Consider the following 72,089-nt stretch of genomic DNA (forward strand, 5'->3'; position numbering starts at 1 on the left):
AAGTCCTTCGGGTTTATTTTGAAAAAAAAGAAATACTTGGGACATTTTAAAAAGTTTAGCATGTATATTACTATCTTCCTCAGCTAACACAATAATTGGTACATAGAGAGAAATGACAAGACACTTGTCAAATGAGTGTATTCAACATTAATCTGAGAGTATAAAGTACGAGTACCTTAAAATGATAAGCAAAGCTTTCTGTACAACATCTAAATTCTGACACAAACATGCTACCTCTTGACAAGGAATTGTTCCCTCAATTACAGTACTGTTTCCCAAGTTTTTACGTAAATTTTGCCTACAATTAGGAAACCTCTGACTTAAATTTGAATATGAAAGGGTAAAAGTTGCATAAACTGTTGAAATTTTAACTTTTATGTCAACCTTTACAAACCTCATAAATTGCTGTAATTTTAATCATCAATAAAGACGTTCAAAATTAAGTCTTTGAAAGACAGTTAATTTCAGTACAATTCCATAGCCACATGGAGGTATCTTAAGAACTTACACCACAATGATACAATAAAAATACATATGTGTGTCTGTATGCATTTTCATATTAAGATTTATTTATATTCAAATAAAATTTTCAGAGACCAAGATTAAAGCAATGTACTAATTTATGCTAAATATTTAGTAACTCCATAAGAAAAAATCATATAACTTTCATATGTCTTATTTCTTTTTACCTCTTCTTCAAGTCACTTTTGACCCTTTACACTCACCAGAAAATAGTTAATAATATTCTACACCCACAATGATAAGAGGTCCCACTAGGTCATGGTAACCCACTTCTTCTCATTCCATCAATAGGAAAGTCTAATTGCATATAATGTTTATTAATTGACACTACTGCTCGAAATAGGCTCCCAGTCTAGAGTGTTAATCTCTTTCCTAAACTGAGCTGGCCATGGGGCAGCACTGTGAAAATTATGGCAGGTGAGAACCACTTCCCAAGATTGCTGGGAATCACAAGTATAAATCAAAACGAGACAAATTGGATTTCCCTGGTGGTGCAGTGGATAAGAATGTGCCTGCCGATGCAAGGGACATGGCTCAGGAAGATTCTGAGCTCAGTCCCTGGCTCAGGAAGATTCCACATGCTGGTGAGCAGCTAAGCCTGTGCACCACAACTACTGAGCCTGGATGCCACAGCTACTGAAACCCGAGTGCCTAGAGCCTGTGCTCTGCCACAAGAAAAGCCACCGTGAAGAGAAGCCCACAGCCTCAACTGGGGAGTAACCCCTACTCTCTGCAACTACAGAAAGCTTGCATACAGCAACAAAGACCCAGCACAACCAAAATAAACAATCTTTAAAGATGAGACATTATTAGTCAAATTATTATGTAATATTACAACTATATGGCAGTACTAGTAAGATGCTGTAATTACTACAGTGGCAATAAAATTACAGAAACATTTTGATAACTTTGACTGTTTATTGAACACTTAGTATGTGCCAGGCCGTAGGCTAAACACTTTTCCAGCAATAGTTCATTGAGTTCTCATTAAAACCTGCCTGCCCAGTTGTGATATAGAAGTGGCAAACTGACATGAATTTTAAGTATAAAAATAAAATATGGGATGAACCAAGCCACCTCAAATTTTTACTGGAATAAAGGATCCCTTCTTCCCCTGCTGAATCTACAGCACAATGATGGCAAAAAGATGCTGATCCTTTCAGCAATATCTAAATGAAACTAATCGTATTAATGAGAAATGTGAATGATTAAATGTCTGTGATTGATTATTCCAAAATTCAGAGCCATTGCCTTCATAATAGTCTGATTGTTATGACTCAATATATTTATAAAATCACAATTTATATCTAACTAGCAAGAATAAAACAAACCTGGAATATGTTTCCTCTAGTTTGTATGCTCTAAAAAATGAAGCATAAGTTTAAGGTATTTAAAAAATATAATTTATCAAGACACCAGGAGACAAGCCACAGACTAACAGAAAATATGTGCAAAAGACCTCTCTGACAAAGGACCGCTACCTAAAATACACAAGGCACTCTTAAAGCTCAACAGTAAAAAATTAAAAAATCCAAATTTAAAAAGGGTAAAAGACCTGAGCAGATATCTCATCCAATAAGACAGACAGGCAGCAAGTGAAGATATGAAGAAATCCTCCACATTCTATGTCATTAGAAAGTTGCAAATGAAAATGACAGTGAGATGGCATTACATGCCCATTAGAACCGTAGCCTCCAAAACTGACAACATCAAATGCTGACAGGGATGCGGAGCAGCAGGAACTCTCATTCATTGCCGGTAAGAGTGGGAAACGGTCCAACCACTGTGGAAGACAGTTCAGTAGTTTCTTACCAAAAAAACACATACTCCTACCACATGAACCAGCAATTTGCTCCTGGGTAGTCACCCAAAGCCGTTGGAAACATGTCCACACAAAACCTGCGCATAGATGTTTATAACAGCTTTATGCACCATTACATTTATGTTCAAACTGCAGGAGATTTATAGATGTATACAGGGATTGGCATGGTATTAGTAATGGTCCTTAATCCAGGAATCCATGGCAGGCCCCTCTGGATTTAAAGTCATTACTTTCTATTATTGTCACAGTGCCCAACCAGGAGCCCTTAATCTGATTATCTCTCCTGCTATTCTAACCAGAGCTATTCAAGCGCTCTCTTATAACAAGTGCAAATTAATTCCTAATATAAAACAAGAAAAGCTAATATAGAAAGTTCTTTGAATTTATTGTGTTAATAAATAAATTTGAAGTGCTTCCGTATTTAGTTAAGAAATCACACTCTTTCCTTTCATGTTCTTCTTTGCCTGAATTCAAGTTACATTAGTCCACAATCAAACAATATTAGGACAGGCTTCCCAGGTGATACGTGGGAAAGAATCTGTCAGTGCAGGAGACCCAAAAGACTCAGGTTCAATCCCTGGGTCATGAAGATCCCCTGGAGAAAGAAATAGCAACCCACCCCAGTATTCTTGCCAGGAGAATTCCATGGACAGAGAAAGCTGGCAGGCCACAGTCCATGGGGTTGCAAAGAATCGAACATGACTGAGCAGCTAACACATACATACATACATACATACATACATACATACATACATACATACATACATACATACATACATACATACATCCTTTCATACATTTTCAGGCCAGCTCACAAGTGAAGCTGTTATACTGCTGCAGTCCATTTCCAGCTTGTGTTTGCATTTTATGTGGAATAGTATTAACCAGGCTCAATTATTTTCTTTTTCATTTTCTCAATCAGAGTTCTAGCATAAATGAAAATTTATCACAGATGGTTTAAATGAAAAACCTTTTATAAAGAGATGGCTCATAGAGGTGTAAGCAAGGTTGAAGGAACAAATGACGTTGTGGTACCTAGACCCTAGCAAGACTGTTTCTCAATCAGAGTTCTGGCATAAATGAAAATTTATCACATATGGTGTAAAAGAAAAACCTTTTATAAAGAGATGGCTCATAGAGGGGCAAGCAAGGTTAAATGAACTAATGACGCTGCGGTACTCAGACCCTAGCAAGAGTGTGATGCTGTTATCACCCCTAGAAGTGAAGAAACAAGAGAAGAAAGCAGTGCTCCCAGAGCTTAGTGAGAATTAAAACTGTCGATAGGAGATTTCCCAGCAGGGACTGTGGTTGTGGCAGGAAGTAGCTAGGGTCAGAGATACATCACCCAAGTAGGGAAAGAGCATGGAACAGATGTTCTATGCATTCCATCCATCTAACTATTGATCTCCTATTGATTAGATCCAGCTGATCAGGGAGCCAAAGTGAGGGAGTGTCCTCATGGGTTAGTGTCCTAGGACACAAGGCAAGGCAGAATGGATCAGACGTGTAAACACAATCAATCTATATTTCACAGAAATTTTCAAGAGGTCAAACTCGTGGGCTGAGGGAAAAGCGAGAGTGCCACAGGACTGATGCTGAGGCAGGGTAAGGCACTGCCCACGCCGCTCACCTGGGCCTTCATGGCCTTCCACTTGATGAAAGGACACTGCTGTGCATGGCTTAGCTTGTGACACGATGAGTCAGATAACACCCAGTCCTTGATAGGCAGTGCAGCTTACATGGGCATGTGATAGTCTCTGGTCAGCTACACAAATTTCTCCCACGGTCTGGAAGCAGTCCAGGATCTGTTTCTCTAAAATAGCATATTTGGAGACTAGATTATAGCTTTACGCTAAAGCCCTAGAGGACTGCACTGTAATTCTATGCTAAGGCCGGCCAGAGGCCCCTATAGGATTGCTTTCCATCAGATTCTTCAAGAACCATTTCAGGTTCTTGAAGTTGGATCTTAAGGCTCAAATAGCAGAATAACGTGCACGGCAGTCCATAGTAAGAACAAAGCCGTTTCCTACGATGGCTATTTCAGAACTGGCAGCCTGATGGGTTACTTGATAAGTTGGTCACAGTAGCCCCTTAATTGTATATATGCTGTTTCAAAGGTCCAGGGAAATTTAGCAGTCTAAAAAATTCACCTCTTTAATACCGATGGGTAACAAAGTATAGAAATTGTCTTCCACTGAAGAGAAAAAAAATCTCCATCTGCTATAGGCCACTGAACTGCCCCAAACTGTTGATGTCATGGCTTTTGAATTTACATACTTTTTCCCACTCCCACCACCTCTTGGGCGCTTAGCAAGGAACTATGGTATTTTCTACCTCCTGGGCTTCTTTGGTAGCTCAGATGGTAAAGAATCTGCCTCCAATGCAGAGGATCTGGGTTCATTCCCTAGGTTGGAAAGATCCCCTGGAGAAAGTAATGGCAACCCATTCCAGGATTCTTGCCTGGAGAATCACATGGACAGACGAGTCTGATGGGCTAAAGTCCAGGGGGTTGCAGAGTCAGATAGGACTAAGCATGCACGCATATATGCATAAATAATCCACGGTCATTCTCCAAGATTCTCCAATATCTGGCTAGGGTCAAATTGGAGAGTTAAATTCAGTTCAGTTTAGACTCTCAGTCATGTCTGACTCTTTGCGACCCCATGAATCACAGCACGCCAGACCTCCCTGTCCATCAACAACTCCCGGAGTTCACTCAGACTCACGTCCATTGAGTCAGTGATGCCATCCAGCCATCTCATCCTCGGTCGTCCCCTTCTCCTGCCCCCAATCCCTCCCAGCATCAGGGTCTTTTCCAGTGAGTCAACTCTTCACATGAGGTGGCCAAAGTACTGGAGTTTCAGCTTTAGCATCATTCCTTCCAAAGAAATCCCAGGGCTGATCTCTTTCAGAATGGACTGGTTGGATCTCCTTGCAGTCCAAGGGACTCTCAAGAGTCTTCTCCAACACCACACTTCAAAAGCATCAATTCTTTGGCGCTCAGCTCTCTTCACAGTCCAACTCTCACATCCATAAATGACTACTGGAAAAACCATAGCCTTGACTAGACGAACCTTAGTCGGCAAAGTAATGTCTCTGCTTTTGAATATGCTATCTAGGTTGGTCATAACTTTTCTTCCAAGGAGGAAGCGTCTTTTAATTTCATGGCTGCAGTCACCATCTGCAGTGATTTTGGAGCCCAAAAAAATAAAGTCTGACACTGTTTCCCCATCTATTTCCCATGAAGTGATGGGACCAGATGCCATGATCTTCGTTTTCTGAATGTTGAGCTTTAAGCCAACTTTTTCACCCTCCTCTTTCACTTTCATCAAGAGGCTTTTGAGTTCCTCTTCACTTTCTGCCATAAGGGTGGTGTCATCTGCATATATGAGGTTAATGATATTTCTCCCGGCAATCTTGATTCCAGCTTGTGTTTCTTCCAGTCCAGCGTTTCTCATGATGTACTCTGCATATAATTTAAATAAGCAGGGTGACAATATACAGCCTTGATGTACTCCTTTTCCTATTTGGAACCAGTCTGTCATTCTATGTCCAGTTCTAACTGTTGCTTCCTGACCTGCATACAGATTTCTCAGGAGGCAGGTCAGGTGGTCTGGTATTCCCATCTCTCTCAGAATCTTTCACAGTTTATTGTGATCCACACAGTCAAAGGCTTTGACATAGTCAATAAAGCAGAAGTAAATGTTTTTCTGGAACTCTCTTGCTTTTTCGATGATCCAGCAGATGTTGGCAATTTGATCTCTGGTTCCTCTGCCTTTTCTAAAACCAGCTTGAACATCAAAAAGTTCACAGTTCATGTATTGCTGAAGCCTGGCTTGGAAAATTTTGAGCATTACTTTACTAGCATGTGAGATGAGTGCAGTTGTGTGGTAGTTTGAGCATTCTTTGGCATTGCCTTTCTTTGGGATTGGAATGAAAACTGACCTTTTCCAGTCCTGTGGCCACTGCTGAGTTTTCCAAATTTGCTGGCATATTGAGTGCAGTAGTTTCACAGCATCATCTTTCAGGATTTGAAATAGCTCAACTGGAATTCCATCACCTCCACTAGCTTTGTTCATAGTGATGCTTTCTAAGGCCCACTTGACTTCACATTCCAGGATGTCTGGCTCTAGATGAGTGATCACACCATCATGATTATCCAGGCCGTGAAGATCTTTTTTGTACAGTTCTTCTGTGTATTCTTGCCACCTCTTCTTAATATCTTCTGCTTCTGTTAGGCCCATACCTTTTCTGTCCTTTATCAAGCCCATCTTTGCATGAAATGTTCCCTTGGTATCTCTAATTTTCTTGAAGAGATCTCTAGTCTTTCCCATTCTGTTCTTTTCCTCTATCTCTTTGCACTGATCGCTGAAGAAGGCTTTCTTATCTCTTCTTGCTATTCTTTGGAACTATGCATTCAAATGCTTATATCTTTCCTTTTCTCCTTTGCTTTTCGCTTCTCTTCTTTCCACAGCTATTTGTAAGGCCTCCCCAGACAGCCATTTTGCTTTTTTGCATTACTTTTCCTTGGGGATGGTCTTGATCCCTGTCTCCTGTACAATGTCACAAATCTCACTCCATAGTTCATCAGGCACTCTGTCTATCAGATCTAGGCCCTTAAATCTATTTCTCACTTCCACCGTATAATCATAAGGAATTTGATTTAGGTCATACCTGAATGGTCGAGCGGTTTTCCCTACTTTCTTCAATTTAAGTCTGAATTTGGTAATAAGGAGTTCATGATCTGAGCCACAGTCAGCTCCGGGTCTTGTTTTTGCTGACTGTATAGAGCTTCTCCATCTTTGGCTGCAAAGAATATAATCAATCTGATTTCGGTGTTGACCATCTGGTGATGTCCATGTGTAGAGTCTTCTCTTGTATTGTTGGAAGAGGGTGTTTGCTATGACCAGTGCATTTTCTTGGCAAAACTCTATTAGTCTTTGCCCTGCTTCATTCCATATCCCAAGGCCAAATTTGCCTGTTACTCCAGGTGTTTCTTGACTTCCTACTTTTGCATTTTAGTCCCCATAATGAAAAGGACATCTTTTTTGGGTGTTAGTTCTAAAAGGTCTTGTAGGTCTTCATAGAATCGTTCAACTTCAGCTTCTTCAGCGTTACTGGTTGGGGCATAGACTCGGATTACCGTGATATTGAATGGTTTGCCTTGGAAATGGACAGAGATCATTCTGTCATTTATGAGACTGCATCCAAGTACTGCATTTCAGACTCCTTTGTTGACCATGATGGCTACTCCATATCTTCTGAGGGATTCCTGACCACAGTAGTAAATATAATGGTCATCTGAGTTAAATTCACCCATTCCAGTCCATTTTAGTTCGCTGATTCCTAGAATGTCGACATTCACCCTTGCCATCTCTTGTTTGACCGCTTCCAATTTGCCTTGATTCATGGACCTGACATTCCAGGTTCCTATGCAATGTTGCTCTTTACAGCATTGGACCTTGCTTCTATCATCAGTTCACATCCACAGCTGGGTATTGTTTTTGCTTTGGCTCCTTCCCTTCACTCTTTATCCAGAGTTATTTCTCCACTGATCTCCAGTAGAATATTGGGCACCTACTGACCTGGGGAGTTCCTCTTTCAGTATCCTATCATTTTTCCCGGGGTGGCGGCCAGGAGGAGCTACCCTGCGTCCGAGGCCAGGGACGGTGGCTGTGAGGAGCCATCTCGCATCCGAGACCAGGATGCGAGAAGCAACCGGGAGAAGCGACCCCAGGTCCAAGGAGCGGTGGCTACGCAGGCGCAGGAGGGCCTAGAGGAGCCATCTCACGTTGAAGGTCAGGAAGGGCGATGGTGATGAGATACCCCTCATCCCAGGTAAGGAGCAGGGCTGTGCCTTGCTGGAGCGGCCATAAAGAGATACCCCATGCCCAAGGTAAGAGAAACCCAAGTAAGATGGTAGGTGATGCAAGAGGGCATGAGAGGGCAGACACACTGAAACCATACTCACAGAAAACTAGTCAATCTAATCACACTAGGACCACAGCCTTGTCTAACTCAAAACTAAGCCATGCCTGTGGGGTAACCTAAGATAGGTGGGTCATGGTGGAGAGGTCTGACAGAATGTGGTCCACTGGAGAAGAGAATGGCAAACCACTTCAGTATTCTTGCCTTGAGAACCCCATGAACAGTATGAAAAGAGTGAAATTAGTGTATGATAAAAATAATTACCCCTGAATCTTCACGCCTCTGATGCTGGCATGAACCTCTAACATTCATGGAGACACATGGTATTGCTTTTGGTTCACTGTTTCAAGAAGGAGGTGATCAATATTTAAGGGCTTTGACTTGGGCCTTTAATCCATATTAGCCCTAATTCCACGCAGGGAACCAATATTGAGATTCAGCCAAAGACTGAGAATGACTAATCCACTGTACATTCAGGAGCCAAAGAGCATAAGTTTGGGGATCCATGAGGCCACTGTGGGATGGACTAAGGCCAAAATTACCTTTATCCCCCAGCCTCTTTAAGTCTCGGTTTTGACTGATGGTCACAGTAGCAGTTTGGGTGCCTGACGATCAGCATCAGCTCAGTGACCCAGTAATTCCTCTAAAGTCTGCTTATTTCCCTTCCCTTTGGGTGAAAGCTAGTAGAATTTATACTGCATTCTTGTGACAATGTCACAGGGAATTTTCTCAAGGGAACTCCACATTCCTTTCATTTAGGAAGTCCTGGGTCTATGAAATGATTCAAGTATAAAAACTGGTGTGGGGGCTGTGTCTCTCTATTGTGGAGACTCAAGCCACACCTGTGCTCACTAAGTTTAGAGTGAGAGATAGAAATCAAGTAGGTTGCCTATCTGTTTCAGTCCTAGGGACATAAGTTAATAGCCACCATTAATACTTGGGCTTCCCAGGTGGTGCAATTGGTAAAGAAGACTCCTGCCAACGCAGGATATGCAAGAGATGAGGGTTTGATCCCTGAGACAGGAAGATCCCCTGGAGGAGGAAATGGCAATGTACTCCAGCATTCTTGCCTGGAAAATTCCATGGACAGAGGAGCCTGGTGGGCTACAGTCCATGGGGTCATAGATAGTCGGGCATGACTGAGCATGCACACACACACATAAATACAGATGAAGCTATTCTAATAACGACTCAGGGGAATTCCCTGGCAGTCCTGTGGTTAAGACTCCATGCTTCCACTGCAGAGGGCACAGGTTCAATCCCTGGTCAGGGAAATAAGTTCCTGCAAGCCATGTGGCATGGCCTAATAATAATAAATGTCAGACTCAGCTGCCCATTACTATAACCATGTCCATTTTGGCATTTAAGTACTGGCATTTGGCTTCTCAGTTCAGTTCAGTTCATTTCAGTCGCTCAGTCGTGTCTGACTCCTCATGACCCCATGAATCACAGCACGCCAGGCCTCCCTGTCCATCACCAACTCCCAGAGTTCACTCAGACTCACGTCCATCAAGTCCGTGATGCCATCCAGCCATCTCATCCTCTGTCGTCCCCTTCTCCTCCTGCCCCCAGTCCCTCCCAGCATCAGAGTCTTTTCCAATGAGTCAACTGTTTGCATGAGGTGTCCAAAGTACTGGAGTTTCAGCTTTAGCATCATTCCTTCCAAAGAAATCCCAGGGCTGATTGCCTTCAGAATGGACTGGTTGGATCTCCTGGCAGTCCAAGGGACTCTCAAGAGTCTTCTCCAACACCACAGTTCAAAAGCATCAATTCTAGCAATCGGCAATACCATCATTCCTACTGAAGTCAGAGAATGTATTTCAGAAATGGCACTTTCCCTCCATCGTCCTGAAGGATCAAAGTATGTTACCCTGAAGCACTTCACTTTGACAACAAGGATTATTTTGAGCTGCAGGCAATTGAGAAAAAGCAGACACAGAAAGAGCTCTTTGCCTTCCCTCTGACTGCCTAACAGCAGGGAATTAATTTTCCCTGTGAGGCTGTTCCCTCTACTCCTGTATCAGAAAAGGGAGAACAACCCTTATCCCTGAAAACAAAGAAGGAACAGAGATGAGTCTGCATTAGGAAAAAACAAAACAAAAAAACCACCTTATGAAATAACCCTTATCTCCCATGAGTTTCTCCCATATGCTTCCTAGTTACTTTCCCACAAAGTATGAGCCCTAGAATCTGAGATTCCCTTTCCTTTGTCCAGTCACTTCTCTACAATTTGTTGTCTTTTGTTAAAATGGTATATAACTCCCAAGGCTAACCATTACTTCAGGTTCTTTATTTCTTCACCTATGCATATAAAATTGAAAATATTAACATCAATAAATGCTATAAACCTCTTCTCTTGATATCTGTCTCTTGTCAGTTTAATTCACAGGTAAAGTTGGCTTAAAACTCAACATTCAGAAAAATAAGATCACGGCATCCGGTCCTATCACTTCAGGGCAAATAGATGGGGAAGCAATGGAAATAGTGACAGACTTTGTTTTTTTGGGCTCCAAAATCACTGCAGATGGTGACTGCAGCCATGAAATTAAAAGACACTTGCTCCTTGGAAAAGTTATGACCAACCTAGACAGCATATTAAAAAGCAGAGACATTACTTTGCCAACAAAGGTCTGTCTAGTCAAAGCAACGGTTTTTCCAGTAATCATGTATAGATGCGAGAGTTGGACTATAAAGAAAGCTGAGCCCTGAAGAGTTGATGCTTTTGAACAGTGACGTTGGAGAAGACTCTTGAGAGATACTTGGACTGCAAGGAGATCCAACCAGTCAGTCCTAAAGGAAATCAGTCTTGAATATTTATTGGGAGGACTGATGCTGAAGCTGAAACTCCAATAATTTGGCCATCTGATGTGAAGAACTGACTCATTTGAAAAGACCCTGATGCTGGGAAAAATTGATGGTGGGAGGAGAAGGGGATGACAGAGGATGAGACGGTTGGATGGCATCCCTGACTCAATGGACAGGAGTTTGAGTAAACTCCGGGAGTTGGTGATGGACAGGGAGGCCTGGCGTGCTGCAGTCCATGGATTCTCAAAGAGTCGGACACGACTGAGCGACTGAACTGAACCAAACAGTCATGAACCTAAGAGGGTAGAAGGTTTCCTCCTTACAGTCCACAGCCTATAGAAAACAGCCACTCCAGAAATTTTCAAGGATAGATGACCAATGTACACTTAACACTGTATTTCTCAAATGTAATGAGACAGTGGTCAAGGGGAGTCACATGCAACAAATAACCTGCAACATTCCTAACACACTTAGCCTTTGGAGTCTCTCCTCTGTTAATGCAATGAATTTCTAACATATGTCTCACTCTGATGCAGGCCATCAATGATTCCAGGTTTTCCTGATTTCAGGTTAAACATTTGACAAATTATTAAAGCTACTCCTCACTGTTATGTCCTCAAATTAAAATTTTCTGATAAGTACATATATATTAATAATTTCAATCCCTTAAAATTCTTTAAAAATAATTCCAGGCTAACCCTAAGATATGTTTTTTCTGCTTGCTTAGCATTCACAGAATCAGGGCAGGGAAAAATTAGCCAAGTCCTATAATCCTAGGCTATCTCATCCCAGGATAGATTCTGTGTTTTCTCCCTGGAGCATGCTCTAATTCTTCTGACAGATCTGATGACACTGAAAGAGTAGAAAGCAGACACAAGGAAGATCAGCATTGCTTTAGAAGGTTTCCACCTTGGGTGAGACAGTGACTGCAGCCACGAAATTAAAAGATGCTTCTCCTTGAAAGAAAAGCTATGACAAACCTTGACAATATATTAAAAAGCAGAGACATCACTTGGCTGACAAACGTCTGTATAGTCTAAAGCTATGGTTTTACCAGTAGTCATGTATGGATGTGAGAGTTGGACCATAAAGAAGGCTGATGCTTTTGAACTGGGTGTTGGAGAAGACTCTTGAGAGTCCCTTGGACTGCAAGGAGATGAAACCAGTCAGTCCTAAAGGAGAGCAACCCTGGATATTCACTGGAAGGACTGCTGCTGAAACTGAGGCTCCGATACTTTGGCCACCTGATGTGAATAGCTGACTCGCTGGAAAAGACCCTGATGCTGGGAAAGATTGAAGGCAAGAAGAGAAAGGGGCAACGGAGATGGCTGGATGACTCAATGGACATGAGTTGAGCAAGCTCCAGGAGATTGTGAAGGACAAGGAAGCCTGGCAAGCTGCAGTTCAGGGGTCGCAAAGTCGGACAGGATTTAGGGACTGAACAACAACAACAACCCTGGTTGAAGTCATTACAGGATCTCAAGTAACCAAGGACTAATATCTGACCAGGAAGAAAGTGCTGCTTTTCTTGGCTAGAGATATTCAATGGGATTTAGGGATTCAGGTTCTCGGATTCATCCAAATCCATCCAAATGTCTCCATTCCAATTCTTTGGTTCCCACTCTTTCCCAATTACCACCACCACAACTTTCACTTATTGAGGCTGTGAACTTCAGTGGTAATTCTGCCACTACTTTGGACCAAACGTTGGGCCTCATTTTAAGGTGAGATCTCCCACTACAAGATGTAAGAGGGCCTCTTAGGGCAGCTAGGAATGAGCGATTTTTCTTTCTGATAGCTCTGCAGGGCAATCAGAAACATCCGTCTCACTCAAGTCTTTATATTCCTCATTTCTATCACAATACTTCAATAATGCCGCCCCTAGGTCTGCCAAAGACTTTGCTTTCAGTAGTTATTTTGTTCTAGGTGACCACAGTGAAATGTCAGCTATCTGCTACATGGAAAATAGTATCTCATTTCCCACTGGTCATGAAATTGTCACTGCCTATAAACTCAACTAGGTCAGATAACCAATGCCACATTCTTATCTCAAGCAGCCTGTTTCCTGATTACATTTTGGTACTGAATACTTCATTATGCAAGATTCACCGCATGCAAAAGATACCACTCAACGACTTCAGGCAGAAAGAGCTTTAATTCAAAGGATTATATGCTTATACTATTACTGGTAACTTGGAGGAAGAAAAGTCAGGAGGCCACCCCCTAAGTCTTGGACTTCAAATTCCCATGGCCACATCTGCCATGACTGTTATCACCATTACCACTGCCTGCCTTCACCAACTTGGTGCCAAGATAGTAAGCAGAACATGCAGTTCAGCTATTGCCAACATGTATGCCAGTAAGGAGCCTATTCATGCCACTGCATTACTGCAGAAAGATGGCATCCACCTCTCTTCTGCCTTTCAAAAGTTTCTTACGTGCCTCCCTGAGGGCCTCCCTGGTGGCTGAGACGGTGAAGAATCCACCTGCAACACAGGAGTCCCCAGTTTGATTTCTGAGTTGGGAAGATCCCCTGGAGAAGGGCATGGCAACTCACTCCAGTATTCTTGCCTGGAGAATTCCAAATACAGAGGAGCCTGAAGGGCTAAGTTCATGGGGTTGCAAAGAGTCAGACATGACTAAGCAACTAGCTCACCTGAATTTGTGAGGGAGTCTGAGAAATGTAATCTTTCATGCCCCAGACACAAAGGGAGGAAAGGACGGAAGGAGATCAGTTCAAAGGGTTAGGAATGGATTCATAGAGTTGTTAACATCTTAGCACACAAACCTAAAGATGGGGCTGGATTTCCAAAGTAGTTAATATGTACGGAAGACTCTGGGATGTAAACTCCAAATTTCAACTCTGAGGATAAATTAGAAATTTTTTCCCCAAATTCAAGTCCCATACTGCCATATGGGACTAGCTCCCATACTCCTTTTCTTTCTGACAAAAAGACCAGGCACCACTTTTACAAGGGCTGGTGATAATAGTTCAAGTCTAACGTAAACATGTAAACATTGTCGAATAAATATATCTTTAATGAGCAACTATCTTTGTGACCGAATAACATCTTGAATTTTCACTATGAGAATTGAATGTGGAAAATATCTGAAATTCACCTATATGCATACAGTTGATAAACCCTAACTATATATAATCTGCTTAGAAAAGTGTTAAAGTTGTGTTTGGTTCCCAGATTTATTGAGGAAATTAGAACATAATCATATTCAAAGGTGAGGTACGAATGTCACTAACATAATAGTGTGCAAGACTAATAAACTACCCACCCTCTCATTACCAAATAGCTTGGTAATCATTATTCTTGAAAGACTGGTTCTTAGGATAGCTACCTCACAGGGAGGAGAATCTTAGTTTAAGCCTACAGCATCAGGGGTGACAAAGAATGAATCTCAACTGGATGCTTTCCTTTCTCTTCATGGCAAATGAAAAAAGGAAGAAAAAAAATTAAATGGAGGAAAGGAACTACCTGACTGGATTCTCTAAAATTGAAAGAAGAGGATTCAAGGGTATGTGAAGACTGACAGTGTATACAGAACATGCCTGTGGGCTGACAAATACTCTTTACAATGCACAGTCTTGTATTTAAAGTGGGATATCCAGTAATTTCAAGACCTTGTCTTTTTAGAAATGGTTGTATTATTTAAACCTTCCCAGAGTTTTTCATCTTAGAATAGCTTTTAATGTGGACATATTCTTTGTGGAGATGTTCAGTTACAATGTGACTTTCTGATAGCTGCATTGGATTATTATAATTAGGTAGATAGACATCAAATGATGTGTTTCAGCATGCATTTATTCTTAAAGAAGATACTGCTTTAAGGACACATTCTTCGGGGAAACCTCACCTATGAGGGTGCTAGTGGTAAAGAGCCCACCTGCCAATGCAGGAGATGCAAGAAACGTGGGTTCTATCCCTGGGTCAGGAAGATCCCCTGGAGGAGGGCATGGCAACCCACTCCAGTATTCTTGCCTGGAGAATCCCCATGCACAGAAGAGCCTGGTGGGCTACATACAGTTCATAGGGTTGCAAAGAGTCAGACACGACTGAAGCGACTGACACGCATACACATACTTATGCAAATGGAAAAAATAAAAAAAATTCTAGTTGAATTTCAATTTAAGATCCGATGGATCTCCAAGGAATAAAAGTATGAAGGAAACTTTGGTCACACGTGGACATGTAAACATGTCTCTATGTTGTAAAATGAAAAAGACAAAGAAAAAAGGAGACAAGTTCTGGGGTTTCTTTTAAACCGGAAGAAAAATGTTTAATTTCTCAAAAGATACAGCAAAATTCAGACCTGTAAGTGTAAAAGGACATCAAGAGATAATTCAGATCATCCCCCTGCCAGGATGGTAATTAGTCACCATCCAAACAAAGCTATTACCATCTTTTCATATGCCTGGTATTTGTTCTATATGTCAATTATAACTTTTAATTTAGACCTCTGAATCTTCAGGAACACAGAATTTTGCTACAGGCTCCTATTATAAATAACATTAAAAAAAAAAAGCTGTGCCTTTCAATTGACACTTGTCCCTCTATAATTTACATCAGGAAAACTGACCTGAAAAATACTTGTGTGATCTGCAGTGTTTTGACACAAGAAATCGGTTTCTACATTTCTTGCTTTTCACAAAGATTCTTCTGGTTCAGATGTCCTTCACCTAAAATTGTTGTCGCTGTTCAGTCACTAAGTCGTGTCCGACTCTTTCACTACCCCATGGACTATACAGCCCACCAGGCTCCTCTGTCCATGGGATTTTTCAGGCAAGAGTCCTGAAATAGGTTGTCATTTCCTCCTCCAGGGTATCTTCCTGACCCAGGGATCGAACTCACATCTCCTGCATTGGTTCTTTTACCACTGAGCCACCAGGGAAGCCCCTGCCTAAAGAACCTAAGCTTAATTTAAGGATGGATTGTAAAACCCAGTAGTAAGAACTTGCTTTCTGGGGTTACCTGTCAAAACTGCTTATATGCTGAGTGGCAGATGACTGATCTCATCAAGCAGGTTTTGTGTGTCCTGCTCAGCTGCTGTGTGCCTGGGCGGGTTGCTCAGCCTCTCAGCAATTAGACCCTATTGATTATCCAGCAAAATCCTTCATCAAGCAGGTTTTGTGTGTCCTGCTCAGATGCTGTGTGCCTGGGCGGGTTGCTCAGCCTCTCAGCAATTCGACCCTATTGATCATCCAGCAAAATCCTAACTCTGAGTCACGCAGGTCTGTAGTGAGGATGCCACTTACAGCCTATACATCCGCAGTCATCTTTTTCTCAGTAAGGACAATGTTACAAATACAGCTGGCTGAGGTTAAGGTGATAACAAGGAAAGAGCGGAGAGACTGTGAACAGTTCAGCATGCTGTCACATTCTAATGAAGGTGAGATTCAAAAGCTCTGCCCCAACAGTCAATACCCAAGGCTTCAATTACATTATTAACAGATATGACAGCAAAATCACCTCCATCTCTAGGTTCTCTTTCTCATTTACAGGGTATCCCTCTATGAAGCCCTTCTCTGGTGACTCAGATGGTAAAGAATGTATCTGCAATGCGGGAGACCCTGGTTCAATCCCTGGGTCAGGAAGAACTGGAGGAGAGAACGGCAACCCACTCCTGTATTTTTGCCTGGAGAATTCCATGGACAAGAGGAGCCTGGTGAGCTACAGTCCATGGGGTCGCAAAAACTTGGACATGGCTGAGCAACTAACCTATATGAAGCAAGCTTTCAAATTAAAATATTCCTGAGAAATAAAAAAGCATTGCTAGATTTCATGTTCTAAAATGTGAATATAATAATCTATAGGAAAATATTTTTGAATGCCTCAGAGTATGTGTGGAAAGAGTGAAAAAGAGAAAAACTAAATTAATAATGCTAAAACTGGGACTAGTCAGCATCCACCAGCGAAACAGAGCCAGGAGGAACACAGAGAAGAGAAGGAAGAGAGCCACAGTTATCAGTTCAGTGGGAAAACGCACTGCTAACACGTCTCAGCTATTCCTAGTCAATGCAGATATTTCAGAAATTCCCTATTTTCTGTGTGAGAAAACTTTTCTTCAGTTAATGACAAACTTTTACCAGAAAGAGGATGCAGTCCTCCTCACTGATTTTTACATATGAGGCATGTATATTTAGTGGGGTGATAGAGAAATTATGAAAGCGATCATAAAAGGCTGTATTTATTACATCTTAAAATCATCTTTGGTTAAAAAAAAAACTTAAAGTATAGTAAGGACTGGAGGATTTAAATATCAGAACAGGAGAACTTGCTAACTTTATTTTTAGAACAAGAAACAGCACACCATTAAATAGTGTTACCATGTAAACACTGCTATATTTAAAATGGATAACCAACAAGGACCTACTACTGTATAGCACAGGGACCTCTGCTCAATATTATATAACAACTTAAATGGGAAAAGAATTTGGTAAAGAATAGATACATGGATATGTGTAACTGAATCTCTTCACCGTACACCTGAAATCAATACATTGTTAGTCAACTACACTCCAATATAAAATTAAAAGTCTCTTCAAAAAAAAAACTTACATTTGAAATGACAAACGTAAGAATTCACAACAAAATATGTCAGAATCCAAAAATTCTTTCAAAGAAACATCTAGGTTTTAAAGTAAAAACATGCTACCATAAAAAAATGAGCTTTTTGCCAGAAATTATTGACACCCAAGTTCTAGTTTCGTTTCTTTTCTACATTAGAAACTGGCAGCAGGGAATAATTTAGAATATTAACAACTAGATTAAATAAGTAAACATCTAGCAGATTTATATTGTAATAAACTGAGTAGCCAAAAAAATCATTTTTCCCACAGCAGTAGTGTATTTATTGTGCTGAAATCAGGTAGCAGGGAATGAATAATTCTAGGGAACCAGTACAGAATGTTCACAAAGATTTACAAATCTCTAGTCATTACAAACTGAGCGGTAAAAACAAAAGTATTGAATCCTCCTAGATCAAACTATTACGTGCTGCAAATTTTCTGTAGTTCTCATGTCTGCATGCCTTGAAGCGGAGGTTGGGGGGGGGGAGTGTGTAATTTGAATGCACAATAAATATTTCATAGTTTACAAAGTATTCTGAAATAGTCTGCACAAACAGCATTACATCCTGCACATGCAGTTCTGATATGGTAAAGATACGGAGAAATACTCATGCCTTTTAAATTTTGGTCACAAGATCCCTGCGCAATACCCTCTAGCAATTTAACCTATGTAATAAGACACAGTACAAGTTCCTTCCTAGTGAATTTCCAGTTGTGTTTTTACATTGCATGAAATACTTCATTGGTAAAGAGCAAATTTAATTTTCTGGTTCTGACTACTCTCACTTTTACTCGCTTTATGTCTTAGCAATTAACACCGTGTAACAATCAAGCATTGAATTTAATGATCTTTAGCACCAAGGAGTCAAGAATATTGCACCAAAACGGCTTTATACTTCATATCTAGTTACAAATAAGATCTTGCAACTCTGTCACAGGAAAATATCACTCCAAAATTAAACACATTGAAAGAGAAGGATAATTTCACAAAAAAGCTTGCTGTACGGTATTTGTGTAAAAAAAAAAAAAGTTAGTGAATTTGAAAGTTAGTATTAAAATTTACATTAGAGGACTCCTTGATATTTTAATTAAAATTTATTTAATTTTAAATGTTCTTTCCAACAGAAGAGGTAGGTATATTTCCACATATGAAAAATCAGTAACAGCCACAAATCAAAACAAGGAAAGCCTGATAAAAATCAACATACTCTCTTCTAACAGCACATAAATGTAACTATTTTATGATGTTACTAGTAGACACGAGTTGTTTCATGTTCCGATCAGACAGTAATCTTAATTTTCATAATATATACCTAGTAGTAACAGGAGTATTGAAAGGCTGCCTTTTCATCACAAAATTGTTCCCCACAGTGATTTGTGCTGCAGGTCACAGTGAACTTTGAGCCACTGGACAGGATTTCACTGTAATTCTATTTTCACCAACACCATCATCATAAAGCCTCTAATCGTCTACAAAGATCATCAGATTTTTAAAATTTAATTCCAACCAAAAGGGTATCTTCGGACTACAGGTGGAGAGATTTGATCATTCCAGTCAGCAAATGAATTCAAATGTGCACGTTTTAAAATATCTGCATTTCCAGTTTGGGACCAGAAAAGATAAGGGAACTGATTTTCATCAGTATATAAGTTGCAATTTAGCTAAAAAAAAAAAAAAAGCATAAAGACCGTGTTTCTGTGATCATCAAACTGAAGGATGAAGAGAAATGAAAAATCTCATGCACTGTTGGACGTGAATGCAGGGGAGGGGTGCAGGGGAATGGTCTCCAAAGTCACGTGATGATTGCTTTGGTCTGACAACATCAAGGCTAATAAAAAAATGTTTAAAATAAAAACTTCATAAATAAAACATCTGGGTGTTGTATTTAACACTTTACTCAATCTAAAGGTTACTAATAATACATAGAGCACATTTGCCTTTTTGCTCCCCACCCTCAAACCCTCATTTGCTTCTGTTTTCCCTGAAATCTTAAACGAAGTGGGAACTTCCTCACTGTCAACACCAGGTAAGGCCCAGTTCGTTTTACTCTCCTTTCGCTTTTCCATTTTTCTGCTTCTTGCCATTTTCTACCACTAGGTGGTTTTCGGATTTGTTCACACCATTTGCTGAAATACCATTCACCGCTGTTTTTCCAGGTTTTGCTTTCTTAGGCTCTTTGTACGTCCGCACATAGAAGTTAAGGAAGAGGAATATGAAGCTGATCGCGTAGGCAATGAGAGCCCAGTGCATCCATTTGGGGAAGGGGCAATCGGTGTAAAGGGACAGCGCTGTGTGCCCGATGGTCACGTGGAACTGCACCTGGAAAACACAACAGCACAGGCGCTCACTGTGGGCAGCACGCAGCTCGCAGGCCCTGGCACCTTCCCTGGCTCCTTCTCCCGCGGGCCGCTTCTCAAAACCACGTCCTCAACGGGGGCTTCCTGCTAAGACCCAAGTACCCCCACCCAATGGGGCCCTCCATCCCTTTAACCAAAGGGGTCTGGCTTGTGCTGGTTTTCTGTTTCATAGGAATTATGTCTTTTGCATCTGCTGACTTCTGGACTGTCCATCTCTCCCCTCGAGTACCACCTGAGGGCAGGGCTCCGCACTGATCCCCATGATTAATACCAGACCACCTAACCTGCCTCTTGAGAAATCTGTATGCAGGTCAGGAAGCAACAGTTAGAACTGGACATGGAACAACAGACTGGTTCCAAATAGGAAAAGAAGTATGTCAAGGCTGTATATTGTCACCCTGCTTATTTAACGTATATGCAGAGTACATCATGAGAAACGCTGGACTGGAAGAAACACAAGCTGGAATCAAGACTGCCGGGAGAAATATCAATAACCTCAGATATGCAGATGACACCACCCTTATGGCAGAAAGTGAAGAGGAACTCAAAAGCCTCTTGATGAAAGTGAAAGAGGAGAGTGAAAAAGTTGGCTTAAAGCTCAACATTCAGAAAACGAAGATCATGGCATCTGGTCCTATCACTTCATGGGAAATAGATGGGGAAACAGTAGAAACAGTGTCAGACTTTATTTTTTTGGGCTCCAAAATCACTGCAGATGGTGACTGCAGCCATGAAATTAAAAGACGCTTACTTCTTGGTAGAAAAGTTATGACCAACCTAGATAGCATGTTGAAAAGCAGAGACATTACTTTGCCAACAAAGGTCTGTCTAGGCAAGGCTATGGTTTTTCCTGTGGTCATGTATGGATGTGAGAGTTGGACTGTGAAGAAGGCTGAGTGCCGAAGAATTGATGCTTCTGAAGTGTGGTGTTGGAGAAGACTCTTGAGAGTCCCTTGGACTGCAAGGAGATCCAACCAGTCTATTCTAAAGGAGATCAGCCCTGGGTGTTCTTTGGAGGGAATGATGCTAAAGCTGAAACTCCAGTACTTTGGCCACCTCATGCAAAGAGTTGACTCATTGGAGAAGACTCTGATGCTGGGAGGGACTGGGAGCAGGAGGAGAAGGGGACGACAAAGGATGAGATGGCTGGATGGCATCACGGACTCAATGGACGTCAATCTGAGTGAACTCCGGGAGTTGGTGATGGACGGGGAGGCCTGGCGTGCTGCAATTCATTGGGTCGCAAAGAGTTGGACACGACTAAGTGACTGAACTGACTGACTGGCTGGGTATCTGGACCCTGAGGATTATTTTTTGGATAATGCTGAATAACACTGTCTAATGAGAGGGAATTAGTGAAGGCTCTTCAGTTTTTGTTTTCCTCCCAAATATATTGATTTCTTTCCACAAAGTTGTTAGCAAGCTGGTACATATACTTTTAAAAATGAGTTTATCAAAATGGTTCATTATCTGTTTCTCATAGAATAAGAGACAGGTGAATATGCATTTTAAAATTAATTAAAAATTTAAAAATTGAATTAACACAATCCTTTAAAAACTAAGATTCTTGGTAAAACTTAGTAGATATTTGATAATAAGAATAAAAGGAGAGGATGGTTCTCAATATAAGAATTCATGAATTTCATGGGGTTAAACAACACTTAATTTTTTACAGGGTTAACATACAAGATTTACTGCTGTGAGAACTTCTGCCTTGGAAACACACTACCCTTCACAAAATTAACACCCTATTTAAAATGGGCAATTGCAGCTTCTCCTTTAAGGATAGCATTATCAGTATTATTATATTAAATATTATTTTTAAAGTTTACCCCATGTATAGCTCCAAATTTGTATCACACTAAAAAACTTTAAAAGTTTCCCATGGCAAAATCCAAGTTTTAGGGACTTTTGATTTCACAATGATTCTTAGAACCTGCATCGCTGGAAAAGGGTGTGTCTGGGGGGTGACTGAGTGGGGCATCGCTCAAGGAGAATCAGGTGCAGTCTTCCCGCAAAGTAGATAACAACAGTTCACATAATTTCTGTTCTTTTCTCATTTTCTTGGGCCCATTTACTAATAACTGAGAGGAACAAATTACACAAACTGTGTAAACAGGTTACACAAAAACTGGAGGAAGCTTCCTGTAGCATTTTACTTACAGATGAATCCTGCACACCCAGCACTCCCCAAAAGCTGTGCTTCCTGTTTGGGTAGCCTGTTGTTTGGCAACTTAAAACAGAGACGAATGATATTTCCAAATGTGATTCCACTGATAAAATTGCACACATGCTATGATTAAAGCAAATTATAATAAATTCCAAGGCTTGAAGAATAGCTACCAGGTTGGTTTTGGATTTCCGGTTTGATTACTGGGCTGGTGCTTTAGCTCTGAAGGTTGCACTGAGTCACCCAGATGCTTCCAGAAGTCCTACTAGGGGTTGGTGCTGCGAACTGAAGATGAACATTTGAGTACACCAAGCTCTGCTCTCTAAGGATTGTGTGTTAGGAAATTAAGAGTTCTTTGATCCTTGGTCCTTTAACTTATTTATTTTTTGGCCACACAGTGCTGCATATGGGATCTTAGTTCCCTGACCAGGGATCAAACTCACCCCCTCTGCAGGAGAAGCATGGAGCCCTAACCACTGGGCATCCAGGGAAGTTCCCCTTGGTGCCATCCTTTACCCGACCCCTTCGCTGGCTCTGTGACTTCTCTACAACTTTCCTATTCTAAATGTATAGGATCTGTTCACAAGGACGGAAAAATGGGAGTAAAAAAACAGAAAGTTTATTTAAGAGAAGCATGAAGAGAGATAATAATAACAGTTTAAGTGGAAAAAAACTTAGAAGTTATTTTTCTAACTGTCAGGTGAGTATATGCTCCTCGGTTCTGTCTCGTCCGCAACAAAGATTTGGAGTGACGGACATTAAAGCACTTGGCGTGTCACAGCTCTCAGATCTTGGACAGACCGTGTTCTAGCTCTCAGGGCTCAAATGGACCGTGTTATAGCTCTTAGACAAATCAGTGTTTCAGCTCCATGTTACAGCTCTATTTTATTTAGATAATAGCAGGAAAATCCATCCTCGAGGCATGAGAGCACAGCACGTCGACCCAAAGACGCGAAGAGAGCGCCCCAGCGACAGGGGCGGGGCAGGGCGGGGCGGGGAGAGCCCTTTGGCTCCTCTTTTTATGTTTTTCCGTCCCCCTGGGCCTGCCCTATGAAACTGGGCTAGCCAAGAGTGCTGTTTGTTTTACAAGGTCCTCAGACCTTCCTTTGGAGAAGGCGATGGCACCCCACTCCAGTACTCTCGCCTGGAAAATCCCAGGGATGGAGGAGCCTGGTGGGCTGTAGTCCATGGGGTCGCTAAGAGTCAGATATGACTGAGCGACTTCACTTTCCCTTTTCACTTTCCTGCATTGGAGAAGGAAATGGCAACCCACTCCAGGGTTCCTGCCTGGAGAATCCCAGGGACGGGGGAGCCTGATGGGCTGCCGTCTATGGGGTCACACAGAGTCGGACACGACTGAAGCGACTTAGCAGCAGCAGAGCTTCCTTTATTCTGGTTTTGCAGGGTTTCCCTTCCTTGTCTTTTAGCCACCGCCATTTTGGACTTCTGTTTCCTAGTCTAACTACCTAACACTAATCACCGACTCGATGGACGTGAGCCTGAGTGAACTCCGGGAGATGGTGATGGACAGGGAGGCCTGGCGTGCTGCGATTCATGGGGTCGCAAAGAGTCGGACACGACTGAGCGACTAAACTGAACTGAACTGAATACTAATCATAAACGAGAATGCATTTTGTGACAGGCCTAGATCTTTACTCACCCATTTCACAGAGATGTTTAAAGGACATTCCTATTAGACAGACAGGACCTGCATCTGGTCTTTTAGGGACATTTTGAAAGCAAGAGTCTGTGAACACTCAACCTATGAACAGGTGGTTGAGAGCCAGACAGCCTCAACGCCTATCACTGGAGCACAGAGAAAGCCAGTCTGGTAACATAGAGTGGTTGAAAGTAACTCAGCCCTCCATAGTGAATGAGAGCCGGACATTCTCAGTGCTTTAGTTGAGAACTCACCAGCTGCAGCATGGTCAGGTATCGCTTCCACCAGAGATATTTCTGAATCCATGGGCCGAAGGCAGCTAACCCATAGTATGAGTACATAATCACATGGATGAAGGAATTCATCTGGGCTCCAAAAAATGCTTTAGAAAAAGAGGTAATTACAAGACACAGAAATCTTTATTTAGGTGATAAACCATTTGAACGTAAAATAAATCAATCTACATTATTTTCCAACATTTAATACTGAGTATAGATGAGAAATAAAAGTTGCAAAATAGTTCTAATGGACAAGCCTTCTCTTCAGATCATGCCAAATATTTTTAAAGTTTGGGACTCCGGCTTTTACCATATAAATAAAAATGGGTGTTCTTCAAAGGCAAAGGACTTCCCAAGTGGCTCAAGTAGGCCCTAATGTACTTAAGTAGGTCCTAACACTGCCAATATTATTTTTCATTCTGTTGCTCTTGGGGGATAAAAGCCAGGGTACATATAATGGTTTAAAGTAGACTTGTAAATCCTTCACTATTGTCTTTACATGCGCCGATACACATAGCTACAACAAAACAGTACTCGCTTCTTAGATTTCTAAATAGTTTAAACGTAAAGTAGCAAGGTGAACTGTAGTATGACTTGTACCCTGGGTTCCCATCAGAGGAATGGTCTGTTTCCAGCTCAGTGGTGTGACTTATCTCCAATGTACAGGCATCTGAAAAGCTGGAGGTAGATCTTGGCCAAACTGTGAGTTCAGATTCTCTTCAATACTGAGACGGCTACATACAATTTCCTTTGAGTAAGAAGCAGTAGGTGCACTGGGGCTTGTTTGAGAGCAAGAGTGGGCTCTGGGCTTGGAGAAGAGAAGGAACCTTCAGATGGAGAAGTTCTATCTTGGTATCCTCTGGATGAGAACCGCTAGAATTGCTCCCTCTCAAAATACTGTTTGCTACACTTGGGATTCATTTATGCTAATCTCTGGGGTAAATCTTTAGGTGTGAAAGTAGTCACAGATAAACAGCTAAAGCTCTACTTCCTTCAAATTTCTTTAAAGTGACATTAACACAGGAATAATTAAGCCTGGAAGTAAGTTATATTTATGTGTGTGTGTTAGTTTCTCAGTCATGAGCCTCCTCTTTGCGATCTCATGGACTGTAGACCGCCAGGCTCTTCTGTCCATGGAATCCTCCAGGCAAGAAAACTGGAGTGGGCTGCCGTTATACCAAGCCAAATTCTCACCACTTTCCACCCGACACATTTATATAATTCAGTGCACGGGGACACATTCCTGAAGATGCTCACCCTGTCCTCCTGCAACCCACTTAATTCCAATCCACCACAACGTGAACATGGTACAGTGATGATACACGTGGAGGAAAGAGACTTGGTTGTTTTTCTTCCTCAGGATAAAAAACACCGTGTCCAAATACTCAATTCCTTTAGATATAAAGTACCACCACAGAGCAGCAGCTATCTGCAGAAAGAAAGGGAGAGCATTTTATAAACACCAGAATACTATCACATGGCTGTCTACTAAAGTTAAGTCTTAAGCAATTTTTACTGCACAAAATGTATGAGGCATAGAATCATTTTTGTTTAAGTGGGTGTGAAACCTAGGCATCTTTTCATGGGGAAAATGATGGGAAATAAAAGAGTCCAAATCTATATCTACACTGTGCCAACAGTTCAGAGAAAATTTTCAGTCTGTTTCATAGCTAGATGTCATGGGTACCAACCTGCTGATTGCAATGCTGTGAACGCTTTCAACGCTATGATTTTCAATGTGGTAGAGAAGCTGAGATATTTACTCTATAAAGGTATTTCAGTTGCTCATGCCTAGCCTATATTCCAGCCTCAGAGATTCTTGCAAGTATGACTGAGTGGCAACTGGTCTCTCTTTCTCACTTTAACATGTGCAACAAAATACTTAACCACATTATTTTTTATTAGGCAGTGAAATTTTTAAAATGATAAACTGCAATAAACACACACACGCAACAAATATTTCCTAGGTCATAAATATAATCCTGCTTACATGAGTAAGTCTTTTCTTTTCCTGGGCTCTAATTAAGACACCAGATGGTGCAGAAAGATTACATTACACGCTGAGATTAAGGATCCAAGGATCCAGTGAGAGGTGACCTCGGTATATGCATGTTAAAATACTTCACAAGACTCCCACTACAATAGGAATCTAGATTCACCTTTCTTATGTCAAGCATTTTCTATGGCATCTGCCCTATATACCAATAGCAAAGGCAGCGGTACAAACTGAAATCTGATGGTGAACCTGTGTGTGCCAGCAGTGTGGCAGACGCATTCACAGGAAGGCTTAGGCTCTTCAGAGCTGATAGGGTCTTTCTTCATTCGCTAAGAGCACCTGTTGGATGCCATGGGTTTGTGTTTGTTTGGGTTTGGCTGTTCGCTTTTGAAAAACAAAATTACGATTTTAAAGTGTAGGCAAGGAAAAAAGAGAACAGCCAAAGAAAAAAATAATGTCTTGTATTTACAAACTGAGAATTATTTACTGAGTCTGTTTGCATAATAACATTGTTGAAAATGATAAAAGTTGTGTGAAAACAAACTTGAAATAGGGAACTACTGATAGCAACACTATATTTAATAGTCAGTATTATGTTAGTATTTTAAAGTGTAACATTTTGGTGCAGTAAGGGGCTTCGCAGGTGGCTCAGCAGTAAAGAATCCACCTGCCAATGAAGGAGACATAGGTTTGATCCCTGGGTCGGGAAGATACCCTGGAGCAAGAAACAGCAACACACTCCAGTATTCTTGTGTGGAGAGTTCCATGGACAGAGGAGCCTGGTGAGATATAGTCTGTGGACTTGGATATGACTTAGCAACAGAGTATGAAGGGAAGAGGTCATGTCTTATTTTCCCTCTTATTTGGCACTCTAAATCAGCAATGATTCATAAACAGTAATTAACAGTCCTCTCTAGTTTGTGAAAGTGCTAATCGCTCAGTGGTGTCTGACTCTTTGTGACCCCATGGACTGTAGCCCGCCAGGCTCCTCTGTCCATGGAATTCTCAGGGCTAGAACACTGGAATGGGTAGCCACTGCCTTCTCCAGGGGATCTTCCGACCCAGCAATCAAACCCAAGTCTGCTGCACTGCAGGCAGATTCTCTTGCATCTGAGCCACGAGGAAACTGAAGAGCTTCATCAAAGTGAAAAGATCCTTCTTAGCTACATAACGACGAATACAAAGATGAGGCTCTGAGTAAAACACTTATTCTACCACATCTCAGAATAGCCGAGAGGGAAGAAATGTTCAAGTACAATCTGCTGCCACTCTTGTCCTTTCTCCTCCCAGATTTCAGGTCTCACAACAGCTACATTTCAAAAGAACTGATCGATTTATGCACGCCAGGAGGGCAGGCACACAATGGCCAGAGTGGTATTTTAAAAACTTTATTCCCCAAATGTTAACATGCTGTTTGGCCCAAAGGGTTTATCTAAGCTCACTCCTCAGAGAAAGCAAGGCCGACACGTTTCCTTTTCTCTCTCCAGATGCCAGCAAGACCAGTCGTGCTCCAACCAGGAGAAGGTTCTCTTAGCAATAAACCTCAACAAAGGGGCTCCCCTCAGGCAATCTCAGGTCTGAGTTCCTGGCTAACCTTCTGTTTGCATGCCTGCCTCTCCCACCTCTGCTGGAAGGTCAGCTCCACAAAGGCTGGACCCCGTCTGCCTTCCCACTTGGGTCCCCAGTACCATCGCACTATCTGTGTATAGCTGATGTTCAATACACATTTGTTGAATGAATAAAACCAACGTGACAACCAAAAGGGGTGATTTTTCATCAGCGTGTTAAGTCTTCCAATGGGGAAATGAAGACAGAGACATAAAATCATAAATACATTAAAGCAATTTAGTCTTGGGTCTTGATGAATACTGGTGTTTATATTGTTGAACCCCAATGCTAAAGAGCTATTTTTTTCAGGGCCAGCTACTACACATTATATTATTACTACATGTATTATATCTAACATAAAACACACACATAATTAACATATGTTATGGACACATATGTTTAATATGAACACAGTATACAAGAGGTGTTCAATAAATACTTAACAAAGTAAGATAATTTATTGTTTCTTCACTTGACTAAAATGGCAATTTTACTGATGTAGGTGACTATAAAGTACGATATGATAACACTCTATTACTAGTCTACTTTTCTCAAATATAAATAAAAACTGGGTTTATACCTATACAAGCTGTGCTATGCCTAATTTACTAAACATTAAATCATTTATGTTTGTCTTCCTCATACTTGCTTAACAAATGAATTCAACTTCAAGAGTTTCTATTCTTGACCTGCAAAACCAAAAATCTAAAATATAATCTTTATACTAAACATGGAACTATTATTATTATTATTATTATTATTGTTATTTTTTGAGTACTGCATTTCAGTAGTCCAACACATATTCACTCTCAAATCACCAAATGAGAAAAGATAATGGGGGAAGGAAATGGATTTTAAATTATGTATATTTTTTAAAAAGTAGTTTTATTGACTCAAAACAATCCCACTATAGTTTTACCACTACATTAAAGCATGATTTTTTACAGACTAGAGACTACAAAATTAAACCAACTTCTACTGATTAGCAGTATTTTTAATGTACTTACCCTGACTTCATGAACGTTATCAGAATAATCCACAGTCTGGCAAATATAGCTATATCCTGCATTATATGATCCCATGAATAACTGGAAAAAGAAAATAACATTTGGAGTAAAGTTTTAGAAGATATAGCATTTAAAAGCACTACATACAATGTGCAAACTTTCAAAATATTTTTAAGAGCAATATTGTCTTAAAAATAAATTTCAAATGCACTAGACATTTAATATGTTGGAATTTCTAAAATTTATCATCCATCAATTTATTCTTAAGTTGAAATCTAAATTTAAAATCACATGTAAAATTTGGACTGAGACACTCTATCTATCTTATAATATTAAGAGAAACTGTGATTAACCATGCTGCAAGACTTGCACGGGTTTCTAGTTTTGAACCAGAGTGGATTGCATCTAACAAATTAGGGAAAGTAGCCAAATAAATTAAAGTTTTTTATGATGTTGAGTTTCTGTAGGCTACGCTGTCAGTTAAAGAGATTTTTTAAAAGGAGCATACGGTTCATTTTCTTAGCATCACCAGTTCAGTTTGCTGGGTTCAGGATGAACACTAAGGAGGAGTCTCTTGGAAAACAAATTCCTTTCAGTCTTACAACTTAAAAAGTGGTTGGGTCAGTCTAACTTTTAGGATTTCCTCTTAAAATGCCATAGACAATTTCTTGATGTCCAGAAAAGTATACACTGATCAGCAGCAACAGTTGTATAACAGTTAATACATTTTAGTTCCAACCTAAAATTAACACACTTATATTATGTGGTAGGATTTAAATTTGAAATCGGTATTTCACATCTGCATATTTTCATCAGTTACCAAACCTGAAACTGCTGAATGAGAAATATAAATAGCCACAACTATTTACTGAGGTCTTAATATGTTCTAAACACTATGCAAAAATTATCTCACTTACTTCTGATACCTTAGAAGATATATATTATGCCCGTTTTACAGATGGGGGAAATGAGCCTCAAAAAAGTTAAGGAACTTCCAATGTCAGAAAAGGCAATGGCAACCCACTCCAGTACTCTTGCCTGGAAAATCCCATGGACGGAGGAGCCTGGTAGGCTGCAGTCCATGGGGTCGCTAAGAGTCGGACATGACTGAGCGACTTCACTTTCACTTTTCACTTTCATGCATTGGAGAAGGAAATGGCAACCCATTCCAGTGTTCTTGCCTGGAGAATCCCAGGGACAGAGGAGCCTAGTGGGCTGCCGTCTCTGGGGTCGCACAGAGTCGGACACGCCTGAAGCGACTTAGCAGCAATGTCAGAAAAATCAGTAAGGGTTATTTTAGAATCCAGTTTGTCTGCTTCCAAATTTCAGTTTAAACAAGTCTTAAACTTTATGTATGTTTCAGATTTTTGTTATCCATGCTTATGTCAATAACATAAAATTTACTCTTAGAGGAGCTAAGTTATCTTAGGGCACAACATTCCAATCATAGTTTTACACATTCTTATTTTTTAATTTGCAACAGACCTGAGGGAGTATAAAGTGAACTTTAGTAAACCTACCTCTCTGAAGATAAAAAGGTTAAGCAAAACCATCCCGAAATTATAGAGAATGAGCACTAAACGCATCTGGAAAGGCTCTCGGTCCTTCATCCATTTCGGACCCAGCCACACGAAGAGGAGGTACAGGGTGCTGATGCAAAGTGTAGGCAGTGGAGACTGCATCAGAGGCCAGTGCTCGACGCGCTTATCTACAGAGGGGACACAAAATTCATTACATGAGAACCATTTTAGCAAATGGAATTATTAGGAAGTGCCACATTTCACCTTAGCTTCCCTCTGGGACCAAACACAGATCCTTAGAGGTCCAACAAAAACACATGACATACAGTTCTAATGACGTGGATGAACCTAGACCCTATTATACAAAGCGAAGTCAGTCAGAAAAAGAAAAATATTGTATATTAACACATATATATGGAATTTAGAGAGATGGTACTGGTGAACTTATTTTCAGGGCAGCAATGGAAAAGACTCTGATGCTGGAAGGGACTGGGGGCAGGAGGAGAAGGGGACAACAGAGGATGCGATGGCTGGATGGCATCACCGACTCGATGGACGTGAGTCTGAGTGAACTCCGCGAGATGGTGATGGACAGCGAGGCCTGGCGTGCTGCAATTCATGGGGTCGCAAAGAGTCAGACACGACTGAGCGACTGAACTGAGCTGAACTGAATGGAGACGCAGACATAGAGAACAGATTTGGGGACACAGTGGGACAAACTGAGAGAGCAGAATGGAAACATGTATGTTACCATATGTAAAATAGCCAGTGGGAATTTTCTGTATGATGCAGCGAGCTCAGGCCAGTGCTGTGTGACAGCCTAGAGGGGTGGGACAGAGTGGGAGGGAGGTTCAAGAAGAAGGGGACATATGAATACCGATGGCTGACTTATGTTGATGTAAGGCAGAAACCAACACAATACAGTAAAGCAATTATCCTCCAATCAAAAAGATACACATTTTAAAAATACATGACATTTAAACCAAAGAAACAAGAAGTAACTCCTGGGAGTAGCTTTTGGAAGAGAAGTTGCATTAGATATGGTACACCTTATATATTTGACAGAGAACCTTGACAACAAAGAGACGAAACAAGGTTCACTGAAAATACAGAATAGGCTTGGGATGAAAAGTTAATCAAAGGTTTCATAGACAGAAAATACTTAAAGGAGAAACTTGACCCTATATTAAATATGTGAAATAAATCAGCACAGTTTGGAAGCTGCTCCCTCCTATGCTAAAAGCAGGAAAACCTCAGTAAACTGAAAAGGTCTGGAGAATGGATGCCACCCCCTGAAAGACATCTGGATGCTGAAGACAAGAGTATGGTAATAACTGAATTAAGTTGAGGATTAAGTTACAGGTCATTACAGTTTGATAATTTATTTAAATGGCAACCACCACATTCAAGACATTTTTCTTTCCTGAGAACATGAATTTATTCTTTTCCCATGAATATAATCAACTTAAGTGCTTTTCTCTAAAGCTATAAATCCTACCTTATGCACGTGTAAATGTATATATCTCCAATGTAACACATTATTCATTTAAATTGAATCAGCTGTCTTTAAATTCAAATATGTAATCTTGAATCAAATCTATAACAGAGTTTTGCCACAAATATTTCTGAGATGCATAATAATAAAATATGAGGTAGACAAAAATTTACATTATAAAAAGACACTGAAGTCAATTTTTATATCTCTAAAAGCTCAATGGCATTTTGAAGGTTGTGAATCTAACGTCTAATTTATTCTTGGTAATACATATTATTTTTACGTTGTGTTTTGAGGAAAATAATATATTTCTCAATAGTTAAAAAATTTTAGCCAGTTCCTAAAACCTAGCCTAAAGAAATGTAATTTGATTGCTCATTACAATGTCTCTCTATTTAAACTGTCAGTTTTATATATATGTGAAGCAGCTCTGAATAAGTTAATTATCTTTCAAAATACTTTACATAAAAATAAATTAGCCTGTTCCTATATTACTGTCAACAGAAAATAAGATAGAACATGTGAAACATAGGTACAAAAATATTTAATCACATAGCTTCCCAAGTTGGGAAGTAATTTAATAACTATGGTTTCCATAAAAAAAGAGTTGCTAGAAGAGTGGGATGGGGCTTCCCAGGTGACTCAGCCGATAAGAATATAGGAGACTTGGGTTCGACCCCTGGGTCAGGAAGATCCTCTGGAGAAGGAAACAGCAACCCACTCCAGTATTCTCACCTGGAAAATCCCATGGAAAGAGGAGCCTGGTGGGCTACAGTCCACGGGGTTACAAAGAGTCGGGCAAGACTTAGTGGCTAAACAACAGCAAGGATGGGATACTGACTCGAAAAGAAGAAGAAGAAGAAAAAACACACAAGTATGAGAACAAGAATAGAAGACCCAGAGGAACTGATTTTACTTTATAGTTTACAGTGGAAGCCTACCATCTATCTATTCACAGAAATTATGGTTCCGTCACTCAAATCAAAACACATTCCAGAACTAAAAATAAACGAAAATACTTAAAAGACGGGAGGGATAGTAGTCCTCTTATAGGGAGGGTAATTTAAAAGATGGTGGGATGGCTTTTGTTGAAGGCACTGTGCCACTGTGGTCTCACTAGTGGCTGGGCACTCTTCTTTAATGTCACTATGCCATCCTTCTGCACCCATATCTTTCTATGTCAAAAGGCCCCTTAAAACATGGGGTATTGATCTACTTAGATCTTTATTTTTCCATATTATAGAAAAAGACTAATACAAAGCCCCTAAATCCTAAAGCTTGGCTCTACTTCTGGTCACGAGAAAAGGAGCTGCCGGGGTGTACCACCTCCATCCACAAACTAGAGGGCTTTTCCCATGGGATGGATGTGAAGAGCAAAAGAACTCTGCTATGAGATAATCTATGCAACAAAGAAAATTAAAGAAAGATCGATTATATTCTTTGCAGCTGAAGATGGGGAAGCTCTATATAGTCAGCAAAAACAAGACCAGAAGCTGACTGTGGTTCAGATCATGAACTCCTTATTGCAAAATTCAGACTTACATTGAAGAAACTAGGAAAAACCACTAGGCCACTCAGGTATGACCTAAATCAAAATCCCTTACGATTATACAGTGAAAGTGACAAACAGATTCAAGGGATTAGATCTGACAGACAGAGTGCGTGAAGACCTATGGACAGAGGTTCATGACATTGTACAGGAGGCAGGGATTAAGACTATCTGCAAGAAAAGAAATGCAAAAAGGCAAAATGGTTGTCTGAGGAGGGCTTACAAATAGCTGAGAAAAGAAGAGAAGCAAAAGGCAAAGGAGAAAAGGAAAGATCTGAATGCAGAGTTCCAAAGAATAGCAAGGAGAGATAAGACCATCTTCCTCAGCGATCAATGCAAAGAAATAGAGGAAAACAACAGAATGGGAAAGACTAGAGATCTCTTCAAGAAAATTAGAGACACCAAGGGAACATTTCATGCAAAGACGGGCACAATAAAGGACAGAAATGGCATGGACCTAACAGAAGCAGAAGATATTAAGAAGAGAGTAGCAAGAAAACACAGAAGAACTGTACGAAAAAGATTTTCACGACCTGGATAATCATGATGGTGTGATCACTCACCTAGAGCTAGACATCCTGGAGGGCAAAGTCAAGTGGGCCTTAGGAAGCATCACTATGAACAAACTAGTGGAGGTGACGGAACTCCAGCTGAGCTATTTCAGATCCTAAAAGATGATGCTGTTAAAGTGCTGCACTCAATATGCCAGCAAATTTGGAAAACTCAGCAGTGGCCACACGACTGGAAAAGGTCAGTTTTCATTCCAATCCCAAGGAAAGGCAATGGCAAAGAATGCTCAAACTACCATACAACTGCCCTCATCTCACACGCTAGTAACGCTCAAAATTCTCCAAGCAAGGCCTCAACAGTACATTAACTGAGAACTTTCAGATGTTCAAGTGGGATTTACAAAAGGCAGAGGAACCAGAGATCACATTGTGAACATCCACTGGATCATAGAAAAAGCAAGAGAGTTCTAGAAAAACATCTACTTCTGTTTTATTGACTACACCAAAGCCTTTGACTGTGGATCACAATAAACTGTGGACAATTCTTCAAGAAATGGGAATACCAGACCACCTTACCTGCCTCCTGAGAAGTCTGTATGCAGGTCAAGAAGCAAAAGTTAGAACTGGACATGGAACAACAGACTGGTTTCAAACTGGGGAAGGAGTACATCAAAGGTGTATATTGTCACCCTGCTTATTTAACTTATATGCAGAGTACATCATGCGAAATGCTAGGCTGCCCAAGTTGGAATCAAGATTGCCAGGAAAATATCAATAACCTCAAATATGCAGATAACACCACCCTTAAGGGAGAAAGCAAAGAGGAACTAAGGAGCCTCTTGATGAAAGTGAAACTGAAAGTGAAGTCGCTCAGTCGTGTCGACTCTTTGCGACCCCATGGACTGTAGCCTATCAGGCTCCTCTGTCCATGGGATTTTCCAGGCAAGAGTGTTGGAGTGGATTGCCATTTCCTTCTCCAGGAGATGTTCCCAACCCAGGAATCAAACCCGGGTCTCCCGCATTGTAGACAGACGTTTTAACCTCTGCGCCACCAGGGAAGCCCTGATGACGATGAAAGAGAAGAGTGAAAAAATCTGGCTTAAAACTCAACATTCCAAAAAGTAGGATCATGGCATCCGGTCCCATCACTTCATGGCAAATAGATGGGGAAACAATGGAAACAGTGAGAGACAATTTTCTTGGGCTCCAAAATCACTGCAGATGGTGACTGCAGCCATGAAATTAAAAAACACTTGCTCCTTGGAAGAAACGTTATGACCAACCTAGACAGCATATTCAAAAACAGAGACGTTACTTTGCCAACAAAGGTCTATCTAGTCAAAGCTATGATTTTTCCAGTAGTCATGTATGGATGTGAGAGTTGGACTATAAAGGAAGCTGAGTACCAAAGAATTGATGCTTTTTTTTTTTTTAATTGATGCTTTTGAACTGGGTGTTGGAGAAGACTCTTGAGAGTTCCTTGGACTGCAAGGAGATCAAATTAGTCAATCCTAAAGGAAATCAGTCCTGAATATTTATTAGAAGGACTAACGCTAAAGCTGAAACTATAATCCTCTGGCTACCTGATGGGAAGGACTGACTCACTGGAGAAGACCCTGGTGCTGGGAAAGATTGAAGGCAGGAGGAGGAAGGGATGACAGAAGACAAGACAGCTGGATGGCATCACCAACTCGATGGACATGAGCTTGAGCAGCTGCGGGAGTTGGCGATGGACAGGGAAGCCTGGTGTGCTGCAGTCCATGGGGTCGCAGAGAGTTGGACAGGACTGAGCAACTGAACTGACTATGTAACAAAGACAGGAAGATAAATTCACCTGTAAGGCTTTTCTAATTTCAAACATTTTACATTATTTCTTACTCTTATACACACAATTCCCATTGACTTCAAAGGCAGTTCCGAGCAGCAAGCAAGGGAAAAATTAAGAGAGGTGGGCCCAAACTTTCCCCCAAATCAACAATAAATAAAAATGTGCATTCTTGGGAGGGAGTTTGGATACATGGATACATGTATGTACATGTATGGCTGAGTCCCTTTGCTGTCCACCTGAAACTAGTACAACTTGTTAACTGCTGCTGCTGCTGCTGCTAAGTCGCTTCAGTCGTGTCCGACTCTATGCGACCCCATAGACGGCAGCCCACCAGGCTCCCCGTCCCTGGGATTCTCCAGGCAAGAACGCTGGAGTGGGTTGCCATTTCCTTCTCCAATGCAGGAAAGTGAAAAGTGAAAGGGAAGTCGCTCAGTCGTCTTTGACTCTTAGCAATCCCATGGACTGCAGCCCACCAGGCTCCCCCATCCATGAGATTTTCCAGGCAAGAGTACTGGATTGTTAACTGGCCCTGCTCAATACAAAATAAAAAGTTTAATAAAAAATTTAAAAAGAAAGAGGGTCAATGGAATCATGGTGTCACAAAGAGTTGGACACGACTGAGTGACTGAACTGAACTGAACTGAACTGAATCTTCAAGAGCTCATGCTCGTTCTCAATCATGTCTTACTTTTGGGAACCGACAGACTGTAGCCTGCCAGGCTCCTCTGTCCATGGGATTCACCACGTAAGAATACTGGAGTGGGTTCCCACTGCCTACTGCAGGGATCTTCCTGACCATTAAATGCAAATAGTTCTAAAAAACACACATTGGTTGTTGCAATCCATGAACATAAGCCTCAAACTTTGCTTAAAATATTAATTTGAATATTACTTTCCTTAAACCTGAATAGCAAGTTTACACATGACATAAATGATTGGTTATATCATCATAATTTTGTAAAACCAAGAACAATGAACTCTGCTTCATCAGAATGGTGGGAGAACTGAGGTTCTCTTTAACAGACTCTCTCAAAACGCATAAAAGTTACCATTTCATTCAGGACTTACTTTTCAAAGAACTGAAATCTTTCGATAAAAGAAAGTTCTTTTGGAAAAAAAATGCCCATTTAATGCATGGTGTTACTCACACAACAGAGATATTTAAAGAGACACGAGTAAGAAGCTGAAGGTCTAGACAGGAAGAAATACTGACAGAAGCCAACAGGGGTAAGAGGCGGCGGGGGGCGGACAAGGAGAAACAGTCGCAGCAGAGCAGGCGTGCGAGACTCCACTAGCAGACAGGCGGGCTGTTTTAACGCCAGCTCTGTGGCTGTGGGTGAGACCTTAAGGGCACAACTTGTCCTCATTCCCTTCATCTGTAAAGCCTGATGAGGGGCAGGGAAACTGGATCAGCGCTTCTCCAACTTCAACAAGAAAAAGAATCACTTGGAGCATAGTTACAATGCAGGTTCTGACTCAGTAGCTTGAGGGTATGGCTCACCTTTAGGAAGATTTTGCACTTTCTAGAAGTTCCAAGTGAGGCTATGCCAGTGTTCCATGGACTATCCTTGAGTAGCATAACACTAGGTGACCCCTTAGGAGTTTTTCTTCTAACTTCTAAAAATGGCTACTTTTTACAACAACCGCAAGGAGAAGAAGGATTCCCTGGTAGCTCAGATGGTAAAGAATCCCCCTACAATGCAGGAGACCCCAGTCTGATCCCTGGGTCGGGAAGATCCCCTGGAGGAGGAAATGGCAACCCACTCCAGTATTCTTGCCGGGACAATCCCATGGACAGAGGAGCCTGGTGGGCTACCATCCATGGGTTTGCAGAGTTGGACATGACTGAGCAGCTTTCACTGTTTCACAGAGAGAAAGAATGGGATTGAAGGTAAGGAACACTGGGTTAAGAAAATGAGCGGTTTTTGCTGGCCAGGGACCCACTTCTCACAGCCAGAGCCCAGCACATGTTCTCCTTATAGCGCATCACACTGTCCTGTGGCCATCCTCCAACACCCCATCCCCACACCCTCTGCCTCTGGTCTGACCTCTTCTGCTGCGTTTGGTGTTTACTTTTTTTAATTATCACTTTTTCTCTCTTTATTTACTGCTGGCTGTGCTGGATCTCTGCGGCTGTACAGGCTGTCTCCTTCTAGCTGCGGCTGCTAGGGGCTACTCCCTAACTGTGCTACGGGGGCTTCTCGTTGCGGCGGCTTCTCTAATTGCCAAGCGAGGGCTCTAGGGCATGCGGGCTTCAGTAGCTGCAACCCATGGGCTCAGAAGTCGCGGATCCTGGGCTCCAGAGCCCAGGTTCAGTAGCCGTGGTGCACGGGCTCAGTTACTCCACAGCAGCTGGGATGTTCCTGGACCAGAGATCGAACCCACATCTCCTGCATTGGCAGGCGGACTCTTTACCACTGACCCACCAGGGAAAGGGAAAGTGAAGTTGCTCAGTCGTGTCCGACTCTTTGCGACCCCATGGACTGTAGCCTACCAAGCTCCTCTGTCCATGGGATTTTCCAGGCAATAGTACTGGAGTGGATTGCCATTTCCTTCTCCAGGGGATCTTCCCGACCCAGGGATCGAAGCCGGGTCTCCCACATTGTAGACAGACATTACCGTCTGAGCCACCAGGGAAGTCGCCCTTAAATAATCGTTTGAAGGAATTAAATCCTCTAGTTATTTGAGTTACACAGGATCCAAATACAGATCATGCGTATCAGAGTAAAAGAAGACATGTTTCTGGGATGCTGTCAGTACACTGGGCGGGGTTCCACACCATGAATTTATTAGGGGTGGAAAAAAAGAAAAATTCTATTGAAACACTACCCCTCTTGCCAACACTGACATCAGATTCTGCCATCCAGGCATATCAAGGTTCAGGTGGGTTTTATGTAGCATTCCTGGGGATGCTCTCCATGCAAAGCTCTTACAGGGGAGGGAGAGGGTCAATAAGGCACCAACAGTATATGAACTGAACTCCAGCTGATTCGCCATATTGCCTTCTTTCTACATTTTATTTTATTAATATGTTTACTGCCATGCCTAGGCCTTCATATTCTGCTGATTCTGCTCTTATTTTTGAATCTATTTATTAATAATTTTGGGCCTTCCTCATGCCTCAGATGGTAAAGACTCTGCCTGCAATGCAAGAGACTTGGGTTCGAGACCTGAGTTCGGGAAGATCCCCCGGAGAAAGGAATGGCTACCCACTCTAGCCTTCTTGCCTGCAGAATTATATGGACAGAAGAGCCTGGTGGGCTACAGTCCATGGGGTCACAAAGAGACAGACATGACTTAGCAACTTTCACTTTCATTAACAGTTTTAAGCCTTTCATGTTGCACATCCCTGAATATTCATTAGAAGGACTGATGCTGAAGCTTCAGTACTTGGCTACCTGATGTGCAGAGCTGACTCATTGGTAAAGACCCTGATGCTGTGAAAGACAGAAGGCAGGAGGAGAAGGGGATGACAGAGGATGAGATGGTTGGATGGCATCACCAACTCAATGGACATGAGTTTGAGCAAGCTCTGGGAGATGGTGAAGGACAGGGAAGCCTGGCATGCTGCAATCCATGGGGTCACAAAGTGTCAGACATGACTTAGCGACTAAACAACAACAATAAATTAGGTGTGTAGAATTTCAGATTTAGAAATGATCCCTTCATTTTAAAAATGAGATGCATAGAGACTAAGAGACTTGCAGGAGAAGGTGGCGCCCACCTTCCCAGTCACCATGCCCACTCATTTTAAGGGAAAAATGGTCCCACCATTTTCCCCCAAAATTATGGGCAAGAAGAAAATTTTCAAATAGAACTCTGACTATCCATCATGGCCCTTCAAGGGAAAGAAAACAAGAGAGACTTACAGAAGTCCCCTGAGCAGAAAGAAGGACAAGAGATAAACACACTGAGCCTCGCGCTTTCTCAGGTGCTGCATCCGGCAGACCCGGTCTAGGGTCACGATGCTCTGGAAGACACGACACCAAATACCAAGGAAAGACCAAGGACGTGTAGCCTTCGAAAGAGGAGGCCTCATCAAATACTGAAAGACCTAAAGAGGCACCAGATTTATTCTCTACTTCCAGAGAACCCATGAGAAGGGCTTTAGCAAAATAAATTACGCCTATAAATTCAGAAATTTCTAACCATGAGGTCTCTCCTTCTATAAGTAGAAAGCTGTCTCCTTTGGAAATGAGTTTCCTTTATTTAAGTATTAATAATTAAATTAATTTTAAATTAAAGTTAAAAAATCTAAAGTTAAATGTTACTGTAAATCAAATTTTGGAGCAAGGAACTTTATTTTAAAAATAAGAATTACCAAGACACATTACCTTAACCTTCCATACCCTTAAGGGTTAACTTCTTTCTTAAGAAACTGTTTCCCTCTAAAACACTTTGTTTCACAAAGCTCATGCCAAGTGAGACTGGTTTACAAACACTAGTTTGGTCAACAATAATACAATTTTATCTATATTAAAAGGTCATGTAATGGTTAACAACTATGTGCTCAAGAGAACTCACAAGCTGTTCACTAGAAAAGAGTTCACTTTATTATGTGTAAATTATACCTTTATTTTTAAAATGGTACCCCAAAAATGGTCCATCTGAAGTGGGGCTTCCCTTGAATACCCTCCCCACCAACAGTTTCGTTTATTCTTAACCTGACTTGCACCTTAAAAATCACCCAGCATAGTAAACAGAACAGCCCTTCCATCCCTTCTGAGCTCAGTGACTGGGGGCAGGTCATTCGGTCCTTGACCTCTCAAAATGCATCATCTATTAGAGGAGACAGACATGACCGATCAATTGCTTTGCAGGATTCTGAGAGCAGCATCAGAGGCCAGTCTGGGGACAGGAGAGAGGCGACAAGGGCAGCTTCCAGAGCTGACGCCCAAATCGTTCCTTGAAGAAAAGAGGAGAAACCTGGCAAGCAGACAGGGAGGTCGGAAGGCTTTCCTGCAGAGAGAACCATATGTACAAGGAGCCACAAATCAAGAAACGAAACACTTACTCTGGAATCTAAGCAGGCCTGAGGTAGAGGGTGTGAAGTGAAAGTTCGTGTCCGACTCGCTGCGACCCCATGGACTATACAAGTAGTCCATGGAATTCTCTGGGCCAGAATACTGGAGTGGGTAGCCTTTCCCTTCTCCAGGGGATCTTCCCAACCCAGGGATCGAACCCAGGTCTCCCACATTGCAGGCGGATTCTTTACCAGCTGAGACACACAGGGGAAGCCCGAGGTAGAGGATGTATACAAGGAAAGATGGCAGGAAATGACTAGAGATTTACAGGTCAGATCAGACCTGGGAGAGTCTCACAAACTCTGCTGAAGAGGCTGGAACTTGTCCTGTAGATAACAGAGAGATGCTTCCTTGGTTAGACTGGGGACCACATGTGGCTTTCAGCAGATGCTGATGGAGGCAGCAGGGGATGGACTGAAGGGGAAAGGCAGGAAAACCAGCTGGGTCAGTGGTTCTCAAGTATCTGTCTGTTGCCCACAGAAGAACCATCTGCTCATTAAAAATGTAGATTCCTAGTTTCCACCCCAGACCTACTGAATCAACATCTCTGTGGGTAGGGCTCAGCACTACAGCCTTCAAATTCCCCTGCTGATGCTGATGGGCGGGCAGCCAGCCTTGGAGACCACTACACTGAGCAAGAAATGAGCGCAACCTGGATTCAGCGGTTGCACTGCCAATGGAAACGATAGGCGGATGTGAAAGTCACAAGAGCAAAATCTACAGGCTTGATGGCTGATGTGGATGTGAGAAGTGAGAGCGAAAGAAAAGCTCGGGGTTACTCCCAGATTTCTGGCCCGGCTGGTGGCACATATGGTGAAGTTGTGGGTCTGGGACAGAGCATAAAGGAACTGGAGCAGGAGGTAATCAGGTGCTTTCTAAACCTCTTCTGTCTGAAGCACCTGTGGGACACCCAGCGGGAGGTATCCAGCAGGGTCTGGAGCTGCAGATGACTGCCAGGGCAGCAGAAACCGAGGAGTCACTGGCAGTGAGAACCCCTCCAGGGTTTCAGGTCACAAGGGAAAGAACACACAGAATGAAAGACTAAAACAAACGAAGGTTGAACCCTGGGGAACACCTAAGGGAAGAGTGGGATCAATGGCTGCGAAGCAACCAGAGAGGAAGGAAGAGAAAATAGAAAAAGACATGAGGACCAAGAGAGGGGATGGGCAACAGACTCTATGGACGCAGAATCAACTGTTCTTCCCAACTCTTTTTAATGAGAAAAAATAACTGTCTCACAAAGTTGCTGGGTGATAGTTAAATGGGTACGTTCCCAGCACACGTGGACGCCACAGGCCCTTCATTTTGTTGCACCCTGTTCCCTCTGCATCTCCACGCAGGTGGGTCCTGGGTCAGGGATCACCTGGCAGGTAGGTCCTATGTCAGGGATCATCTGAGCCCCTCTTGCTAAGAGCCAAGCCCTCTATGTCTTCTAGGCCTTTTCGTCCCAACCTAGAGGCAATCTCTAGGCTCTGAATCTGAACTCTCAAGTCAGACTAGCAGCCTTATGACCCCAGCTTTCTCATTCACCAGCTGAATAAGCCCCAGCAAGCTACCCAGTCTCTGACTTTATGGGTGATGCTAGGGTTGCCGGGAGGAGTAAAACACAACATACAGTATCTGACAGAGAATAAGAGCTCAGCACATGCCAGCACTGTCTTTACTATTAACAATAATCAAACCACTAAATCCTCCTCTCTCCCAAGAGAAGAGTTAAAGCAAATTAAAGAAAAATCGCCATCAGCAATTAATCTTAGCAGAAGACTATAAAGTGAGAAGACAGAATATTTTATAACATATGCTAAGAACACAGCAGATTTTATAATTTATTCAGGAGAGCAAATGCATAGCAAGTCTAACTCTAAATTTTTAATTATTTGAAAAAAGTTGTTTTAAAAACAAAAGCATCCTTTTAAGAACATGTAAGCCAGATCTTAATAAATAATAAAATATTTTTAGTCCAATAATTTTGAAGTAACCCAAGTCCTTGGAAACTTCTACTTGTATACAAACAACTGTAATTAATTCTTACAACAAACCATGTATAGTAAAGCAATTTTCTTAAAAATCTCTCTAGGCCTCTTCTTTCTTTGAAAGTCTTATTTCTTTTAAAGCTTTTAAGAACTTGGGATTTCCACCAGTTAGAATGAACTTTCTTCTGCAAGTAGTCTAAGCTGACAGTTGATTTACAGGGCTTCCCAGGTGGCTCAGTGGCCATCAAAAGAAAAATTAGTAAAAATTTAAAATTTTAGAAGATCCAATCCCCAGAATTGATAAGGAAGGACACGTGGTTACAGGAGGAAATAATCTTAGTTGGGTGACGGCTTGGGGAGTCACACGAAGCAGAGGGAGTATGGCACCAAGGGACAGAGGACAGGACCTGACTTGACAACAGCTGGCTTCCAGCTCTATCAGTCATTTTCCAGCCCCATGACTCTGAACCTGAAACTCTTGGGCCACCGTTTTCTCCCATGTAAAAGGGGGGTGATAATGTGTGTGTTCAGCTACTCAGTCGCCTCTGATTCTTTGCCACCCCATGGACTGTAGCCCGCCAGGCTCCTCTGCCCAGGGAACTCTTCAGGCAAGAATGTTGGAGTGGGTTGCCATTTCTTACTTCAGGGGATCTTCCTGACCCAAGGGTCGAATCCACACCTCTTGCATTGGCAGGTGGATTCTTTACCACTAGCGTCACTAGATTACCCAAATCACAGAGTTGCTTTGAGGTTCAAACTGAAAACCCTCTGTAGGAAGCCACTCCAACATGAACCCTTTTTGCACTTAAAATTCACTAAACATGAATATCTTCTGAAACTTTTGAAGCATGCTGCGATTGCCTCTAGCATGCCACAACACTGTCCTGGCGCTGTCTGCTTAACTATGTCCCACGCCAGACAGGGCAGGGGCTGTGACCATGACCTCTAAAACCACAGAGGTTCCCACTGTGGCCACACCCACAAATGGTTGAGCCCAAGCACACTGAAGGCCACAAAGTATCTAGAAAATAGCTACTATTATTACGGCTACTGTGAGAATCGACATTCAAGACAGTTTATTTTTATTGAAGTATAGTTGATTTACAGGGCTCCCCAGGGGGCTCAGTGGTAAAGAACCACCTGCCAGTGCAGAAGACCCAGGAGATGCATGTTCAATCCCTGGGTCGGGAAGATCCTTTGGAGAAGGAAATGGCGACCCACTCCAGTATTCTTGCCTGGAGAGTCCCATGGACAGAGGAGTCTGGTGGGCTACAGTCCATGAGGGCACAAAGGACCTGCCACGGCTGGGTGACTGAGCACACAGGCAGCTGATTCACACTGTTGTGCCAATCTCTGCTGTACGGCAAAGTGACTCAGTGTTATATTATACAGATTCCTAACATTCAGGATATTTCTAAACTGCCCTTTTGATTCCTATAAAATGAGCAAGAGTCCTTGATCAATATCATTCTAAAAGAAATACAAAGTCTCTGCTGGAGTGGACAAAAACCTAAATATTCTATATAAATCCATGCCATTGCTATGGTTCTCTTAAATAAATTTTAATAACATTATTTTAAAATTCTTAAAAATATTTTAAAATTTTAAAATAATATTTTGAAATTCTTGTTCTTCTATCACAGCACATAGTGATTGTGGTGTCAGTCTCTCGGTCGTGTCTGACTCTTTGCGACCCCACGGACTGTCCTCCACCAGGCTCCTCTGGGATTCTCCAGATAAGAATACTGGAGAGGCAGCCATTCCCTTCTCCAGTGGGATCTTCCCAACCCAGGGAGCAAACCACTGCACTGCAGGCAGATTCTTCCGTCCAAGCTACCAGGGAAGCCCTTGCATATAGTACATAGATTACCAAAAACATTAAAACTCCATCCTTGACCTATTTGCAGTGCAGTCCCAGGCTTTCCTCGTGGTCCGGTGGTTAAGAATCCACCTGCCAGTGCAGGGGACCCAGGTTCAGTCCTGGTCTGGGAAGATGCCACATGCCGAGGGACCACTAGGCCCGAGCAACCCACCTACTGAGCCCGAGCTCAGGGCCCTCAAACTGCAACGACTGAGCCCACGAGCCCTCGAGCCCAAGCTCCACAGCAAGAGAAGCCACCGAGACAAGAAGCCTGCACACTGGAACTAGCAAGGGGCCCCTGCTTGCAGCAGCGGAGACCCAGCGCAGCCAAAAATAAATGCATAATTAAAAAAAAAAAAGCGTGGTGTCTGCACTAGCAGAGAAGCACCTCTTGGAAACTTACTCGAAATGCAGAATCTCAGGCCTCACTCAAGACTTACTAAGCCAGAGCTGTGCTTTAATTAGTTTTCTAGGTGATTAACACATTAAAGTCTAAGAACTGCTTTAGTCTATTCAGAAGTGTGGGCCTACTTTATATAATACATAATCAAGTCATGTAATTTTGATTTGTTTGTTCCTAGAGCCTCCCTGAATAAATCAGCTAGTTTTGTTTTCTAACAATGTCCACCTCTATTTAACCTCCCATAATGCTTAGTCGCTTAGTTGTGTCCGACTCTTTGTGACCCCATGGACAGTAGCCCGCCAGGCTCCTCTGTCCATGGAATTCTTCAGGCAAGAATCCTGGAGTGGATGTCGTTCTGTTCTCCTGGGGATCTTCCCGACTCAGGTATCGAACCTGGGTCTCCTGCATTTTAAGTGTATTTTTTACCATCTGAGCCACCAGGGAAGCCCTTAACCTCCCATAGACAAAAGAAAAACACAAGTCCAGCAACCAACCAGAGACACTGAGCAGCTTCTGTAGTACAGTCAAGACATCGAGAAGTATGTGCTACACACTGTGCTCGGTAACTACTCACCCCTCCTTAATAAGTTAGAACCAACAGCTGCAAATCAACTCCATGTTTTTAACACCTGGAAGCTAATCACTACTATTCAGGCGATATTGTTATGAATCCATTCGCCTCTAAAGACTATACAAAATAACAGTGACTTCATGTTGTGCTGTACACTGAAAGCACCCCAAAGAGAAACTGCTACTTTTCTGAAGGATGCAGTCAATGTCTTCCTCCAATTTTTATAAGCATCATGAGGGCCAGGGCTACAGCCCTTGTTCCTTGATGAATCTCTACAACAATACTTGCAAAAACTTGCTAAAAGAAAATTTTAATGAGCAAATGTAGATAACTGTTGTCAAGAAGAGTTTGAGAAAGATCTTATCTCCGTGACACGGATAAACTAAATACCACCTCTTCTGGGTACCAGTCTAAAATCTGATGCTTAATACATTCTTCAAGCCAAGGAAGATCTGGGGTATCAGCAAGATGAAATAGGCAGAAGCAGAGAAGAAAGGTCTGGATACAAGGGGACAGGTCATCAGCTGAGATTTACTTTAGGAATGAAGCATTCTGAAGATAGTGGAGGACTGGGGGGTGAGTCAGGGTGATGACCAGGGGGAATGTCTGTCGCTTTAACCCACTCTGGGCTCAGGGCAGAGGATGCTGCTTTCAGTTTGGAAGAATGCCTAGATGAACTGAAGGAAAGGGCAGCTCTTGAAGAATTCGGAGGCTGAGCTAGAAAACACTAAGAGGTCAGACTGTGATGGGCAGACTGGAGGGAGTGGAGGTCATCACCAGCATGGTGAGGGGAAGCTGCAGGCTCTGAGGGGTTCAATGGCCAGCGTGGAGTTTTATGAACTCGGCTGATACTAGTCACCCAAGAGCCGGCAAGAATGCAGAGAGGAGTTAACAGCAGAGAAAAAAGAATTCTGGTTCCAAGTTTATCTGTACAGAGAACACAATAAAGGTGAAAAGCGAGAGAAATTATATAATTTCTCATAGAGAGCAGATAGAATAGGGACAGACTCAGAAGCTTCAAAGGAGAAAAGGCAATAACACAGACCAGGTGAGTGAGTCAATGTGTGATAAGAGGTGCAGATCATTTACACGAAGGCTTAACTTGGGAGGGTTGGTCCTAGATGGATATTATCCAGAAGGTTGGTCTATCTGCTTAGAAAATGGGGATAGTAGAAACTAACACAAGATTGTAAAGCAGCTATACTCCAGTAAAAATTGCTGTTGCTGTTGTTTGGGCTTCCCAGGTGGCTTAGTGGTAAATAATCTACCTGCCAATACAGGAGACGCAAGAGACATGGGTTCGATCCCTGGGTCAGGAAGATCCCCTGGAAGAAAAAAATGGCAACCCCCTCCAGTATTCTTGGCCTGGAGAGGCCCATGGACAGAGGAGCCTGGTAGATTACACTCCACGGGCCACAAAGAGTTGGACACGACTGAACAATTGAGCACCCACACACGCTGTTGTTTCATTGTGAAGTCATGTCCAACTCTTTGCGACCCTGTGGACTATAGCCTGCCAGGCTTTTCTGTCCACAGGACTTCTCAGCCAAGAATTCTGAAGTGGGTAGTCATTTCCTTCTTCAGGGAATCTTCCTGACCTGGAGATTGAACCTGCCTGGGAAGCTCCAATAAAAATTAATTTAAAAAAAAAAAGAAAGAAAGAAAATGGGGATAGTAACATACTAAACCCAAAGGAGTATAAGGATTAAGTGTGACACATACAAAGCACTGGTCAGAGAGCTTGGCACATAATAAACATTCAATAAATGTTCACCATGATGACTGGACAATAAAGCAGTATTTGTAGGACCAGTAAGGAGGCTGTGTTGCTTTATGCAAAGGTCACCAATGGAAGACGGAGGTGAAAGATCTCAATTCCATCCCAGCTCCGTTACTTTCTAGTTGTACAGTTTTAAGTCTATCTCTTCATCATGGTGGTGGTTTAGTCACTGAACTGTGTCTGACTCTTGCAATCGCACGGACAGCAGCCCACCAGGCTCCTCTGTCCACGGGATTTCCCAGGCGAGAATACTGGAGTGGGCTGCCCTTTCCCTCTCCAGGGGATCTTCCTAACCCAGGGATCAAACCCAAGTCTCCTGCATTGCAGACAGATTCTTTACCACTGGGCCACCAGGGAAGTCCTCTTCTAAGGACACTGAGAAACATTAAATAATACAAAGTGTATAAAATTCATATCATAGCATTCTATAATTCATAACAGTCCTATAATAGAACTTCAATAAACAGTAGTGAGTTCTACCATGTGCAGACAGTATCTGTATTCATGGTTTAAAAAATTACATATTCATAAAAGCCAGTGGGGAGATATAGGGCAGTCATAGGTCACAGGGAGAGAAAGATATATATGCGTGTGTAATATATACTTTTTAACCATGAATTTAGACATCGTCTTCATATTTTGAAACTCACTGCTATTTACTGAGCTTCTAGTATGGGATCATTATGGACTATAAAATGCTGTAATATCACCTAAGTTAATGTCCACAGTAGGCATTATTTAACAACTCTATGATGAAGAAAAGGACTTAAACACATGTACATTTGATAGAGAAGAATAATGCTATGTATACAGGAAGCCAAGACAGAATGCAGGCAAGCCATCTCCTCACCCCATTTTCACACTTTGCTGGGCTTCTCAGAAAAAGCAGTCATAAAACATCCTCCATGTGCTAATCTGAGAGTTCAAAGTCCCAATACCACCCTTAGTGCTATCAGTGTGGCTTTAAAACACACTAAAAGCAAAAAAACACTGAGATGCTACTGGAGTATGAGGTGTGTTTTAACGGGAACTTTGGGTAAGATCTTCTCTTACTAACTGTTCTATTTGCCGAATGTCCATAATCGATCCTCAATTCCTCTTCACTAATTAACTAGTTAAGAAGTTTCTAGTTCTTATATTATGAAGTTTGGCAAACACTTTCATAATTCACTTTGAATATACTTTTTTTTAAGGTCCTAGGTGAGTCCATAATATGGAAGTCACCTTCACCTTCTCAGGCTAAATACCACTAGCACTTTTTATATTTTATATATATATATATATATATATATATATATATATTCATATATATGGTATATGAACTTCCCAGGTGGCACAGTGGTAAAGAATCCACCTGTAATGCAGGACACACGGGTTCAATCCCTGGGTCAGGAAGATCCCCTGGAGAAAGAAATGAATGGCAACCCACTCCAGTATTCTTGCCCGGGAAATCCCACAGACAGAAGAGTCTGGCGGGCTACAGTCTCAGTTCAGTTCAGCTGCTCAGTCGTGTCTGACTCTTTGCGATCTCCTGAACCGCAGCACGCCAGGCCTCCCTGTCCATCACCAACTGCCGGAGTCCACCCAAACCCATGTCCATTGAGTCAGTGATGCCATCCAACCATCTCATCTTCTGTCATCCCCTTATTCTCCTGACTTCAATCTTTCCCAGCATCAGGGTCTTTTCAAAAGAGTCAGCTCTTCGCATCAGGTGGCCAAAGTATTGGAGTTTCAGCTTCAACATCAGTCCTTCCAGTGAACACCCAGGACTGATCTCCTTTAGGATGGACTGGTTGGATCTCCTTGCAGTCCAAGGGACTCTCAAGAGTCTTCTCCAACACCACACTTCAAAAGCATCAATTCTTCGGCGCTCAGCTTTCTTTATAGTCCAACTCTCACACCCATACATGACCACAGGAAAAACCATAGCCTTGACTAGATGGACCTTTGTTGGCAAAGTAACGTCTCTGCTTTTTAATATGTTGTCTAGGTTGGTCAAAACTTTCCTTCCCAGGAGTAAGCGTCTGTTAATTTCATGGCTGCAATCATCATCTGCAGTGATTTTGGCGCCCAGAAAAATAGTCAGTCACTGTTTCCCCATTCTATGCAGTCACAAGAGAGTCGGACACAATTTAGCAACTAAACAACAAATATATATACATATATATGCATGTGTGTGTGTATATATATATATAATACTTTAGTTTAATTTCATACAACGGCCCTTACAGCCCCATTAAGCATGTCAGATGCTTTTCTTTAGATTACTTCTAGTGGTGTAATGACTGTGTTCAGATTTAGTATTCTAAATAGTGATACTATGTCCAGAAGAAAGCAGAGTCAGGTAAGGTAAAATAAGAAGGTACACGTCCGAGGACTTTGCCTTCTTGCTGGGCAAGCACAATGGGAAAAACAAGGGCACTGGACTAAGAGATGAAACTACCTCTTTTGATTCATTTCCACTACACTGTCACGTGCAAGTTGTTTAACTTCTAAACATGGAAAATATCACTGCCTGCGCCAGGCCTAAATCCCAGAGTTGTGAAGTTCTTGGTAATCCTGCAAAGCAAAATACAAAGCCGAGGTTGTAGTCCCTGTCACTTGCTACTTTCTAGCCATCTGCATGCATGCGTGCTCAGTTGCTTCAGTTATGTTCAACTCTTTTTAACCCCATGGACTGTAGCCCACCAGGCTCTTCTGCCCATGGGATTCTCCAGGCAAGAATACCGTCGTGGGTTGCCAGTCCCTTCTCCAGGGTACCTTCCCGACCCAGGGGTCAAACTCACATCTCTTACATCTTCTGCACTGGCAGGTGGGTCCTTTGCCACTAGTGCCACCTGGGAAGCCCTCTAGTACCATTTGGGTATTTTTTTTAAAAAGCAACAGCTATGAATACTCCACAAAGAGAGACATTTTATGACAAACAAACAAAAAAAAACCACTTTTAGTGTTTTGGCAATGAACACCAAAGAAAGGTCATTTCTGAAGATGCTGTATTAATTTTGCAACACATGAAAATCTTTTTAAAATTGTAGTAAAAATACGTAAACTTTACTATCTCAACCGTTTCTAAAGTATACATTTCATTAGTGTTACGTGTATTCACATCGTTGTGCAATCAGCCTCCAGAACTTTCTCATCTTGTGAAACTCTATATCCATTAAACAATTCCCTGTCTCCCCATCACCTTCCCAACCCCTGGCAATCACCAATCTACTTTCTTTTTCTATGAATATAACTATTTTAGGGACTTCATAAACACAAGTATTTGTCTCTTCCTGACTAGCTTTTTTTACTTAGTATAACGTCCAAAAGGTTCAGCCATGTTGTAGCTTGTGTCAGAATTTCCTTTCTTTGTAAGGCTGAATAACATTTCACTGTACGCATGTATCACAGTTTATCTATTCACCCATCAGTGGATATTTGGGTTGCTTCCACTCTCGGCCATTATAAACAGAGCTGTTCTGAATATGGGTAAACAAATATACATGAAATTCTTTAACAATACATGCCTGTGCCTAAGTTTTCATCTGATAAACAAACAAAATGAAAAAAGAGAAGCTTACTCCTTCAAATACTCTAGTTCAAAAATCACAAATGCTCTGATGAGATCACATCTAGCAACGAGAAACTGATTCCTCAGTGGATTAATGCATTTGACTTTCAAATTCTAATTAAATGTGATCACAAATGAAGTATTATATTGAGTTTTTTTAAGAATTACAATATTCCATGGAGAAGAATAAATGACAAAAGATCCTTTAATACCGAAGTGCCTAACCAAAGTTAAGGAACACAGTTACACCAAAACCACTTAATTTCTTTTGTTTTCCCTGTATGTTAAAATCTACATATTAGTAGCAATTTTACAAAAAATTTAAGCCATACTTCCAAATTTGTTAGAAATGCTCAAAAAGTGCTTAAAAATGAAAATCTTTTCTAATAATGTATGATAAAATTTGCATGTTCTATAGGAAAAAAAGTATGAAGTAGGATTAAGTTTAGACTATCTAAACCATTGCTTTAGGAGATATTCTGAGAATTCAATAAAAAGGCCTTAACGGGACATGCAGTTTCAAATCTTCTCATTGTACAAGCAGAAATATGAGCCCCCTCAAATCATGAGTAACTTGTCCAAAACCATGTAAAAGCCATCCTCAAAATAATAAACTTATTCTTTAATGTTACTGTTATTATTTTTGACAAAATAGTTAACTCCGGGTTGTTTGAGAAATACCTAGATCATTAAAGTAGAGTAGAGTATTATAGCAACAGACAGGTACTACGTCAAAAACACAGGGGCTTAAATATCTGTATCTCTGTGTTTTTTATTCCTTCACCTATCCCTATGGAGCAGATAAGAGAAAGTGAAAAGGACTAAACATGAACCTCTTATTTTTAACATTTACACAGCACTAATAACAGTTTTACTGGTGAAGATTGGAATTGTTGCCTGGAGTCAGGTTTTCAATTACTTATCAGTATATGTTTATTTGAAATTGCTTTATCTATGTAAAAATTTTTAAAAGCTGCACCTATATTTAGAATTTAAGAGCCAGGAGAGACCTCAGAGATTACCTGCTGCTGCTGCTAAGTAGCTTCAGTCATGTCCGACTCTGTGCGACCCCATAGACGGCAGCCCACCAGGCTCCCCCATCCCTGGGATTCTCCAGGCAAGAACACTGGAGTGGGTTGCCATTTCCTTCTCCAATGCATGAAAGTGAAAAGTGAAAGTGAAGTCGCTCCGTTGTGTCCGACTCTCAGCGACCCCATGGACTGCAGCCTACCAGGCTCCTCCGTCCATGGGATTTTCCAAGCAAGAGTACTGGAGTGGGGTGCCACTGCCTTCTCCGCAGAGATTACCTAATTCAACTCAATTTGCAGATGAAAAAAGCTGACCTGGAAAAGCAAAGTGCCTGCTATACACACTCACTGGCAGTTGCAGGTCCAGGACTAAAGCCTGAAGTCTAAGCCCCAGTCCAGGGCCCTCTCCATCTCCTACACCACGTGCCCGCCTCACTTGCACACACACCACAGTGCTTATGTGCAGATGATGAAGAGAGAGGAAGAACGGCATCCGGTTCTACATCTCTTGAGAATATTCTGTGCTACTGATTTTATGGTTTGATTCCTTCATTAAATCGCATTAACACTGATTGATTTAAGACTAACTTACGATAAAGATCATTCTTAAACGCTCCATAGCTTAGTGTAACCCCTTAAACTCTCCATAATTTACTGTAATCCAAGCCTTACTAATATTTATCAATCAGAATGTATCTGAAATTAAGTTAGATTAAGGGAGTCGTGTCAAGTCAACAATCGTATGGGCTCTCCCTAGTATTGGGGAGAAAAGTACAAAGAAGGGAAAGATAAGTAATAATGAAGGTTAAAACAGTGCAAGAAAACAGAGTCTCAGAAGAAACTGCACCAAGGAGGTACATGAGCGATCGCTCAGGGTAATGGGGTCAGATGGAGCAACGAACTGCGCTGGGTACCAGGGCTGAGAAAGGCTCCACGTGGGAGGGAGACTGAGCCAGGGCCTGGTGAAGGGCATGTGGGAAGGGAACCAGGGAAAAGGGCAGGAAAGGCAAGGGCAGTGTGACAGCCGACATCACGTGCACCTGTTTAACTCAAGCGCGAGCCTTCCAGGCTGGCTCGAGCTGCAGGCCTGTGGGCAGGGACCAGCATAGACAGGAGAGCTGGAAACTGGGTTTTGAGAGGCTAAGTATTTCTTCCTCCCCTCTCTTCTCTAAAAGTCAAGATCCATATAATTTTTTAACATATATATTGCAATAAATTCTCATTCTAAGGGAAAATGAAACAACAGCACCTTAACTGAACAGGAAAAAAAAATGTCCTAGTAAGGAAAAAGAAAAAAGAGCCACCTCAACGTGAGAAAAAACAGATTGGTTGCTATCCAACTCTTCTGTATGTGACCACAGACGTCTAATTCGAAATAATAAGTGACTCAATAAGATAATACTTTGGTTAACATTAAATCATTCACTAATGACATTAGCATAGGACTTGAGAAAAAAACAAAACACTGAATTTTAAAAGGATGACCAACTTCTTGTGGCTCTTAAGATCACAAAAGCACTCACTAATATAATTATCTATGTAATTCTTAAAACCTTGTTTCCCAAAGCCAAGACTCTAACTGTGTAAAACTGTATCCCAATGCCAGTTTTAGAGCATGCATTGTTTTCCCCTCCTGGCATTTCATCTGTGGTTGGACACTTTGGGGGAATGGACGAGAGTAGCAGGCATTAGAGACCAGGACGGAACAAACCAACAAAACCCTACTGTGGCAGGGACTTCCTGGAGGCTGCAGAGAGGCTATGAAAAAAGGTAAGAGGAGGACGTCGCTGAAAACATGGCCTAAGGGAGACACCACGTCAGAAGATGAACGTGTATTTGTCTTTCACTGTCTCGAACTTAGAATGTCTTTTCTCAAAGGAACACTGAAAATGATGAGTTCCCACGCTAGTCCAATCAGAAAACCTATTTTAGATAATGATGTGGATTTTAAAAAAACAACTATACATTAACTGTGACAAATAACAAGATCAGTGCAAAAAATGCTCTGCTGTGCTCAATCGTGCCCAACTCTTTGCGGCCCCATGGACTGTAGCCCGCCAGGCTCCTCTGCCCATGGAATTTTCCAGGCAAGAATACTGGAGTGGGGCACCATTTACTACTCCAAGGGATCTTCCTGACCCAGGGATTGAACCCTTGTTGTCTCTTGCTTCTCTTGCATTGGCAGGTGATTCTTTACCACTAACGCCACCTGGGAAGCCCCAGTGTAACTGAGTAGCCTGTTTAAGACCCATGCCCCTCTGGGGCCCAGGAAACTGTGGAACAGACCCTTGCCTTTCTGAGCTGAGTTAAACACCCCCTTCCGTGAGCCCTCAAGTTTCGGCACACCTGCCTGACTCACTGGCCCTTAAACTCATTCTTAGTTTCCATGGACTTTTAGTTTTGACATCCATTTTTAGTCGACCTAATAAACACTCTCCAACAGCATCCACATCAATTTCACATGGTGAAACAGCTTAAATACTCTAAAGACAGAGCCATACACTCCTCTCACGATTCAAGACTGCCAGGCAAGTGGAAGTGGAGACACGGAGAGCAGAGGAGTTTCCTGGCCTTCCCCAGGCTCTAGCGAGGCCTGACCCTGACTCTGACCACACTGCTTTGAGACCATGACAGCAAGGAATTTGGAATGGGCGCCATCCCCAGACTTCACAAGCTGCCTGGGGTGGTGACCACTTGTCCTCATTCTATCCCAGAGCCCAGAACAGTGCCAGCACATGGCAAGTGATGAGATAAGAAGAAAAGTTTATACAAGCCTCGCTTCCAGATTTCAGCATCACCCCACAAGAGGCCTCCATCCTCTTGGACCACACATTCTCTTCTCCCATCTGACCCTCCAAAGTGAGGGGGAAGGTCAGATAGACTGGCCTTTCACACTCTGATCTCAGGTCCTACTCATTTACCCACTCTGATCTCAACTCCCAAGTAGACAACTCATTTTTCACCCAACTATAGTCTGCTATATTAGTGAACATAGAGCAGTACTCTTGTCTGGAAAATCCCATGGACAGAGGAGCCTGGTAGGCTGCAGTCGTTGTTAAGAGTTGGACATGACTGAGCGACTTCACTTTCACTCTTCACTTTCATGCACTGGAGAAGGAAATGGCAACCCACTCCAGTGTTCTTGCCTGGAGAATCCCAGGGACGGCGGAGCCTGATGGGCTGCTGTCTACGGGGTCGCACAGAGTCGGACACAACTGAAGCGACTTAGCAGCAGCAGCAGCAGAGCAGTGCCTTGCCCAGCACACATGAAATGTGCAAACATATTCCATGAACAATGGCTGTTTACAAACAAACACGTGGTCAAAAAGAAATACAGTACCTCCAGAGACAACTGGCCTTAGAGTGGACATGCTGGCTATTAATTTTCTAAGATATTTCTTTGTTAATGCTACTAACACAAAATGCTACTAATAAGTAATTACTAAAGTAACAAATACAATGGAAAATATAGATAATTAGGGTATTTGTAAGTCGGGGATATTGACTCATCAGTTTTCAAATCATACATACAATTTTTCTTCAGTAGATATACACTTTAAACCTAGGATCCCAGTCCAATGATTTTAATGTATTCATAAAATGAAAAAACAGAAGGAAAATACCACAATGACATCAGAGTGCCTACTCTCATGCCACCAACTGGTATTAAAAAATAACTGTATCAGTCTATACTTTCCTTTTTTATTATAAACTAAGACTCACTTACTTGTTCAAAATACCTAAAAATACAGAGGGAAAATTATTTTTGCAGGTTTTCTAAGAGTATAGCTCTTTCACAGTTTCAATTCCAAGGTATACACTGTTAATTACATGGTAAAAATAACATTTTGCATGTTCATACACTGCAGGACATATTCTGCATTTGCTAGATATGTGTCTTTGAAAAGCCCGGTTTTTATGCATTGCTTTGGACATGTGTTATTAAATACCATCATTTAATATAATAGCGAAATTTTTAATTTTTCCAGACATCGCCCTAGGCCAAAAATCTTTGGAATCATCAAACGTACTCCCCAAGTGTGTAACTATTCCTATTAGACTGCCCAAAGTAGATAGAGTTAGACAGAAACCTTGACACTAACTTTACACTTAGACAGACACTTCAGGGGAGAGAAATATTTAATGAACTGATAGAACAGAAAGCAAGAAGCCCAAAGCTACCGCGTGGGGATGAAAGCACTCCAGGGCAGGCAGCCTTGTTCATCTCTTGCTCTCCCAGGAGGATCTGCATCCTTTCACCATACTCAACACTATTTCTCAAGACCATCTTTCTCTCTGCCCACTTTTATCTTACCCTCCTTCCAAATTCATCAACTTTTTTTCAGCCTCATCTCCTAAGCTACTTTTCTACTTTGAAACTCCTTCACCCAGATATTCATGAAATTATAGGAAGGAGGGCCTCCTGGAATCAGTCGTGTGAATCAAGACAGGAGAGCACAGAAGCGGGGGTGTGGCGACAGGGTGAGAAGTGGGGCAGCGCTGGGTTCAGACCAGCTCTTCTGCCTGAGTCTGAAATAGTCCTCCTTACACAGCAGCAAGGCAGAGCAGACTATATCCCACTAAGCCTCTAAGTTGGTTAAGAAATACCATCTACCTACACTAGGTAGCTCATTACAGAAGGCAAGGAAGCAGTCTCAGGTTTCGTAAGCGGATAGCCAGAGCATGGGCAAATACCTTCCCTCTGACCTGCTAGTGAGAAGGCACTTCTTTCTGGTGGCTACTCTCGTTTCTCAGGCTCGGTCCACAATATGTTATTTTATTTGCCCTTCACAGGCCAGCGGGAAGCTTTCACATGAGGCAACTGCACGAGATTTCCCACTTCATTTGTGATTTTTTTTTTAATACCAGCATCATTAGGAAGGAACTAACCATCACAGAAAGGTACATTCTACCTTTGCTCTCAATGGTTCTGAAATTGAGCCTTCCCAAAGGTGGGAAAGCTCTGAGGGAGGGAAGACAGACAGGCATGAGAAGTCCTGGGTGTGGCTGGCTATATGGAGATTGGAGGACCTTGACAATGTCTGGAGTCTGAAATATGCAAAGTGCAATTATCTGCCAACCAATTTGCCTGATGTTCAGCTCTGCACAATTGTGTAATGGGAAACCCTGATGCAATGTTTAAATAACCAAAATCACAGAGATGAAGGAAACGATACATCTCTCCCAGTTTTTATAGGTACCACAAAACCTCAATGGACACTACATAGAAGGGAGACTTCAAAAATGAATGACTCCATTAAAAACTGCTTTTTAACCATTTTCAAGTGCAACAGCTAATTAAATCACTTATTTCTCACTGTCAAACTTAACATCTTCTGAAAAAGAACTTTGCTGAAGAAGTTAAAACCGAGGAAATGCCAAAGAATCATTTTGTCTCCCACAGAAATAATTTCAGAATACTTTTTTTTTTTTTTCCCACAACATATATCCATGTATTCATGCTGCAACCATTGCCTCTAACAACAAACACCAAACTATACAACAGACACCAAACTACAGGAATATATTTCCATTTCTAGGGAAGGGAGGCACGATGGTAACATGTCATGTAAACCTCCTCCACTGTTGGCATGCAGGGCAATACTGCCAAAAGGATTGGCAAATGATAAAACATAAGATCCCTCCTAAAATCCTGTTAGCCTCGTTTATTATTTCAAAATTTTGTAAATGCTTTAAACCCAAAAGTAACTGAAGCAAATAAAGAAAATAAATGGTAAAGTATAACAACTGCGTCCCCTTAGGCAGGAAAGCCGCCTAGCTCAGTTAACTAAGGATCCCTGTCAAACTGCGATGGCGAAAGAGAAAAGTTGGCCAATTTAAGAAAATGATACCCATGCAGGTTTCTGGGACCACCTCTAGGTGCTGCTGTAGAGAACCCCCCCCCCCCTACAGATTCCCCATTTCTCTCCCGGTTGTTTTAGCTTCCCCCTCTCCCCCTGACCGCACTGCACTGCGCAAAGCCTTCGCAATCACTTGGAACCTCCGTGCAGATGAAAAAGCCTCAGAAACTAACCCCCTCCCAGGTTCAAGGAGCCGAACAATGGCTTCCGACTTTTCCTTCCAAACGATGTTGCGGACGGACTAGCCAGCCAAGAAAATGACGGGCAGGTGTGTCAAGGCAACCAGGAGCCCAAAAGGACAGCGATCCCCAACCCCCACCCCGGGGCCCTGGTCCCCTCTCCCGAGCCCCATCGCGGAATGTTCCTAAAGGTTACAGCAGACCCCAGAGCCGCAGAGAACGGTCAGAGCCTGGCAGGTGCGCGGCCACAGGGTGGGGCGGGCCTGCGCCAGGCTCCAGCTGCGATCGCAGCGCCTGCATCCGAGAAACCTGCCGAGACCCGCTGGAAGCAGCTCAAGAGGGAAACCGTGCGGGCGCCGGGGGAGGGGAGCGCCTTAACGTTCGGATCCGATTTAACCAGTGCCCGCCCGCCCGCCGGTCCTCGGATCCGCACCACCCCAACAGCCGCCGGGCGGGGGGCGGAGGGCAGTCGGGGCTGAGGCCGAGGTCCCCCCCGGGGGAGGATGGAGAGAACGGCGAGGATGGCGAGGATGGCGAGGAGGCGGCTTTACCTGTGATGGTCAAGGTCCAGCGGTAGAACTCCACGGTGTCGTTGAGCGCCGTGGACATCGCGTTCAGGACGCTGCCCGGCTTCGAGTCCAGGAGTCCCATCCCGGCCGAGAGCGGGCGCGGCGGCGACGCGAGGAGGAAGCGGAGACCCCGCGGGAGGGCTGGCCTCGGCAAGGGCGGCCGGGGGACTCCCTTCCCCCGCGAGTCCCCCCGTCTAACGGCGGCGGCGGCGCCGCAGCTGCGTCCTCACCTCCTCCTCTGGGCGCCGCGGCGGCGGGGACGAGGCAGCGAGGAGCCGGGCGGAGGACAAGGGACCGTCGAGGCTCCCGGGAGGAGGAGCAGGGAAGGAGAAGCCAGCGGAGGAGACGCCGCCGCGCGCGCCGGGCGCTGCACAAGTCTGCCGCCGCGCGCCGCCGCCGCCGCTCCAGTCTCCTCGGCCGGCGTCACGTGGCCGCGCGGGGCGGCGGGGCCGGCACGCCCCTCCTCCCGCGCGCGCGCGCGCGCGAGGGGACCCGGCGCAGGGATGCTGCGTGGGGGGAAGGGGGGCGGCGGCCGCGCAGGCGCCCCGGATCCCTGCTCTGGCCGCCGCGTCCGGGGAGCCCCGGACGGCGGCTTACCTGCGCCCTCTCCTCCTTAGGCTCCCGCCCCACCGCATCCCCAGCCCCTTCCCCGCCTCACTCTCCCTCTAGGCCGTTGCGGAGAAGTCCTCCGCCTGCCCACAGGTGACCTCGCATCCGTCCGGGATACGACTTAGGAAACAGGACAGGGGAAGGATGGGCGTCTTGTGGGCAAGGCTGAGATGGGCGACGTGCTTTGGTCCTTACCTGTCAATCATTTCGATGTCCCTTGGGGTTTTGCTTTTGATTTTTGGTTGGTTTGTTTGTTTCACCTCCGCCTGCACTGATGTCACCACGATAAAGGAGATGCTGAAGTTATCCTTCTAAATAAGTAAAAGGATATTTGTCTCCTGAGCTGCGGTGATGGAGAATGAACTTTGGGGAGCTAATCATTAACAAGTTAACAAATAATTTGAATGAATGCTTGCGTTTATTGTTCGGTAGAGTCTTCGGTAGAGTTCAGGGAGTAATCAAAGCAATGTAATTGTTAAATGAGGTTATAATAATTAAACGAGGTCATTAGGAGAAGAAAGAGGGCCTAGAGGGGCCTGACGGAGAAGTCTGCTCAGACCTGAAGGAGTCGTGGTGAATCTGAAAGGATGATTACTCAGGAGACAAAAGACAATCTAGGCAAAAGAGGGAAGAGGTGTTTATGTGTTTATTTATTGTTTAGATAAGAAGAAGGTAGGATGCCACAAGATAATCTTACCCCTGAAAAGTGAACCTCTAAAAAGTAGCAAAACTACACTACACTCAGTTCATAATTAGCTTCTGACATCAAACAAGACCTTTGAGAATAGTCCGATAACCTTTTCACCTACTTGATATTTAAGCATGTCACCTACTTTTTGTGTGATCTTTTCCCCAATTGTTGATTTAGGATGCTCCAGTTAAAAGCCATTGATTGATCAACAAATACAGGCCTTTGAGTGCAGTGTTAATTTCTTGTGCTCTTTGACAGTATTAATCTGAATACTATCTTTTGTCATAGTTATTTGTTTTCCAATTGACCTGTTATATGATCTTTGATTTTATTTTATGTTGGAAGCATCCTGGAGGATAAGAATTATTTTGGGTTCCTTTTCGAAGACCCAACCCAGTGCTATAAATAAGTATTTATGATGATGTCAAAATGATAATATATTTTTTCAGAACATAAAAAGAACTGTAAGTGGCAGACATTTTAAGGAAAGAAGAGATAACTAAAAGTAACTGATTCATTGTATCACACAAGCAACCATAGTCTTCATTAAATGCTCTCTTGTTTTTTGAAATTAACCAAACAAAATGTAATTTATCAAAAAAACAGATTGAAGGCTTTTGTATTGAAATTATGGTTTCTCAAGTCTCAACCTAAATTTATGTGTATCTGTCCAATTCTAGAAGCTATACACTATGTATAAAACATCCTGTCAAGTTTGGAGAGTGGATTGTTGTTTTAGTTCCTAAGTCCCGTCTGACTCTTGTGTGACCCCATGGACTGTAGCCGGCCAGACTCCTCTGTCCATGGGATTTCCCAGGCAAGAATACTGGAGTGGATAAGGTGAATAATGATGAACAATTTACTCTTCTATTTTGATGGTCTGGCAAGGTTCAGATTAGTTTGAATTTCATCTAGAAAATTGACTACTATTTCTGCATTGTGAGATCCTGAATACTTTCTATGGAGAACAGATCCCTCCCCTCTTTTCCTTTCATATTTGCAAAATCTCGGCATCTCCGCTTGTTTAATAAAGTATCAAATTCTTAAAACCATTTCAGATGGTATTTCCCCAGCCCCTGTTTTTATAGTGAGGCCAACTTAAGTGCCTCTATTCACTAGGGGGCGCCTGTCACATATACGAAAGTCCTAGGCGAGTGATGACAGATGTGTCAGGCAGGGCGCTTGCACTGCCTCCATGACCTACCTGGTAGAGTAGTGCGTTTGTTTGCATTTATGGGCTGTCCAAACATACACCAGGAACCAGAGCCCTAGAACTTACCTGCCCTGGCCTATCACCCAGCATGGAGACTGACAGGCCAGTCCTCAATTCACAAGGTGTGTGCAGACACCACTGGCTGACCAAACCCAGAGTCTACCTACCCTATTTGTGCAACAGAAGGAGACTTGCATGTCCACTCAGCTAGAGTGGCAGCCATCTAACCAAGATCTTGGTGGCATTATGTCAGCACAAAATCAAATACAAGCATCCATGGTTGGTATCTGCAAAATTTCGAGAATGAAGTTCTTTCTTGGGGAATGAATATAAATACAACACAGTTACCTACAAAAACTAAAGGAGAGGATATGATTATAAAAATATCATTTTACATAAAATAGCAAAATATATTTTAAATGTCTTCCAGCCCATACAGAACATAAATCAAGCTATCCACTCTTTTCGCCTGGTGTTTCTATATTTCCATGTTGTCAGTATTGTCAGCAACCTATGCTTTCAAAGAAAGCAGAACCTAAAAATCTGTTGAGTCAGAAGTGAAAGGAAGTCTGATAAAGAGCAGTAGAGGGACACTGAATCTTACAGAAGTAAATGTTGCCAAGTGGATCATACTCACAGAAAATGAAGAAAATCGATGGTAATAGTAATTGCTGTCTATTAGTTCCAGTTTTCTGTTCATTGCACTGGCCATTCCACCCCTACTCCAAAAAGGTAAAAAAAGTATGTAGTATCCATTACACCATGAAAGAAAGTGAAAGTGAAAGTGTAAGTTGTGTGACCTCATGGGCTATTCAATCCATGAAATTCTCCAGGGCAGGATACTGGAGTGGATAGCCTTTCCCTTCTCCAGGGGATCTTCCCAACCCAGGGATCGAACCCAGGTCTCCCATACTGTAGGCGAATTCTTTACCAGCTGCTGCTGCTAAGTCGCTTCAGTCGTGTCCGACTCTGTGCGACCCCATACACGGCTGAGCCACATATATTCTTAGCTAGTTTGGAATTACAATCTTTGCCTTAATGCACCGTTCATTAAAAGATTTTTAGGATGTTTACTTTTTTGTTACCTTGTATATAATTATTTTTATTATATGAAGTGGATATTGATTCTCCTGATAATTCTTGTGTATTGAAAAAATTACAAATAAAACAGTGAAGTGAAAATCCCTCACAATCTCGTTTCTCTTCTTTTTCCAGATTTTTACACATCTATTGGAGAAGGAAACGGCAACCCACTCCAGTATTCTTGCCTAGAGAATCCCATGGACAGAGGAGCCTGGTGGGCTGCTGTCCATAGGGTTGCACAGAGTTGGACACGACTGAAGTGACTTAGCATGCATGCATTACACATCTATATAAGCTCTTTTCTCTTTACACAAATGTTTATTTATTTTAATGCTATTCTATAGTCTGCTTTCTAATAATAGAAATCTATTTCTTAACAATAGATTACGAGCACTTTTCAATGTAAAAATACTGACTTGTAATATTCCATTATATGGATATACCACAATTTATGTAGTGTCTGAAATTTAGATTGTTTCCAACTTGAGCTATTATAGCAATTTAACTATTAGTACCCCAGTATGCACAGTTTTGTGAACTTGTCTAACTATATTCTTAGCATAAATTTCTACAAGGGAAATTTCTAGGTCAAGGAGTTTTTAATTTAAAATTGTGGGTATCTGATGACTGATTAACCTCCAGAAGTATATCAGTTCATAATTCCACCGAAATTATGAAAGTGTGCTCATTTCTTTACACCCCATTATTCTTGCTGAATTTAATTATGTTTTATAATCATTACCAATGAGATAGGCTGATAATGATATTTACTGTTGCTTAACAGTTAATCATGTTTATTGGCATTTAAGCTTCTTTCTTTTGAAAACTGTCTACTTGTATTCATTGCACACTTTCTATTAGTTGCATATATTTTTCTTACTGATTTATAAGAGATTTTATGTAATAAAATTATTGCTCTGTGTGTGTGTGGTAAGTTGCTTCAGTCATGTCCTCCTCTTTGCGACCCCATGGACTATAGCCCTAACAGTTTGCTATATATGTTGCAAATGTATCTTCCCAGTTTATTTATATTTCACTGGATTTATTATAATAATTTTTTTCTGTTTGTCTTTTTTATCTTTTCTTTTTTTTGGTGGCCAGACCACTCAGCATGTGGGTCTTAGTTCCACGTAAAATACAATGCTCAAAAAACTAAGTACCAAGAAAAGAATCTTTGAAGAAAGAGTTAAATGAAATGAGAAAGTCATAAATGCAAAGGCCTTGGTTAGCTCTGATTTCTCCTCAATCTAAAATCACATGTTTCTACTGTTTATTTATTTATTTGGCTGCACCAGGTCTTAGTTGCAGCATGCAGGATCTTTTTGTTGATCATGGGGAAACTTTTAGTTGTGGCATGCAGGATCTAGTTTCCCAACCAGGGATCAAACCCACACCCCCTGCAGTAGAAGCCTGAAGTCTTTACAACTGGACCACCAGGGAAGTCCCTATAATAATTTTCAACTGCACATATTGGAGGCTGGGGATAAAGTATATGTTAGGCTCACTCAAGGCTGTATATTGTCACCCTGCTTATTTAACTTATATGCAGAATACACCCGGAGAAGGCAATGACACCCCACTCCAGTACTCTTGCCTGGAAAATCCCATGGATGGAGGAGCCTGGTAGGCTGCAGTCCATAGGGTAGTGAAGAGTCAGACATGACTGAGCGACTTCACTTTCACTTTTCACTTTCATGCACTGGAGAAAGAAATGGCAACCCACTCCAGTGTTCTTGCCTGGAGAATCCCAGGGATGGGGGAGCCTAGTGGGCTGCCGTCTATGGGGTCGCACAGAGTCGGACATGACTGAAGTGACTTAGCAGTAGCAGCAGCAGCAGAGTGCATCATGAGAAATGCTGGGCTGGAAGAAGCGCATGCTGGAATCAAGATTGCCTGGAGAAATATCAATAACCTCAGATATGCAGATGACACCACCCTTATGGCAGAAAGTGAAGAACTTAAGAGCCTCTTGATGAAAATCAAAGAGGAGAGAGAAAAAGTTGGCTTAAAGCTCAACATTCAGAAAACGAAGATCATGGTATCCAGTCCCATCACTTCATGGCAAATAGATGGGGAAACAGTGGAAAAAGTGGCTGACTTTATTTGGGGGGGGCTCCAAAATCACTGCAGATGGTGATTGCAGCCATAAAATTTTTAAAAGACACTTACTCCTTGGAAGGAAAGTTATGACCAACCTAGATGGCATATTGAAAAGCAGAGACATTACTTGGTCAACAAAGATCTGTCTAGTCAAGGCTATGGTTTTTCCAGTAGTCATGTATGGATGTGAGAGTTGGACTATAAAGAAAGCTGAGTGCCAAAGATTTGATGCTTTTGAGGTGGTGGTGTTGGAGAAGACTCTTGGGAGTCCCTTGGACTGCAATAAGATCCAACCAGTCCATCCTAAAGGAGATGAGTCCTGGGTGTTCATGGGAAGGACTGATGTTGAAGCTGAAACTCCAATACTTTGGCTACCTCATGCGAAGAACTGACTCATTTGAAAAGACCCTGATGCTGGGAAAGATTGAGGGCAGGAGAAGAAGTGGATAACAGAGGATGAGATGGTTGGATGGCATCACCGACTCAATGGACATGGGTTTGAGTAGACTCTGGGAGGTGGTGATGGACAGGGAGGCCTGGCATGCTGCAGTTCATGGGGTTGCAAAAAGTTGGACACGACTGAGTGACTGAACTGAACTCATCACCACCTCCACCAGAATTATGAATCAGAATGGTCTTTTTCAAACTGTGTAGCTTCTGGAAATTCTGATCTACACTTCCAGGAGCAAACACTACTCCCTTCCCAAGAATCTCAGCTCCAAACATCTTGCACTGAATATTCATTATTTTGAGATGCCCAGTACGTCTAGACTCTTTTATAGATCAGTGCTACTGGTCCTATCTCTCTTCACATAGCTATACTTCAAGGCCATATTGTACATTCAGGGACTTGGTGATGAGTGCCAAAGCACAGTATTGCTCCCATTTCTTCTGGCTTGGTTATAATCCAGAGAGATTCTATCACACGCAACTGAGTATTTCTAGGTTTACAGTTCTTCCATTTACTACATCCTATAATATCACCATCTTCACCAAGGATATAGACCTTGACCATGAAATCTGATGACAAATGCAAAGTGTTAAGGTGAACACTTCTTCACCTTGCTCTTACCTTCCCATTACTGACAGTCAGTCTGGTTTCATCATAGCAGAAGACAAAAGAGACCCCTGAGAGAAAACCAATTCACGTGATAAAGAAAGAGACTGGCTGAATTTCAAGGACTTAGTACTGAAAATCTGACTCTTGATTCCAGGCCAGCATTTAGCTGACTGCAGAAGCCATCTTTCACCAGCCATCTTGATATTTATTCTGGGGATGCCTTTAGGAAAATGGCCATATGTGATTGAATTTAAAGAAAGTTGCTAGTGATGAGCTGAAGTGTTTGGGGCCCAGCAGCTATTCAGTAGGACATTCGCATGAGAAGAACAACTGCACAAAAGTGAATGACCTCCCTTAGACCTTGGAGAAACAGCCGTGACCCTGAAGAATCCATGGACAAAATTAAATGGCAATAACTGAAGGAAAGTTTCGGTTTCTCTACTGTCATTTATATCTGCTCCCCCTTTCTCATTCGTTTTCACTAGCTCCTCCTCTTCTTTCTGATCTTTGAATATCAGAATTCTTATATTACGCCTCCTGCCTTTTGATCCATTCTCCTGGCATTGTTTGCCATCTCTGTATAACTCCCAAATGTGTATTTCCAGTGTACAGCCTTCTTTCAAGTTCATAAATCTCACAGCTTGTGTGGTACTTTGTCTTTGATGGGCCTCAGGCGTCTGAATCTGAGATGTTAGAACATATTTCCCCCACGTCTGTTCTTGCTTCATATTCTTTCGTTACTACACATGCCCCAAGCCATCACCGACCCTTTACCCTCCCTTACCACCCATATCCAATCCAATCCATGATCAAGTCCTATCACTGCTACCGCAAAACGTATCTAGACGCCTCCCACTTCACTCAGCTCCACTGCATATACTTTAACCCAAGCTTCCATCATCTCCTTCTCACCTTAATCACTTTATCCACCCCTTAACTGCTCTCTCTGCATGCATTTCTTTCCTCCTTCTCACACAGACGTTTAAATACTCTTTTAAAATTGCCCATCAGATCATGGAAAATGATGTATCTGATAAGGAGTCAATAACCAAAATATACAAAGAATTCAGTATCAAAGAAACAAGCTGATTAAAAAGTGCTGAGATTTGACAGAAAACAAAATTCTGTGAAGCAATTATCTCTTACTTTAAAAATAAATAAATTTTAAAAATAATGTAATGGAAAGAAAAATAAAATTCAGAAGTCAATAAAAAAATAAAAAGTGAGCAGAGTATCTGAATAGACGTTTTTTTCTGAAGATGACATACAGATGGCTGACAGGCACATGAAAAGATGCTCAACATCTCTATCATCAGAAAAATGCAAATGAAAACCACAATGAGATAGCACCTTGCACCTGTGAGAATTGTTGTTATCAAAAAGACAAGAAATAATACAAGGGCTGCAAGGATGTGGAGAAAAGGGAACCTTTGCACACTGTTGGTGGGAATGTAAGGTAATGCAGTCACTATGGAAAACATATGAAGGGTCCTCAAAAAATTAAAAATAGAACTTCCATGTGACCCAGTAATCCCATTTCTGGGTATTTTCCCAAAGAAAATAAAAACACTAGTTTTATTGCAGCATTATTTACAATAGCCAAAATATTGAAGCAATCTAAGTACACATCAATCAGTTCAGTTCAGTTCAGTCGGTCAGTCATGTCCGACTCTTTGTGACCCCATAGACTGCAGCACGTCAGGCTTCCCTGTCCATCACCGACTCCCGCAGCTTGCTCAAACTCATGTCCATAGAGTCAGTGATGCCATCCAACCGTCTCATCCGCTGTCTTCCCCTTTTCCTCCTGCCTTCAGTCTTTCCCAGCATCAGGGTCTTGTCCAGTGAGTCAGTTCTTTGCATCAGGTGGCCAAAGTGTTGGAGTTTCAGCTTCAGTATCAGTCCTTCCAATGAATATTCAGGACGGATTTCCTTTAGGATTGACTGGTTGGATCTCCTCACAGTCCAAGGGACTCTCAAGAGTCTTCTCCAACATCACAGTTCAAAAGCATCATTCTTCGGCTCTCAGCTTTCTTTATAATCCAACTGTAACATCCATACATGACTAAATGGACCTTTGTTGGCAAAGCGATGTCTCTGCTTTTGAATATGTTGTCTAGGTTGGTCATAGCTTTTCTTCCAAGGAGTAAACGCCTTTTAATTTCATGGCTGCAGTCACCATCTGCAGTGATTTTGGTCTGTCAGACCCATCAATAGATGACTGGGTAAAGAAGATGTGTATAGCTAGACAGATGATATAGCCGTAGATATAGATGGGCTTCCCAGGTGGTGCTACTGGTAAAGAGCCCACCTACGATGCAGGAGACTGGGGTTCAATCCCTGGGTTGGGAAGATCCTCTGGAGGAGGGCGTAGCAGTCCACTCTGGTATTCTTCCCTGGAGAATCCTATGGACAGGGGAGTCTGGCAGCTGCAATCCGTAGGATCACAGAGTCAGACACTAGTGTAGTGACTTAGCATACATGCACGCACAGATAGAGATACATCCACACACACAGTAGATTTATTATTCAGCCATAAAAAAGAATGAAATCTTTACATTTGTGACCACATGGATGGACCTAGAGGGTATTATGCTTTAAAAAAATCAAATTTAGAAAGACAAATGCTGTATGATTTCACTTATATGTGGAATCTAAAAGCAAAACAAATGAAAAAATGTAATAGAACAGTCATAGATAAAGAGAACAAATGCGGTTGCCATAGGGGAAGGGCATAGGGGGTGAGTGAAATAGGTGAGGGAGATAAACTTCCAGTTACCAAAAAAAAAAAAAATTGAGTGACAGGGATTAAATGTAAAGATGGGGAAATACAATTAATAATATTGTAACAACTTTGTTGGGTGACATGGTAACTAGACATCATGGTCATCATTTTGTAGTGTATAGATATATTGACTCACCTATGTAATGCACCTGGAAATAACAGTCTTGTAGGTCAGTTTGGAGAAGGCAATGGCAACCCACTCTAGTACTCTTGCCTGGAAAATCCCATGGATGGAGGAGCCTGGTGGGCTGCAGTCCATGGGGTCGCGAAGAGTCGGACATGACTGAGCGACTTCAGTTTCCCTTTTCCCTTTCATGCATTGGAGAAGGAACTGGCAATCCACTCCAGTGTTCTTGTTTGGAGAATCTCAGGGACGGTGGAGCCTGGTGGGCTGCCATCTGTGGGGTCGCACAGAGTCAGACACGACTCAGGCGACTTAGCAGTAGCAGCAGCAGGTCAATTATACTTCAGTTAAAAAAAAAAAAAGAGAGACCTAGACTAGCTAACACAATACTGAAAAAGAACAAAACTGGAGAACCTACACTGCTTGACTTCAGGAGTCGCTATAAAGCTACAGTAATCAAGACAGTGCAACACTGAGAAAAGGATGCATACACAGAACAATAGAAAAAGTACCCCAGAAATAGACACACATATATAGTCAACTGATCTTTGACAAAAGTACAAAGGCAATTCAATGGAAAAGGAATAGCTTTTTCAACAAGTTGTTCTGGAAAACATTGTGTCCATATACGAAATAAAACAAAAACATAGAGACCATACATCTTTCACTAGAATTAACTCAAACTGAATCACAGATCTAAGTGTAAAATGTAAAATAATAAAACTTATAGATGAAAACATAGGATACAATCTAGGTGACCTTGGTTTCAGTGATGAGGTTTTAGATACAACACCAAAGTCACAATACATGAAAAAAAAATTAAGAGGCTGCCCTGTCAGTTCAGTGGTTAAGACTCTACACTTCCACTGCATGGGTTAAATCCCTGGTCAGGGAACTAAGATCCTGCATGCCACATGGCACAGCCAAAAACAAACAAACAAACTGACAAGCCATTAAAATTAAAAACTTCTGCTCTGTCATTTAATCCCTGTCACTCAATTTTTTTTTTTTTTTTTTGGTAACTGGAAGTTTATCTCCCTCACCTATTTCACTCACCCCCTATGCCCTTCCCCTATGGCAACCGCATTTGTTCTCTTTATCTATGACTGTTCTATTACATTTTTTCATTTGTTTTGCTTTTAGATTCCACATATAAGTGAAATCACACAGCATTTGTCTTTCTAAATTTGATTTTTTTTTTAGCATTGTATTTTCTCCACAGACTTGGAGAAAATACTTGCAAAACATTTTTCTGATAAAGGACTTGTATCCAAAATATAAAAAGAATTCATAGCATTCAACAAATTCTTAGTATTCAACAATAATAAAACAATTCAGTTTAAAATTAAGCAAAAGAATTAGACACTTCACCAAAGAAAATATACAGATGGCAAAGAAACATGCAGGAGGCTCAGTATCATGTGTCATTAGAGAACAGCAAATTAAAACAATGAGATACTACTAAATGCCTATTAGAATGGCTAAATTTAAAAAAAAAAGAACAAGGAAAAGAAAACTTGGTAATACCAACTGCTGGTTAAGGTACACATTAGAAGAAACTCTCATTCACTGGTAGCAGAAATGCAAAGTTGTATAGCCACTCTGGAAGGCAGTTTGGCAGTTTTTTTACAATGCTAAACATAGTCTTACCATGCAGTCTAGAAACTGCACTCATGAATATTTCTCCAACTAATCTGAAAATTTATGTCTACACAAAAAGCTGCACATAGATATGTAAAGTAGCTTTTTCATAACCACCAAAAACTGAAAGCAACCAACCTGCTCTCCCATAGATGAATGGATACAGAAATTGTGGTACATCCATACAGTGGAATATTATTCAGCAAAACAAAGAAATAAGGCATGAGAGACATGGATGAAACTTAAATGTATATTGCTAAGTGAAAGAAACTAGTATGAAAAGGGCTACATACTGTATGATTCCAATTATTTGACATTTCTGAAAAGGCAAAACACTATGAAGAAAGTAAAAAGATCTGTGGTTTCCAAAGGGCTCAGGAAGATAGGAAGAGGCTAAATATGTCTAGTACAAGAAATTGTGTGGGTGATATAACTATTGTATATGATACTGTGATGGTAGACAAATAGCACTATGCATTTCTCACAATCCATAGAACTTTAGAGCGAAGAGTGAGCCTTAACATATTATTCATTTAGAAGGCTGGGGAATAGCAGGATGGAATACAGGCTGGGATAGAAGAATGTAATTGTATTACAGAATGCCTGGAACTACCACATTGAAGAGGGTCAGGGTAAAATTTGCTGCCCTAGTAGATTTGGAAGTGAGTAGAGTCTATAAGACTAAAGGCAAAAGGAAATGCTCATAAGCAATGTACTCTAGTTGCTAAGGTTGTTTCCCACAGGAGTACAAGTCAACAGTTCTGATACTCTACATGAGTCCGCTGGAACTGAACAATTAAGTAACTGGATGGAGAATAGCATGAGCCAGGTTTCTCATTGTCGAGGTGGAAGCTAATAAATAAGCAAGGAAAAGATTATCATAAATTAGCCATGTGGTAATAGAGTTGGAGAAATCCATATAAAATCATGATTAGATTAGTTTATTGATAGAGATGTGTATACACACATGTATCTTTGCTCTGTCAGCTGAGAGGGCTTAGAGGCACTGACACCCTTCTGGCAACAAGCACACCTAGTACCCAGATTTTGGTTCCTAACACTATTCTCCTATCAAAGTAAACAAGGATAAAATGACTGATTCTAGGACTTGGGTAGGAATGTAAAAGATGATCCTGGAACATCTTTTACTACCAGGAAGTCAAGAAGTGTTCAAGAAAAGAAATGCAGATTGGTGCGAGTTTTGACAAAGAGACACAGGAAACAACTGGAAGAGCTCCCAGTGCGCAGAGCTGGAACACTTTGAGCAAAAAAATAGAGAAAATAGTATTGCCTCGTAACCCAAAGTGTAAAATAAGATCCACGAGTCCATACAGATAGAAGTGTGAACAAATAAATATACAGGGAAGAAGAGAGAAATCCCTTGCAGAAGAATCCTAAAAAATTAGGCAGCTACTCCCCACTCGATGGGATGGGGTATAACACCCCAGTCCCTAAGTGAGGGGTGCTTGTAGTAACTTCTTTCCAGAGAGTACAATGTGGAAAGGGAAGAAAAAAAGTAACTTTTTGGTAGATAAATCTGACAAATACTACCTAAGCTAGTTGATCAAGGTCAACAGTGACAGTGATAAGAAAGACTGACAATATGTACCCTTGCTTTGATGTGATAAAGATGACACTTCACCTCTGTGGTCTTATTCCCCCAAGCCCATAACCCCAGTCTAATCACATGAAAAACATTAGGTGAATTCCAGTTGAGGACTAGTCTACAAAAAAATAGCTTGAAAAGGTGAAGTCACGTCCGACTCTTTGTGACCCATGGACTGTAGCCTACCAGGCTCCTCCATCCATGGGATTTTCCATGCAAGAGTATTGGAGTGGGTTGCCATTGCCTTCTTCAGGAGATCTTCCCAACCCAGGGATTGAACCCAGGTCTCCTGCATTGTAGGCAGACACTTTACCGTCTCAGCCACCAGGGAAGTCAAAACACCTTAGTTCTCCACAAAACTAAATTCATCAAAAGCAAGGAAAGTTTGAGAAACTGTAATAGACAAGAGGAGTTTAAGGAGACCTGAAAACTAAGAGTAATGTAGTATTTTGGATGGGATCTTAGAATGGAAAAAGAAACACTGAGAAAGTTTGAATAAAGTACTGACTCAATATTGGCTTAGTAACTGTGACAAATATGCAATATGAAAGAGAGATGTTAATAGTAAGGGAGACTGTAGGGTATATATGGGAACACTGTACTTTGCAATTTTAATTTATATTCAATCTATTCTGAAGAATAAAGATTATTTTAAAATCATCAATAAATAAAATGTGAAAAATAATTGTAGCCTTTTGAAATCATTTCAGTTATGTGGTTTATCTTAAAAGAAATGACTA

The 72,089-nt window shown here is 41.9% G+C and overlaps 1 protein-coding gene across 1 annotated transcript; it reads right to left on the reverse strand.

Moving 5' to 3' along the window:
- Positions 1-19,701: 19,701 nt before the first annotated feature.
- ELOVL4 (ELOVL fatty acid elongase 4) lies at positions 19,702-58,522 on the reverse strand. The gene is made up of 6 exons (XM_068985461.1): positions 58,423-58,522; positions 30,255-30,442; positions 28,735-28,815; positions 25,381-25,552; positions 24,100-24,227; positions 19,702-19,977 (listed from the first exon to the last, which is right to left on the reverse strand). Exons 1-6 carry the CDS (start codon positions 58,520-58,522, stop codon positions 19,702-19,704), a joined length of 945 nt encoding a protein of 314 aa, XP_068841562.1.
- Positions 58,523-72,089: the final 13,567 nt, after the last annotated feature.

Source organism: Capricornis sumatraensis, chromosome 13 (genome assembly GCF_032405125.1).
Source record: "Capricornis sumatraensis isolate serow.1 chromosome 13, serow.2, whole genome shotgun sequence".
NCBI classification, from domain to species: domain Eukaryota; kingdom Metazoa; phylum Chordata; class Mammalia; order Artiodactyla; family Bovidae; genus Capricornis; species Capricornis sumatraensis.

Bases quoted from the DNA above. Each gene is read 5' to 3' on its own strand.
- ELOVL4 (XM_068985461.1), bottom strand. From the start codon at position 58,522: ATGGGACTCCTGGACTCGAAGCCGGGCAGCGTCCTGAACGCGATGTCC. The intron at 28,816-30,254 runs GTAGGTTTACTA...TTCTTTTTCCAG, and splicing joins ACCTTTTTATCTTCAGAGAG to TTATTCATGGGATCATATAA. The intron at 24,228-25,380 runs GTGAGCATCTTC...CTTTTTCTAAAG, and splicing joins GTGGGTTGCAGGAGGACAGG to CATTTTTTGGAGCCCAGATG.